The sequence below is a fragment of the Takifugu rubripes genome, chromosome 5 (assembly GCF_901000725.2).
Source record: "Takifugu rubripes chromosome 5, fTakRub1.2, whole genome shotgun sequence".
Classification (NCBI taxonomy): domain Eukaryota; kingdom Metazoa; phylum Chordata; class Actinopteri; order Tetraodontiformes; family Tetraodontidae; genus Takifugu; species Takifugu rubripes.
Window position 1 is genome coordinate 4,060,688 of NC_042289.1, and position 72,089 is coordinate 4,132,776.

A 72,089-nucleotide genomic window follows, 5' to 3' on the forward strand; every position below is an offset into this window, starting at 1 on the left:
TCATCATCATTGATCCTCTCTGAGCCAGACCACCACATGTCAGGATAAAAACCACACTGGACAAAACACCACTAAGAGCATCTAGAGCTGATTAATTGTCTATTTCTACCTGAGAAAAGCGCAACACAACGCTCAGAACGTGCGTGTAAAGAAAGGACATTAACTTACCTCAACTTACCGCATTCTGCTGCTGGGAGAAGGATCCAAAACAGAAGACAAATGTTCATCTTCCTAAATGAAGGTCGCTAAACACTTGCTCTCTCCCTGCAGCCGCGCAGCTTTCAGTTAGATCTGCCGTTCGTGCAGCAGGCTGCGCTGCTCCCGGAAAGCCGGGCTCCGCCGGGCCTTATAAGGTCGTGACTACATAAGGACCTATTCCGGTGGGTTTCCATTTCCCTGCCCTTATTTGGAACTTCCTGAGGCAGCGCCGATCGCCGCTTGGCAGTGAATGTGAGGCTGGAGCGCAAATCAAGTCCTGGCTCCCAATAACTAATGTCAGCAGCAGAACCGCGCTCCACGGTACGAGAAAAGAGGTTTAATCTCCACTCTCTTCGTACTCTGTGTGCAGGCATCAAAATCAAAGCAAATCCTCAGATAGTCAACAACTAAAAAATACATCTGTGTTTGGACAGTTACCTGGGAGATCATTCTTGGTAGTTTGAGACCGTTTGAGACCAACAACCACATGAGGACAACAAAATGAGCTGACTAACACCCAAAAATATTGCAAGAATTAAATGATTCCTGACTAAACAATATCTTGACCAGCTTGTTCATGCATCATTTTTGAATGTAAATTTTCATGTTGAATTACTGTATTTCTTGACAAATAAATGTTGATAAAGACAACAATTTCAGTGAAATGGTGGAAATAGGTTTAAATCAGTGTTTAGACAGATGCCGTATCAACAAGTGACAACTATTTCATGCATAAGCCTGTGATATTAAAATTATTAAATAAGTATTAAATATTAAAACACACACACACACACACACACACACACACGCACACACACACACACACACACACACACACACACAGGGCAGAGGTACTTTAGCAAAGGTTTTATCAACCGGAAGTCTCAGTGTGCAGTACTGCTGCGCCTTCTGTATGAGTCATCAGCAGACAACTCACAAAACTCATTGAGTCATTTCGGTTCGGTTGGCACTATTTTCGTTTAGAATAGTGTCACTGCCCAAAAATCTTCAAGTATTTCACCAGCTTCCGTGTGCATTATTCGCTATTGATGTTTTTATTGCAGAGCTAAACAAAAACAAAGGGCGTTTTTGAATGTTCTTGAAAAGTCGATGGCAGTATCACCGACCAGTTCAGGTGTTCAATCAATCACGTCATTTTGAATATTTTATATTCATGCAGGAGTTTGGGGAGAGTTGTTTTATTCAGAATCATTGTGTGTTCTTTGATTACCATGTTGGTGAGGCAATGACTGCTCAAGAGTCAGATTTACGATTGTAAGACCTAAAAAAAAGCATTTTATTTCACCCTTTTTCTAACAGCACACAACTACTGATAATGCTTCATATCCCATCAGCATTCCTCTTTCAGTTACACTCACAAACCAACACAAACATATACACAGGAGCATATTTGTCCTGTAAAGAACTTTCTTATATAGCTATGGATAGAGCACCCATCTTGTCTTTAAAGTGCAGAGATGTGTGCAGCACAAATTTAATTTTGACCAACAGTAACTCAAATTCGGCAATTTTCACTCAATGAAATGGCAGAAATGTGTAGTCATACTCCAAATGCATTTTTAACACATATACGTAGAAAATATTAATATTTATTGATGTAAACTTTATTTTTTTCGCCGCACCTGCCTCCCCTGACCGCACGTCACTGACCGCCCGGCGACTCTCTTCAGAACATGTGTGTAAAGAAAGTTTCCTCAACTTACCGCATTCTGCTGCTGGGAGCAGGATCCAAAACAGAAGACAAATGTTCATCTTCTGAATGAAGGTCGCTAAACACTTGTGCGGGTCCAAACCGCGACAAGCACAATTCATAGTACACCGGGAGGGGAGGGGGGGGCATTTGGAGTATCACGCTCCAGTCGCGGTCCAATAAGAGAGAAAGATACCGCCTTGTGGGCGGAGCCTTTGTTCAGTACCGGGAAAGTCCCGAGGTCGTTTCTTCGAGCATTTTAAAAGAGCGCATTAGACTAAACGAGTGTTGCGGGCCGAGTTTATTATTGGGCTCTGACGTTGCTCCGATGTAGTGTTTTATTGATGTGAACAAGTGCGATGGTGCTAACTCCATGTTGTCTTCTCTGTAGTTTGGGCTGGATCAGCAAATAGCGGCACATGTTAATTTTGCTGTTTTATTTTGACCAGATTAAACGGAGGGTGCCTCCAAAAGTTCAACTGTGTCCCGTGGCTACTCTACGCACCACAACCACAAAAATAACACAACGCAGACATACACCGGTCACACATAAACGGTGAAAATGTGCTAATTTGCACACATAGAAACAGATCATAGAGAAATAGATCCACAAAGTCTTTATTTTCGCTTCATAACTTCCCTTTTCATTTACTTCCAGGAGGTTATTACAGCATGTTCTTTGCTATTAAAGACTTGCCAACACATCACAGCCACAGGTGTTTATCAGGGTGGCTGTTTTACAGCCAGCATAGAGCAGGTTCAGTAATGGGGGGAGAGAACGGTTAAAAAGGCTCCTACAGAGAGAATCATTTTGGATACACACAGAGCAGAACGATACCCAGATCTAAAGGGTTATGGTTAGGGTTGATTCCTTCCCTTTTAGCTGATCGAGGTTGGACCCAGTTTTCTTGGCTCGTCTTTAAAATAGTTTGCGTGCCTGTAAAGTAACTGTGGGAATATAATTACCTTTATTTAACACACTTCTGTTGTCTCTCCTATGGTTTGTCCCCTGTTCCATATTTAGATTTATTTGTCAGTTTTTGACCTGTGAAACAACTTTGTATCTTTTTAAATGAGCCGTATAAATAAGATTGAGGTTGAGCTCTTTAAGCGCACAAGGTCCAGCCTATTCCATTACCTTAAAATATATTACTCACCACATTCTGCTGCTAGCAGGTAGATCCACAAAACCAAAAGACCTCTCTTCACATTCCTGTGGCTGATAATCTCCCAAGTATATAGACTTTAGCTAATTCTCCAGGACGGCAAGAATATTTGTCATCGAAGTTCTCGGCCTGTTCTCAACAGGTCAGTGTCGTATCTACAGCGGTGGGGAAGTGAAGGGTGTGTCAAAGAGAACATGCACTTTACCAGCAGATGTTAATGTTCAACCAAGTCTCAAAGTTTAGAATATAAACTTTAAGTGGGAAGGCAGAGGAAACAAAAGGGCGGACCTAAAATCTGAGAAGTTCAAACTGGCAAATATAATCTTACATGGGAATCAATCAGGGAACAAAAACCCAAGAGGGCGATTGTGGCAAAGGTGGGAGATGAAATTAAGTTGTTGCTGAAAACCCTAATCTGGGGAGTTTTGCCCCAGGAATAGTTCTGGTGAACCAGGTGTGTGTTAAAAAAAATGGTCCAATGTTTCAGCTCACCAAAAGGCACGAGACAGTGTTTCAGAATTTTAGGAAAACCTTTTTTATGACCATGTTTCGCATTAAACGTCTCAGGGTTACCAAAAATGGCCAGAATAGAGGTGGCAGAGGCTGGTGTAGCAGCGCTTGAGGGGAGGGAAGTGAGAGGAAGTGGTGTTTTCAGTCTACAGGGAGGCAATCACCACGTTGATGGGGGCATGAACACGCTGTGACTGGAAGCAATATTATCAATCCCACTATAGCAATGCTAAAATGCACATCCACAGTGTATCCAACGTGCACACACAGTTCTCTGCTGTACAACACAGTAAAACTGGTGTTTTGAAATGGGGACCTGATTTTGTTTTGAAGTCAACAGACACACAGGCATCATAGGAACAAAAACACACACTTGGAAGGTCTAAAGCACATGATGGGGACTCCAGGGAGACAATTTGAACAATTTGGTTTTCATATAGTGGCTCAGGCTAATTGCCAGCATATTAGTACACTGTGCAAAGCTCACAGGTTAAGTCACTCAAACACACCATCAGACAAACCCCAGTGTCCCCTCCTGGACACTGGGGGTCTTACAGGTCCCCAGTGGAGTGACGGGCTGTGCCTGGGTGCTGCCTATTAAATGGCACAGTCCCCGTCTCTCTGTCTCTCTCAGCGGGACGTCCCGGCTGCTGGCTGTGCTGACAGTCTCCGCTTCTATTCTGTTATTTCCCTGGACATTCCTCCAAGCCATCGTTTGTAGATTGCTGTTTGCTAGTGATTTTGTTAGCACTGAAGCCTCATCTGTTTCACTTTCAACAGTCAGTGAAGGTTAGAGCAGCGTCCAAAATCTGCAGAGGTGCACCTTCAATATGGGGAGTAAAATATTCCGTCTGATAGATGTTATTTCTGTTTGAATCTCTGGTGGATAAAATCCTCTTCAATTAATCTTTGGGTCTTGTAATGGTTTCATTACAAGGGACATTCTTAGGTTTTCTTTCTCAGTTTCTGTCATGCTTCCTGGAATTCTCTTTTTCATTCTTCTTTTGATCTTCTTCTTATTGTCTGTGGTGAAATGAAATGGAAGCACAATTAATAGATGCTGTCAGGTGTAAGCCTTCAGAAACTTGTTGATCTGTTCATAACAATAGACTGACATAAATGCTTCAACAAAAGTAGTGAAACGTACGTTTGAGCACCAGTGCTGTTGTGCAGATTAGAAGAAAAACACATGAAAATGTAACAATGGTCAAAATTTTCCACAATGGCCAAACAACAGTTGCGTAAAGAATTTCTCTTCCATCAAGTGTGTTTCCATCTGAAATGAAAGGGAAAATTCATCATTATTAATTAAAACACAGTAATAAAAATAATAATTATGACTGTAAACTAATAATGTTGATGCTGACAAATGTAGCTGACACAATTTACACTATTGAAGCAGTTACATTTGTTATTTTCACACAGCTCAAGTCCAGTATTTCTCAAATCAGATGTTTCAAAACACCTCAATCATTTGAAACTTGAACACAAAGTTAAATTTCTAGCCTGTATTGTTTTGACTCAATAACCAATAATAACAACAACAACAACAAAAATAATAATAATAAAATAATTCTGTGCCAAAACCATAGAAAGGTGAGCGCTGAAGGTGCTGCAGCGCCGCCTGCTGGCAGAGGGTGATTCTGTACATTCCACTGCCTGTACCAAATTGTAACTCTGTAGTAGCTCGTTTCTTTCTGGAAACATGTGAAGCACGTTAAATGTTGTTAATTAAATGGGAAGAAAAAAAACTGTGTTGAGACCGAAAAATCTCTAAAATAAGTTTCAACAGCATCGAAACAGCCAGAAAAGACCAGAGAATCACCAGGAACGTTTCAGAGCTTCTTCATGAGGGACTTTTACCAGAGTACCCAACACACCAGAACCCCCCCAGCAACAATAAGATCCCACTGGCCTGTGTGCAGCCTGGATCATGACTCAATAACAATCATGCAGCAGTATGTAAATGTAAAGTTCTCACCCCACATGACAGTGATGGTTCTGTCTTCTGTTTGGACAACACAGCCATAGATGTTGGTGTGGATCAGGGGGACCTCAGCTGTCAGGATGAGGATCACTGATCCATCCCCAGAAGGCAACGGGCCAGTTACAGTGATCCAGTTTGCCTTGGTGGCCCCGTCTTCAGTCAGAGACACTGAACGCACTGATTTGTCAGTACTGGTGACGTGGCACTTCAGCAATGCCTTGGTTCTGTCAACAGGGTTGGCAAACACACGGAGATCTGCAGGAGGATAGAAAAGGTGATGATCAGGGTTGTCTGTTGTCACTCTTTGAACAGGGAACCAGCAGTGATGAGCAGCTCACTCTTCCTCTCAACATAGTTTTAGCTCATAACCAACACCAGGCTGCTATTTTAGGACCAGAGAGTGTGTTCACCTGTTCTTTTTTCTATTTCTCTTAATTTGATGTGGTGGATCATTTCTAGACAGTATCTCATGATGAATTGTCCAAACAAATGGTTCCGAGCCTCATAGCTGTTCCACGAATCTTTAATCATTTCTGCAGAAGGAGACAGGGCTTTCCATTTCTGAGCTCCAGCATCAAACTGAATGAAACCCTCTCCATTCACTGCCCAGTTGTCAAAAGCAGATTCAAGCCTCTCGTCTGACGTGATGCAGCCACGCCGCCGTTGAACATCTACAAGGATTGTTTTTTCTCTTTAGTTAAAGGTTTTAATTCCTAATTACAAAGCAAATGTGCTACAAACTTACTCCGTGTGTGATTGATGAATTGAGAAATCTCTTTGAGAGCATCAAAAACATCATAACATGCTGGTCTGCAGGTCCCAGGTAAGTTGTGGGATTCCAGGACGGGTTTGAAGTGTTCTTGTTGTGTCCCACTGTCACAGTGAGAGATCACAACTCCATCAAACTCTGTAACTTGTTCAAAATGGGGCCCAGATCCAGGCTGAACACGTCCTGTAGACAAGAACTCAAGAGAATGGGAACCTGAAACACACAAACAAATGGAGTCAAAACTCTGGACCCTCACAGTGGGATCAGCGGTTCTGACAAAAAATAATCATGTTATAAATTGATCCCAATCTCAGGTCTTGTCAAATTAATATTGAAAGATGTAAACAGTTTAATATTATGGTTAATTATTTTAAACCTTAAGCTGTGAGTCGTATCTGCTCAAATTGGTGGACGGTATCAAAAAAAGCTAAAATATCTCTTTGATCATCATCATTGATCCTCTCTGAGCCAGACCACCACATGTCAGGATAAAAACCCACATCTCATCTCCTCTCATCCTGATCACCAGAACTCCTCAGGGCTGCTTCCTCGTTCCCCTACTATAATCCCTCTTCACAAACACTCAACTGGACAAAACACCACTAAAAACAAACAACCAGAATGAAAAACAGCCTCTTTCCACAAGCTGTGAAGGAAACATGGAGCAGCAGGATGAGAAACAGGTCAAAAGACCCAACAATAACCCAAAATATCATAATAGATTCCTCATAAACTGAATATAAACAAGGTTTACTACAGCACCTGAACAGGCACCAATAAGAAAAGAGGTTTAATCTCCACTCTCTTCGTACTCTGTGTGCAGGCATCAAAATCAAAGCAAATCCTCAGATAGTCAACAACTAAAAAATACATCTGTGTTTGGACAGTTAACTGGGAGATCATTCTTGGTAGTTTGAGACAGTTTGAGACCAACAACCACATGAGGACAACAAAATGAGCTGACTAACACCCAAAAAATATTGCAATAATTAAAGGATTCCTGACTAAACAATATCTTGACCAGCTTGTTCATGCATTTGTTTTCAGCAGGCTGGTAACGGTGTGTTTGCAGGTTTTAGTTAAAGTTCAGCCAGGTAGCTGCAGCTGAATGGTCCTGATCATTTTTGAATGTAAATTTCAGTGTTGAATTACTGTATTTGTTGACAAATAAATGTTGATAAAGACAACAATTTCAGTGAAATGGTGGAAATAGGTTTAAATCCGTGTTTCAACAGATGCTTTATCAACAACTGACAACTATTTCATGCATATGCCTGTGATATTAAAGTGCACACACGCGCGCGCGCGCGCGCGCACACACACACACACACACACACACACACACACACACAGGGCAGAGGTACTTCAGCAGCGGTTTTATAAACAGGAAGTCTCAGTGTGCACTACTGCTGCGCCTCCTCACTGCTCAGTCAGGAACAGTCCGACACACTGGAATCGAAAGCATGCGCAAACCACGTTGAAAAGAAAGGCGGAGAGAGACGGAGATAATGAGACATACGAAAGTCTCCCGAAAGCTCAGACGAGGAAATCTGACGAAGCATATACAGCGCTTGGCTTCACTGGTGGGAGACGAGGAAAGACCGGTGTGTTTACTGTGTCAAATAAATGTTGGCAGGACAGCATGAAGCCAAATAAATGAAGGCGTCACTTAAAGACATTACACCCCAGTCACGCTGATCAGCCGCTTGAGTTTTTTCGGCAAAAACGTGCAGAATATTGGCAACAATCATCCCGCTTTGGTCTATATTTCTTTCTTTTTTGTTTTCTTTAATATTAATAAGGATACAATGTTATGTAGAGGTGTACTTATAACAATTTCAAAGACAAATGATACTAATTATAGTCACGGCGGGGCAGGGGGGGGGGCAAAATGTTTTCTTCTTCCTAGGGGGGGCGTAACAGAAAATAATTGAGGAGCACTGCGCTACACGAACAGCTTCTTCCCCCCTCCCCTCAGGCAGGAGACTACGGTCCATTCGGACCAAAACCTCCCGCTACATCAGGGGTTGGCAACCCAAAATGTTGGAAGAGCCATATTGGACCAAAAAAACAAGCTACAAATCCGTCTGGAGCCACAAAAAATTAAAAGCCTTATATAGGGCTTATAATAAAGGCAACACATGCTGTAAGTGCCTATATGAGCTGTATTACCTACTTTCCAAATGATAAGTGGGCTACATAATGAGCATTCATGATGAAATGTTTATTTTCCCTGCAGCGCATCCTGGAGAGAATTAGGAACCACGTGGCCACTCTGCTGTACGATGACGCTTTAAGTTTAACTTCCATTATAATAAGATGTTGAAATTAAATATTTATTATACACATTTATACAGCATTGGAAAACTTTAAAAATATTTGTCACGTTTTTCTTCCTCCAGAAATTATATTAAAACAATTTCCATTCTCATATTTTTGAAAAAGCTAAATGAAGCCACTAGGGCGGCGCCAAAAAGCCGCATGTGGCTCCAGAGCTGCGAGTTGCCGACCCCTGAGCTACATGAACAGCTTCTTCTCCTCTGCCATCAGGCTGCTGAACACCAAGTGACTTATCACTTAAGCACCATGTACAGCAGCCAGCCGGACTCACGAACAATACATTACTCCTCATGGACCTGCACTATTTCTTACTATTTATGTATATACTGTATATATGTCTTATTTTATTTATCTTATTCTAGTGTTGTCTTCTTTATGTTGAATGTCGCAGCGTCACACCAAGACAAATTCCTAGCTTGTGTAATACTGTGTATTACATGAACAATGGCAATAAATCTGCTTCTGATTCTGATTTTGATTCCATGTTTTCGTTTCGAATAGTGTCTCTGCCCAAATATCTTCAAGTATTTCACCAGCTTCCTGGTGCATTATTCGCTACTGACGTTTTTATTGCAGAGCTAAACAAAAACAAAGGCCGTTTTTGAATGTTCTTTAAAGTCGATGGCAGTATCACCGACCAGTTGAGGTGTTCAATCAATCACGTCATTTTGAATATTATCTATTCATGCAAGAGTTTGGGGAGAGTTGTTTTAATCAGAATCATTGTGTGTTCTTTGATTAGCATGTTGCTCTAAAAGGTGTTGGCTGCCTAAAGGAGTCATGTGAGATTGTGAGTCTTTGGGGGCATCTGAGAGGAACAAGACCAAATGTGGGAGAAGAGCATCTACACAGAGAGCTGATTGATTGTTTGTCTATTTCTACCTGAGAAAAGCGCAACACAGCGCTCAGAACGTGTGTGTAAAGAAAGTTTCCGCAACTTACCGCATTCTGCTGCTGGGAGCAGGATCCAAAACAGAAGACAAATGTTCATCTTCCTAAATGAAGGTCGCTAAACACTTGTTGTCCTCATCTGACATCAACAGTCTGTCTGGAAGCACCGTGACGAGGGTTCTTTGTGATAAAGACCGATTCTCTTAAAAGCGCGTCTCAAACCAGACGAGTGTCGCGGGGATATTTAAATGAGCGAGATAGTCGTGGTCCAATAAGAGCGCTTGACCCCGCCTTGTAGGCGGAGCCTTCGTTCAGCGCCAGGTAATACTCGCCATCGAAGTGACGTCTAAAACAATGTATATGGGTCTACTTTACTTTACATGGAAAGTATTGTAATATTTATTATTGTAATAATCATATTTCATATATTATAGACGTGTTACTATAAACAACATATGGATGATGGGAACTGTAACTAACACTGTGTAATACTCCAGACTATCATGCATAGAGGCACAGTGGAGCACTACAAGAGGGGTGATCTAAAAGAGGTCTGCAGTTTGGATTTTATGTTCTCTGTCTCTAAAGCAAATTTTGTTGTAAGATTGACTTCATTTGGCTTTACAAGCTGCTGTTGTTATTCTCTCTCTCTGTTACCCCGTGTGTGTGTGTGTGTGTGTGTGTGTGTGTGTGTGTGTGTGTGTGTGTGTGTGTGTGTGTGTGTGTGTGTGTTCACCTGTTCTTTTCTCAACTTCTCTTAATTTGATCTGACGGATCATTTCTGGACACAGTTGTTGGGGTCCAGGGTTGTGCCTGGTCTTCCCTGCAGGGGGCGAGAGGAGCTCAGTTTGCGCTGCAGGCAGGCGCACGTGTGGGCAATTAACATCTGGCCACCTACTTAAGGAGGGAGCGCCTGCCCATCAGGGCCGGAGGGTTGTGGTGCTTTGTGGAGTGTTGCTTTGCCTGGCCTGTCTTCCCTGCACATTTCAGGTCTTCACGCCGCCTGCTGGACCTGAGAAGTGCAGAACCGGTCTCCTGAGGTCTCTGCAGTCCAGGGGGACTGGTTCTGTTTGAGGTAGTGGTGGGCAAGTGAAGCCTCATGAAGCCCTGAGGCTTTCCTACTAACAAGTGTGTCGAAAAACATTCAAAGCTTCGAGACTTCAGTGATGGTGACATCTGGTGGCCAACTGAAGCCATAGCAGCCTCCATAGAGCACGACTGAAGCACTGGCACTGTTTCAATCCCATGACGCCAATAAAAGTTCATTGTGTGGTCATCCAGGTGTTTTGTTCATTCATACCAAGTAATGATTATAGTCATTACAATAAAATAGGCAGACGCTCTCCTCCTTACTCTAATACACATTCAAGACTAACCCAAAGAATAAATGCAAATTATATTAAGGGTTCAGTGTTGGTTAAGGGTTTATTGAACACTTTGAGATTTATTTAAAAACTATACTCAAAGTCCCTAACAGGATTAGAGATCCTTCCTACTTTGCAAATGATCATGGTGTTGGAATTCAGAAACATTGTTTTTGTGTGTGTGAAGTGTTTTTAAGGAATAATAGTTTGTCATTTTGGGACTTGTATGTTTGATTTGGAATAATTATTCACAGAAGCAGACAAGTTATTTCCTCTTCACAGGTTTTTATTGAGAAATATCATCTTTCCTACTGTTGCAGGCTTCAGTCTGCTCCTCTTCTGGCTGACCAGCTCCCCAGCTTTGGAAAATATCCTTTCACAGGGAACAGACAATGCTGGGATGCACAGATATTTGCATGCAAGTTTCCACAGCGTAGGATATAAAGGCTTTCGTGCCACCCAGTACTTCAAAGGATCTTGTCAGAATTTGTTCTTTCAAATATTTATGACACAGACAGTAAGACAATGAATGACTGAATAAAAAAACTGATGTTTCAACAGTAATCAACATGCATACCTCTGGATCTCCACTGCAGCGCTGGCAGATGTGCTGCTGAGACTCTACATACAGTGGGACCTCTACTTACAAATTTAATTCGTTCCAGAAGTTGCTTCGTAACCTGAAAATTAGTAGTGACGCGTTTTCCATGTAAATGCCCTAATCCGTTCCAAGCCCCCAAAAATTCGGACATAATTTTTTTATAAATCATAAAAATGCATCAAAACATGTAACAAATACATGTTACAATTAGATCACCGCACAATAAATGTAGGAATTCAGTGCAAGGCTTCTCCAGGAACAAAATGAACTTTATTACAGGCTAATCTTACATTAGCCGTCATTACTAGCAACGAACGTCAACACGTGGTAACACCGCCATCTAATGGACAAACATACGAACACCCACAATAAATCCCGAAGAAGACGCTGGGATACACACAAACTGGTACAGATTGACGTTCCTCCTAGCCAATGGGATGACAGGAAGATGCTAGGCGATAGCCAATGGCAGAGCAGCTACAAGCAGTTTGTGTTGGCTAAACTCCGCGGTAGCGTATTTTTGACCTTTGTATCCTGAAATTTCCTTCATAAACAGAGGAAATATTTTCCCGTTGAGACGCTTCGTAACCTGAAAAATTCGCATGCAGAGACGTTCGTAAGTAGAGATCCCACTGTAGTTGTCCATTAAAGCCCACAAGTTGTAATTTTGTTCACTAGCACTGGCAGATGTTGTTGCAGTCTCCAGTGGCACATCTTCTGCCGGCCCACCAATAAGACTGGCACACTCTCGTGTCAGCCTTTCTACAGCAGCCTGAGCATTGCTTTGATTAGTAAAGCCAGCCTCTTTAAATCGTGGATCCAAGATGGTTGCCACAGACAGGGAGTTCACCTTTTCCAAGCCACTGAATTTTTCATTCAAATTATTTCTCAAATGGTTGGCAAGCGTGGCACCAATACAAGGAGCCATTTGGGCACACTCAGCAGAAATGGCATGTCTCAGCATTTTGGCTAAAGGAATTGCCTTTGACCCTGACACTCTCCTTTCCTCAGAAAGCTCAACAGTTGCCTGATAGAATGGCCTTAAGACTGTCAGGCAATGGTTGATTGCTGCATAGTCATCAGCAGTGAAAGGCACCAAGTCAGTGCTAAGTGATGCCAGGGCTGCCCCTAAAGGTTCTCTCTGCTCATAAAGCCTATGGAGCACGGCATAAGTGCTGTTCCATCTGGTTTCGACCTCTTGGACAAGCTTTTTTTGGGGCATGCCCATATTAGCTTGAATAGAACACAACTTTTCCTTTGCTTTGGAACTGGACTTGAAGTGTGCCACCATTCTGCGGGCCCTACTGCGCATGTTCTCCAGCTCAGACGTCTGACAGAGTCATTTTTTGACAATGAGATTCAGCATGTGGGCAAAGCAATAAATATGTCTAACGTTTAACTGAGTTACACTTGCCACCATATTGTGAGCCCCATCAGTAACCGTCCCACAGCCCTTTTTAGTGATTCCCCACTGTCATCAAATTTGCAATTGCATGTGAATTATTAGCTGCTGTGTGGGCCAATACTGCACACCTAAAAGCACAGTAGCCAGATCTAGACTGACACATAATGGCAAGTGACACCAAGGTACGCATCCATGTTGACTGATGTCCACATGTCAGCACTCAAACTAACAGCTGAAGTCTGCTTAATTTCTGCCAAGGCCTTCTCTTTGGCTACAGTGTACCTTGCTTCCACCATTGCCTTTACAGTTTTGCGGCTTGGAATGGAGAATGATGGGTCCAGGATTTTAATGAACTTTTGGAACCCTTCATCCTCAACGATAGAAAAAGGCTGACCATCTTTAACTATCATGTCCACCAAGGCCTCATCCAGCTTCTGTTTTCTGGACACTGTGGGAGAATGGTTGCTATATGAATACGATACACAACATCTACAATGAATAGACACACACATACATATATACAGTATATACACATATATATTTAGCTTCCTGTCAGGATTTCCAGTGTTAACAGGGTCATGATTGTCATCAGTGACATAAAGTGACAGCATTACGAGGTGTTTAAAGGCAGTTTTGAAAGATGAGTTAAGCTCTGATTTAAGAAGTTCAAGATCATTAGTACTGAATTTAGGGTCAAAGTGCTAAAGTTTTCCATAGTTTGGCTTCTTGGCTTCTTAAAAAAGATGACAGTCAGTGAAGGTTAGACCCGTGTCAGCAGCATAAGTCTCAAAGCTCTGCTACTGGATGACAACACAGTCCAAATATTACAGCACATGTGACTTTGGATCGTCTGTTCAGGTCTACACGTTTCTATAGACGTGCACTTTCAGCATGAAGAGTAAAACATCCTGGATCATTGATGTCGTCTCTGCTCAAGTCCTCCGTGGATAAAATCCATCTTCCCCCAGTTATTCTTCAATGGGCTCATGAGTTAAGTTTCCTCACCACTTTTTCCTGTCTTGTGACTATGAAGAAATAAAATGAAGGAACAATTAATAGATGCTGACAGGTGTATTTCACAAGAAACATCATTAACATTCTATTAATGCAGGGCCACAATAGTAAAATATCAGCTCAAAGACTGACTTGAAAGTTACAATCAAAGTAGTGAGACTTACACAAAAGAGTCATTACGGAGATTAAACAACAAACTGTAAAAATGATGCCGATAATTCTCCAAAACGTCATCTGGATGTAAAGGATGTGTCGTCCATCAAGTGTGTTTCCATCTGCTCATAAAAGAGTATAAACAACAAAAACATGATTATTGTAATCACCAAACTGGCCATACTTTACTCTATGCAGCATGTCGTCATGTGTTATTGTAATAAACTTATTTTTAATATTTTGAAATCTGTGCTCCAAATAACAGAAAGTGTAACTGACTCTATTTAGAGTATTTCAACTGTTACATTTATTAACTGTCTGGACCAACGTGACATGCCGACAGTTGTCTGAGGCCTGGACACAGACTGAAGCTCAACGTTGCGCACTGATAATTCTGTGCCAAGACGATAGAAAGGTGGGTGCTGAGCTGCTGCAGCGCCCCCTGCTGGCAGAGGGTGGTTCTGTATATTCCACTGCCTGTACCAAACTGTAACTCTGTAGTAGCTCGTTTCTTTCTGGAAACATGTGAAGCACGTTAAATTAATTAATTAAATGGGCCAAAAAAAATAACTTGTGGAGAGACGAAAAAATAAGTCTCAAATAAGTTTCAACAGCATCGAAACAGCCGTTTCTGACAGAGTTAATGACCAACACTGCTGTAATCTCAGCCAGAAAAGATCCAAAGGTCTGCTTTCAGACGGAGGAAGACCAGAGAATCACCAGGAACGTTTCAGAGCTTCTTCATGAGGGACTTTTACCAGAGTACCCAACACACCAGAACCCCCCCAGCAACAATAAGATCCCACTGGCCTGTGTGCAGCCTGGATCATGACTCAATAACAATCATGCAGCAGAATGTAAATGTAAAGTTCTCACCCCACATGACAGTGATGTTTCTGTCTTCTGTTTGGACAACACAGCCATAGATGTTGGTGTGGATCAGGGGGACCTCAGCTGTCAGGATGAGGATCACTGATCCATCCCCAGAAGGCAACGGGCCAGTTACAGTGATCCAGTTTGCCTTGGTGGCCCCGTCTTCAGTCAGAGACACTGAACGCACTGATTTGTCAGTACTTGTGACGTGGCACTTCAGCAATGCCTTGGTTCTGTCAACAGGGTTGGCAAACACACGGAGATCTGCAGGAGGATAGAAAAGGTGATGATCAGGGTGGGACCAGCCAGGGGAAGAAAAGATACTTTTGTATGTGTTCAGGTTAATTCCTGAATTATGTCCAATTTAATGAAGTGATTCAAAGCTGTGATTTTATTATATTTTGCGTTATATTTTTTTGGACCAGAGAGTGTGTTCACCTGTTCTTTTTTCCACTTCTCTTAATTTGATCTGATGGATCATTTCTGGACATTCTTCATTGATGAATTGTCCAAAGAAATGGTTCCGAGCCTCACGGTTGTTCCACGAATCTTTAATCATTTCTGCAGAAGGAGACAGGGCTTTCCATTTCTGAGCTCCAGCATCAAACTGAATGAAACCCTCTCCATTCACTGCCCAGTTGTCAAAAGCAGATTCAAGCCTCTTGTCTGACGTGATGCAGCCACGCCGCCGCTGAACATCTACAAGGATTGTTTTTTCTCTTTAGTTAAAGGTTTTAATTCCTCTTAGATGTGTTACAAAGCAAATGTGCTACAAACTTACACAGTGTGTGATTAATGAATTTAGAAATCTCTATGAGAGCATCAAAAACATCATAACATGCTGGTCTGCAGGTCCCAGGTAAGTTGTGGGATTCCAGGACGGGTTTGAAGTGTTCTTGTTGTGTCCCACTGTCACAGTGAGAGATCACAACTCCATCAAACTCAGTAACTTGTTCAAAATGGGGCCCAGATCCAGGCTGAACACATCCTGTAGACAAGAACTCAAGAGAATGGGAACCTGAAACACACAAACAAATGGAGTCAAAGCTCTGGACCCTCACAGTGGGATCAGCGGTTCTGACAAAAATAATCATGTTATAAATTGATCACAATCTCAGGCCTTGTCAAATTAATATTGAAAGATGTAGACAGTTTAATATTATGGTTAATTATTTTAAACCTTAAGCTGTGAGTCGTATCTGCTCAAATTGGTGGACGGTATCAAAAAAGCTAAAATATCTCTTTGATCATCATCATTGATCCTCTCTGAGCCAGACCACCACATGTCAGGATAAAAACCCACATCTCATCTCCTCTCATCCTGATCACCAGAACTCCTCAGGGCTGCTTCCTCGTTCCCCTACTATAATCCCTCTTCACAAACACTCAACTGGACAAAACACCACTAAAAACAAACAACCAGAATGAAAAACAGCCTCTTTCCACAAGCTGTGAAGGAAACATGGAGCAGCAGGATGAGAAACAGGTCAAAAGACCCAACAATAACCCAAAATATCATAATAGATTCCTCATAAACTGAATATAAACAAGGTTTACTACAGTACCCGAACAGGCACAAATAAGAAAAGAGGTTTAATCTCCACTCTCTTCGTACTCTGTGTGCAGGCATCAAAATCAAAGCAAATCCTCAGATAGTCAACAACTAAAAAATACATCTGTGTTTGGACAGTTACCTGGGAGATCATTCTTGGTAGTTTGAGACAGTTTGAGACCAACAACCACATGAGGACAACAAAATGAGCTGACTAACACCCAAAAAATATTGCACGAATTAAATGATTCCTGACTAAACAATATCTTGACCAGCTTGTTCATGCATTTGTTTTCAGCAGGCTGGTAACGGTGTTTTGCAGGTTTTAGTTAAAGTTCAGCCAGGTAGCTGCAGCTAAATGGTGTTGTTGGGCATAAATACATTTCAGATTGACTTGTGCAGTATTTTTGAATGTAAATTTTGATGTTGATTTACTGTATTTCTTGACAAATAAATGTTGATAAAGACAACAATTTCAGTGAAATGGTGGAAATAGGTTTAAATCAGTGTTTCAACAGATGCCTTATCAACAAGTGACAACTATTTCATGCATATGCCTGTGATATTAAAATTATTAAATAAGTATTAAATATTAAAATACACACAGGGCAGAGGTACTTTAGCAGAGGTTGCATCAACAGGAAGTCTCAGTGTGCAGTACTGCTGCGCCCCCTAACGGCTCAGTCAGGAACAGCACCACGCACTGGAAACGGAAGCACTGGAGTTTCCACGTTCGGTTGCCCATGTTAGCGTTTAGAATAGTGTCACTGCCCAAATATCTTCAAGTATTTCACCAGCTTCCTGGTGCATTATTCGCTATTGATGTTTTTATTGCAGAGCTAAACAAAAACAAAGGGCGTTTTTGAATGTTCGATCAATCACGTCATTTTGAATATTATATATTCATGCAGGAGTTTGGGGAGAGTTGTTTTAATCAGAATCATTGTGTGTTCTTTGATTAGCATGTTGGTGAGGCACTGACTCCTCAAGAGTCAGATTTACGATTGTAAGAACTGAAAAAAGCATCTTATTTCACCCTTTTTCTAACAGCACACAACTACTGATAATGCTTCATATCCCATCAGCATTTTTTTTTCAGTTACACTCACAAACCAACACAAACATATACACAGGAGCATATTTGTCCCGTAAAGAACTTTCTTATATAGCTATGGATAGAGCACCCATCTTGTCTTTAAAGTGCAGAGATGTGTGCAGCACAAATTTAATTTTGACCAACAGTAACTCAAATTCGGCAATTTTTACTCAATGAAATGGCAGAAATGTGTAGTCATACTCCAAATGCATTTTTAACACATATACGTGGAAAATAATATTTATTGATGTAAACTTTATTTTTTTCGCCTCCCCTGACCGCACGTCACTGACCGCCCGGCGACTCTCTTCAGAACGTGTGTAAAGAAAGTTTCCTCAACTTACCGCATTCTGCTGCTGGGAGCAGGATCCAAAACAGAAGACAAATGTTCATCTTCCTAAATGAAGGTCGCTAAACACTTGTTGTCCTCATCTGAAACAGTCTGGAAGCACCATGACGAGGGTTCTTTGTGATAAAGACCGATTCTCTTAAAAGCGTGTCTCAAACTAGACGAGTGTCGATGAAAATCTGAATGGGCGTGACAGTCGCGGTTCAATAAAAGCGCTGGACCACGCATTGTGGGCGGGGCCTCCATTCAGCACCAGGTCACGAAGCGCCATCCAAGTGACGTTTTATAAACAGGAAGTCTCAGTGTGCAGTACTTCTCCACCCCCTGTTTGAGTCACTGCTCAGTCAGGAACGCCTCCGACGCGCTGAAACGAAATCCCTGCGCAAGCCTCGTTCGGTTGGCACTATTTTCGTTTAGAATAGTGTCACTGCCCAAATATCTTCAAGTATCTCACCAGCTTCCTGGTGCATTATTCGCTATTGATGTTTTTATTGCAGAGCTAAACAAAAACAAAGGGCGTTTTTGAATGTTCTTGAAAAGTCGATGGCAGTATCACCGACCAGTTGTGTTCAATCAATCACGTCATTTTGAATATTATATATTCATGCAAGAGTTTGGGGAGAGTTGTTTTATTCAGAATCATTGTGTGTTCTTTGATTAGCATGTTGCTCTAAAAGGTGTTGGCTGCCTAAAGGAGTCATGTGAGATTGTGAGTCTTTGGGGGCATCTGAGAGGAACAAGACCAAATGTGGGAGAAGAGCATCTCCACAGAGAGCTGATTGATTGTTTGTCTATTTCTACCTGAGAAAAGCGCAACACAGCGCTCAGAACGTGTGTGTAAAGAAAGTTTCCTCAACTTACCGCATTCTGCTGCTGGGAGCAGGATCCAAAACAGAAGACAAATGTTCATCTTCCTAAATGAAGGTCGCTAAACACTTGTTGTCCTCATCTGAAACAGTCTGGAAGAACCATGACGTGGGTTCTTTGTGATAACGACCGATTCTCTTAAAAGCGCGTCTCAAACTAGACGAGTGTCGCGGGTTCTAACAGAGCGATCCAATAAGAGAGCCGGACCCCGCCTTGTGGGTGGAGCCTCCGTTCAGCACCATGAAATATCCGCCAGGCCAAACACGGGACTCATATCCAACAGTAACTTACTATAGCTATGGTGTAGCTTCCATCCAAATGAGTCGCTGTTTGTCTATTTGTAAATTACTTTTTGGACAGGTCCGGTGCCCGGTGTGTTCCAGATATTAACCTTTGGGGAACGCTGGACCGAGACGCCTCAGATGCAAGAAGGGCTGGGAATGCTATGGCAGATGCGACGGTAGATGGGCAGCGGTGCATGAGCAGCCCACCTCTGGCCAGGTCAGAGGACCCACTCGCCTACTGGCTAAATCACAGACATCGTTACACCAACCTTTTCAAGCGGGCCAAAAGATTTCTATGCATGCCAGCATCTACTGTACCCTGCAGAAGAATATTCTCCAAATGTGGAGAAATTGTGAGCAAAAAAGAAACTGGTTAAATCCCAATACTGTGGAAAAAATAACGTACCTCAATAAAAACGTTGAGTCCACAGTTACACAAGAATACCCAAGCTATGGCATATTTTACCAGCATTTTCTCCTTAACAAAACAAAGCTCACGTGTGCGCCTCCCGGTCACCAATCGCGGCTCCAACCCTGCAGTGCAGGGCTCGCGGGTCGCCAGGAGAGGGCGCTAGAACTGCAACTTCAGGTAAACATTACTTCGAGAAATCATTGCAAGTGGTTCGGGAATTCACAAAAGCTTAATTTGCCCATCACCACTTTTTGTCCTGATCGGAACCAGACAAATCTACCAATCTTCATCTTGTTGTTGTTGTTCTATTTCTTTTGGTTTTAAAGGCAGTTGGCATCTATATTGTAGCTGCCACCTTCTGGTCCTCTATCTAGCGTATCCATCCTTCCATCGTTTTTACTAGACCAGTACGTAAGAAATTTATAAAGCTCTTTCCTCCCACCTGAACTCTCTACCCAGCTCATCCACATCCACCATTCCCAGTTTCCTCAGTCCATCCATCATCACCTTCCTTTCCTCACTATTATGCCTACATATTAAAAGCACATGTTCTGTTGTCTCCAGTTCATGACACTGCTCACATAGATGGATGCTTCTCCACAATGTATAGCATATTGTCTAAGTTGCTCTGCCTAATTCTTAACCTTGTTATTATAACCTGCTCTTTCCTGCTCTTTTCCCTTCTCCTTGATGCATTGTCCCTCCTTTGTATTGGAAAGAAGATGCCTCCCCTTGACCTCTGTTTCCCCGCTCTGTTGCCACTGCTCATTTGCTTTTATCCACACAACACTCTTGCCTTCTGACTTTGATCATTTAATTTCTCTGTCAACACTGCTCCTGCTTTTAATGGTTATACACCCCCATATCCTTGGCCACCTCATCACCCTTCCACCCAAACCCCCCCTTTTGTGCTGTCTCCTCCCAACTCACTAGCAGAACCCCCTTTGTAAGATGTTCATCCCTCTGACCTCTTGAATGAATCCAGTAATTAGCAGCCAACTGTTTCCTCTTCAGCCACAGTGGCATTTCCCCAGCCTGTTCCTGGAGCGCACACACAGGTGAGATTTTGACTGGCCCATGTAGAGTCTAAGTGCTTGCACCGGGATCATATCCAGCAAAGTTCTGAAATCAGCTCTACATTGCTGGGATCTCATATTTACCACTTTTTTCTTTTACATTAACTTACTACCTGCCTGATATGATCCTTCCAGCTCAGCCTCTGGTCAAAGTAGATCCCAAGGAAGCGGAAACTCTCAACCCTTTCTAACACACTCCCATATGTTTTTAGATTGCTCTCTCCTACCCTCTTTCTTGTAAAAAAACTTTGTCTTTTCAGATGAAAACTTAAGGCCACATTTAATTCCCCATCTTTCAACTTTACTTATTCCCTCCTGCATCCTCTTGACAATATACTGGAAGTTCCTCCCTCTTGTCCAAGGAGCCCCATCGTCAGAAAACAGCGACCTCCCCGTACCATCGGGAATACTTGGAAATATATATTCAATCATTTATCATTAGTGAATAAAGATTTGGACTGACCACTGAACGCTGTGTAGCGTTTTCAACGATGTTTTGTCTTGACATTTCTGCCCCCATCCTCACCTGGATGGATCTATCACTTCGCTTTTTTACCCACTCTCACTGCTATTTTCCTGCTGGTAAGAAAAATCCTGATCCATGCTGTTGATGTGATATAATTTCATAAGCAGTCCATCCTTTCCCATCATATAACCTTTTTCTATATAACAAATACAGCATTACACTTTCTTTATTGATCTGGACTGTCCTTACCTCATTCTCTAAATGTAAAACCTACCGTGCTGCTTCTTTTCCTAAACCCACTTTTATATCATTTTCAGTTTTTCCCTGGTTTCTAAATAAGAGTTCAGCCTTTCATTAATCATTTTTTTTCCATAGTTTTGCCTACAAAGGTTGTTAGATCTATTGTTCTGTAGCTCTCTGGCAAACCCGGGTCCTTACTTGGCTTACAGATTGGTACAATAGCAGTTTCTTTCCATTGATTAGGTCATTTTCCCTCCCCTCACAGCTTATTATACAATTTCAATAATGCCCCTTTACTTTGAACACTAATTTTATCTAATATAATTTATTTGGTCTTCCCTGGAGTTGTTTTTCCAGCTTTTTAAAAATGCATTATTTGGTATTGTCATTGAAAACCTTGTCACACTTGCCTTTTTCTTTCAATCCTGCCTTCTTTCTCTTTATTACTCAAATTTTCTGTGCTTTTTGTTTTAGCAAATATTTGTGCTATTAGTGCTGCTGATTATTTGTCCTCTACAATAACGTTCCCTTCATCTTCCATAACTGGGCATCCCTATTCTTGTCTACTTCCTAACATTCTTGTGATCATACCCCACAGTCTTGTCGTTGGTGTCTTCCTACCAAGTGACTCACGATACTTTCTCCAGGACTCCCGTCTGTTCCTCTTATCACTCCCCTCGCTGGGAGGAGATTCCCCTCGTCTTATTCCTCTCCCTCTCCCCTTCAGTTCCTTGTCTGTGTTTCCCGTGTCTGTTTCCAGGCTGGGAGGGGCTGCTTCCTGCTTCACTCCCATCGTGTGATCTACACACCTGGAACTCGTCTTCAGAAAATCACCTTCACCTGTCTCCTGGTTTAAAAGACTGGTCCACGCTTCCATCATGGCCAGTTTGTGGTGCATTCAGATGTCTGTTCGTGCCACCCAGCCTGCTCTGACAAAGACTTTATTAGCTCTGGTTCTTTGAGGGATTCTGCTGCCACCTTTTCAGTAAAGTTTAGTCTGGTCAATCTACTCGGTCCTGTGTGTGTCTGCTGCTCCTAAAACGAGCTGCTCTCTGCTGTTCCTTATAATTTATTAAAGTCTTGAGTTTCAGGTTGTTGTTTTTTTTCATTTTTAAAATGTATTTGATTTACTTCTTGGAATAGTTGCATTTGCTGCTTCAGTTATAATTTGACATATTTCATTATTCAGTTCTGGTTTACACCAACTGCCCTTAGTTCACCCCAGCAAATATTCTGAACGTATCCATTTGCTCCCTCACATTTCCATCTTCCTCCTCCTTTGTTCCGACCCCTAACGCTTTCAGTTTCTAGACCTGTGTGAGGGTGATGTTTGGTCACCCGCGCTGTTCGTTCACTAGACTCAGATCAACCACACAGACAACAGGTGGCCTTGCAAGGGAGAGCTGACGAGCAGTTCAAGCTTCCTCTCTCAACTCCGTCCGTCTGCTGCTCACTCTCCTCTTTTATTTGGTTCACACAACATTGGTATCAAAACAACCTCATGATTCCTTCTCCTCCTATCTCTACGACTTCCTCGTGTCCTTGAACATGATACCTACCAGTGCTGGGAACATAACAGCTACAATACTTGAGTCAAACACTCATGCATTATTTTTGATTAAACATTCTAAATCTACTTACTATAATTACTATAGCATTGAAACGATAATAGTAATAACAATAACAATTCTTCTCACATTTCCCTCCTGTTTATCGTTAAATGCGTCTAGATTCTCATTGTCAGTATTACATCTTTTCATTTCATGAAATTTAAATGCATTACGTCATTTTCTTAGAAACAAATTTCTTACACTCAGAGTTCAACATGTGTACAGCTTAAGACATCTTAAACATTTCATTTACATCTTGCATCACATTTGTCCATTCTTCTTCTGATTCCTCTTCATCGTTGTCCAGTAGAGATTGTTCTTCCACCTGCAGCAAAGTACTAGTAACAGCTGATCCCACGAGCCGGCCAATGCAACCCCGAACAAGAGGTACTACACAGCAAGCTAGTATGGCTAATACTAGCAGCACTATCCCTATCATCATTCCTATCTTGAACAACAGTTCCCTCCACCTTGACAACATTCCTGTAAGCCAGTCTGGTGGGGGACTACCATCATCAATCATAGCTCTCTGTAGTTTAGTTAAATTTCTCAATGCGCTATCTATCAGGCGACTGTCCGCATCATTCTCTGGGATGAACGTACAACAGTAATCTCCTACCATTGCACAAACTCCTCCCTGGGGGGCCGTTATGAGATCTAAGGCCATCCTATTCTGCATGATCATCAGTCTTAGCGCTGTCATTTCTTCCTTGACTCCTGTGAGAGCAACTTTTGTCAAATTAGTAAATACTTTCAACCTATAATCAACTGTTTCCAATCTCAATATGTTCTTTCCTACTCCTAGCCATGGAAAGAGAGTCAAGGTCACTTTATCTCCGGTTGACCAATGCTTAAACTCTCGTGGTACATCTGTGCCCCACACTGAGTCGTGTGGTTTGAACTCGTCATTCAAATCTCTCCTGGAACGCAACTGTGGTGCAGAGCTAGCATTAGCAGCATAAATTATGACTGTGTGATCCTTTGCACCTAGCACAGGGAATCTGAATCTATTGGCTTTCCCTGCCATTGTCCGTAGTGGCTCTTGGGTGCAGTTGCTGCGAGTGAACCACGTTCCGTCCAACAACTTGAGTGTGAAGTTCGTGTCACGGCTTAGCCCTATGTGGACAAAGCACTGTCCTACACTCCCTGTCATCGGTTCAGCAGTTACTCGCGGTGTATGCACGGAAACTGGTAGCATAGAACAAACATAACAACGAGAATGATTCTGTGTCCGAGCTGTGAAATTAGCATAGCGCCACCATGTATTCAAACTGTAAGTGTGTGAGGATTCTGGATTTTGTTCTAACCACGGATGTTCTAAGTGGCTAACTACAGTGCGTTTAGCGCGTGTGTAGCTCTCATCCTGTCTCAGAGCCTCTTTCTGTCCCTGATTACCTCCCTCCTGTCGGAAGTTCCAAAGACCAAAACTCACGAGTCCTGCCGTCACAGCACTCACCACAATTAGGAAGAACAACTTCATTTCCTTTTAGATCCTCTTCACAGGTTCCGACGGGGTTCAGCCGTTGCTGGACCTATACAGGCCGTCAGCCGTTTACGGAGAGTCCGCCACTGCTCCCTCGCCTTCACCTGGAAGAATTTTCTGTTTCTTACAATGGGAAAGGTGTATCCACGACAGTTTCCCGTCCACTCGACCTGCAGTCTTTGTGGTCAGCTGTACTTGATAAGGACCTTCCCATCTAGGCGTGTTCCACCTCTTCCGCACAAACTTCTTCACCCACACATAGTCGCCCGGTTGAATGGGTTCCTGGGGGGTGGAATCTGTGGAAGACACAGGACTAGGCAGAACATTTACTGTATTCACACATCGGTTAAGTAACACTTTTTTCAGATAATCTGCTATTGTTTCCTCAACATGTTTTAGCTCATTTGTTGTTGCAAAGTATGGTAGGCAATAAGGCCGCCCATATAATGCTTCAAAGGGTGTGATGCCTGTTTTCTTGTGTGGTGTTATGTGCATCCATAATTTCACCAGGTCGAGACAAAACATCCAGTTCTTTCCTGTCTCGTCCATACATTTCTTCAGTCTGTTCTTAATAGTACCGTTGACTCTTTCAACCAATCCTGCACTCTGAGGGTGGTATGCGCAGTGATTCTTCAAATCAATGTCCAAAGTTACTCCTACAGTTTTCACTATCTCATTTACAAAATGGCTTCCATTGTCGCTCCAGATGACCTTCGGGATGCCAAACCTGGGAATGATCTCTCTACATAGGACTTTTGCTACTGTCAGTGCATCTGCTTTTGCTGTGGGGAAAATTTCTACCCACCTAGTAAATCCATCTAACACTACTAGACAATATTGTTTACCTTCACATGGTGTTAGCTGAATAAAATCTAGAAAAACTGTGTGAAATGGATGATTTGGCAATGGTGTAGTGCCTGCAGGGGCCTTAAGGGCTCCCTGTGGGCTGTGTTTTACACAAATAGCACATTGTGAACAAATTTTTTTTGAGTATGTATGAAATCCTATAGTATAATAATGTTCATTAACCATCTGTACCATCCCTCCTGTTGAGACATGGCATGGCCCATGGCTCACTAATGCTGCCCATTTATGCATATTCCAGGGAAGGATTGGCTTGTTTCCTATGGTTAACAGTCCTTTGTCATCCAGTTTGGCTCCTCGCTTCTTCCACGTGGCCTTTTCTTTTTCTGGAGCACTTTGTTGCATTTCTTTTAGAATATCATTATCTGCAGGTTCTAAGGTAAATGATTCCTCATTATCAAGAAGTGTGTTGTTATTTGCTGCAGCCTTTGCGGCTCTGTCAGCAAAGGCATTGCCTTGTGAGACTGCGTCTGTGTTGTTAGTGTGTGCAGCGCATTTACATACAGCTATTTTGCGTGGCTGCTGTACTGCTGCCAATAACTTTTTTAACAGTTCTGCATGCATGACCGGTTTGCCGGTCGACGTTTTCATCCCTCTTAAATTCCATTGTTGAGCAAACACAAACAGCGTGGAAAAAGCATATTGACTATCTGTATAAATGGTAACATCTTGTCCTTTGCTTAATTCACAAGCACGTGTGAGTGCGACGAGTTCTGCAGCTTGAGCAGAGTAGGAGGAGGGAAGTGATTTCGCCTCCACCACCTCAGTTGCTGTGACTACTGCATAGGCAGTTCTAGTGCGTCCACAGTCATCCTTTCTCGATCCATCCACAAATAGTGTCTGTCCTGTAGTCAACGCGACATCACTGAGATCTGGTCGCGGCAGGACCTTGGTGGAGACCTCATCCAGGCAGTTGTGCTGGTGTCCCTCTTCTGCGGTGGGTAGCAGCGTTGCTGGGTTTAAGGTCGTGCAGCGTCGAATCGTCAGATTCGGCTGAGACAGCAACACTGCCATGCAGGAAAGATGACGTGCTGGCGACAGGAATGCTATCTTACTTTGTAGCAGCAGTATTGACACTGCATGTGGAACTAGCAAAGTTAGCTCATGATATAGCACCACTCCTGCGGAGGCTTTTACTGCCTCAGACGCTGCCACCACTGCTTTAACGCATGGCAGGAGTGCACAAACTACGGGATCTAGCTTGTGGGAGTAGTAGGCCACTGGCTGCCTCTTATCTCCGTGCTTCTGCAACAAAACTGAAGTCATAAAATCACCTTTGCAATCTACGACCTGCTCAAAAGGCTTCTGATAGTCTGGCAGCTTTAACACTCCAGCACCTACAAGGGCCTGCTTTGTGTGTGTAAATGCTTCTTCAGCTTCAGGGGTCCAAGTTAACACATCAGTCATTGCTAAGGGATTATCATACATCAATGCTTGTAAAGGGGCAGTTATTTTCGCATAATCTAAGATCCATGATCTGCAAAAATTCACTAGTCCTAAGAATGACATCATCTGCTTCTTTGTTTTTGGTTTTGGGGCTTCAAGCACTGCTGTTTTCCTCGACTCGAGAATAGCTTTGCCATTATGTGTCAAAACATGGCCCAGATAAATTACTTTCTGCTTCACCAGCTGCAGTTTGCTTTTGCTTAATCTATGGCCTTGTGAAGCTAGCCAGTGTAGCAATGCTAGCGTGTCTGACCAACAATCTGCCTCTGTTTTTGACGCCATGAGGATGTCATCCACGTAGACGAGGATCTGACTTCCACACGGAGGTTTAAACTTAGCTAATGATGACATCATTACCTGAGAAAAGATTGTGGGACTCTCACAGTAGCCCTGAGGTAACCTTGTCCAGGTGTACCTTCGTCCTTGAAACGTAAATGCAAACCAAAACTGGCTGTCTGGATGTACTGGTACAGAGAAAAATGCATTGGATACATCTATCACCGTGTACCACTGATGTTCAGGGTTTAAGTCATTCAGCAGAGTGTATGGATCTACGACTAAGGGAGACCTAGGGACCACTGCAGCGTTTACAGCTTGCAGGTCCTGCACCATCCGCCAGCCGGTAGATGGTGGTGCCTTCCTTACTGGAAATAGGGGTGTATTTACAGGGGACTCAGGACACTCTCTGATGACTCCTGCTTTAAGCAGTGAGTTAAATATTGGAACAATACCCTCCTGTGCATCAGTCTTAAGGGGATATTGTCTCTGAAATGGTCTATAATCTGATTTAGGGATTATTTTTACAGGTTCTGCTCCTTTTATAAGACCTACATCTGCAGGTCCTTCCGACCATAATTCAGGGGGAAGCTCTTTCAGCTTCTCCTCTTCCTCCTGCGTGAGGAAGATGTTTTCTTCTCATGAACTCTGGTCTGTGAGGTGCGTTGCTGGATGTGTCAGCAACCATGTTTTAAGGGGAATACGCCACACCTGGAACTGATCATTAAAATCAACCTCACCCTTAGGCCTATAGGGCAGGCTGCTCCAGTGTTTTACGTCACTTCCCAAGTCTTGCCATCTTTTCTTAAGTGGTTTAGCAATAGAAACATGTGGTACAGAACCTGACACTTTGAATAGTGCTGCTGCTTCGGTGGAAAGGCTTCCTGCCGTGCAGACAGCTGTCTGACCACACACATATAGGTGCATAATTACAATCATTTGTGGATCTTTGAGTTTAGCAAACTTCTCTGCATAGCTTGATGTGCCGTGTGAGTCTGATTTACAGAATCCACCAGTGCGCTCCACGTGCATGGTTACATGCAGGTCAGTTTGATTGTGGAGCTGGGCTTCAGGCTGTAAGTATGACAGAGCTTTACCATATATCATAGTGATTGGGTCAGAAAATGGAGGGGGCTGCTTATCAGGAATGTCAAGTGACCAAAATTTACTGCACATCTCTCCTTCCCTTACCCACAGATTAACCATTCTATCTACAGACCACATTCCTTCGGCTGTGGTACGAATCATCAACTGAAGCTGAGAGATAAGATCTCTTCCTAATAGATTTACGGGACATGTGGTGGAGATCACGAAAGGGGCTTTAAGTGTGATTCCACTCACAGGGTCACAAACATCTACAGGAACTGACATTCTTTCTTTAGTTATGAGACCATTTGCTGATCTCACAAAAATCTGTGTAGAAGTTGGTGCCAGGGCTATTGGATCTCTAATTACTGATTTACCTGCACCCGTGTCTACCAAAAATGTTAAAGAATTGCCTAACACGGTCAGTTGTATTTCTGGTTTGCCTTCAGCAAACAGGAAGATGGTTTCTAAGTCTAAAACATCTTCTAAGTCTTCTTTTTCAAATTGGTCAAATTTTGTGCCCTGATTTGTTTTAATTTTTGTGACATCTTTTCCCGGTTCTAGTCATAGTTGAGGTGTATTAGAACCTTGCTGCTGTCCTCTATTGTATCTCTGGTCACGTTGTTTCTTTTTGCAATCACGTTCCCAGTGTCCATAATTTTTACAATAATGACACTGATCTTTTTCACGGGAGTTGCCTCCTCCTCCCCTTCCGCCTCGGCCTCGCCCACGTCCTCGGCCTCGGCTTGGGAGAGGGTTGGCATTGAAAAACATGCCTGTTGATTGGTTCTTACTTTTGGCATTGTCTTTCAGCATGCATAGCATGTTGTTCATAGCGGTTTAGGGGACAGGTTCCGAAATCAACTAATTGTCTCTCTACCCAGGTTTTTATCTCTGATTTTGATCCCCCATGTATAGCTTGCTTTAACTGCTGTTGGTAGGGACCTTCTGGATCTTCCGCATACGGAATTCCACTATTTTTTCGGAACACATCTTTCATTCTCATGCTATAGTCTTCAAAACTTTCGTCAGTCTTTTGTCTCGTGGCCGTAATGGCGCTGTAGTCAGCTCGTCTAGTAAAAGTAGTTCGCATGCGCTCGTACAGTCTGTCAAGTCTGTCATTTAGTTCTTGGCTGCCAGGCTGCCATGGTTGTTGAGTGGCTGGATCCACTGGGACCCAATCTCCTCTAACAGTGCCCCATTTTTTGCCATTAACGCACATGAGGACTTGCTGTGTTTCTCTTTTTCTTGATTTTGTTTTTCTCTTCTATATTTTATTAAATCTTCTTTTAATTTTGTAATATTGCCTGGCTTGTCTAAGTTACCATCCCAATCGAACTTAGTCATCCACAGCTGAACATATGAGCATGAACCTGGATATTTGTCTTCCATGTGTTTACATGATGCTGGGTTTTCGAATTCAGCACCTTTTGTGGAATGTTGGTTGCCCATGTTTGCACTTTATTTCATCAGTTTTTATGTATTTGAGTGGAGACGCCTGATCTCCCGACTGAACAACCCTCAATCCCTACAGGATATCTAGTTCAGTCCCTCCGCCGTGGCCTTATAACCCCTCTTTTTTAATCAGGAGAGTATACACCAAGCTTCTACCTCCGAGGAGGTGGGTGTATCTTGCCTCTGCTTCTCTCCTGATGACCAGGCAGGTAATACCGCGGTATTTTTCTGTGTAGCGCTTTTCGTGTCTTATACTCACTCCGTTGTCGCTATGGTTTCTCTCTGAGTTGTTTTAGTGCCTTCTTCCCGTCACTGGAGATGGTCGCCCTGGGAGGGACGAAGACTGGCCTTCCGTCAACTCGTGATGAAAGGTCTTTCACTTCGGACGTCTTTTTGACTCCGGCTGTGCACAGACTTCGGCGTTCGGTCGTCCCACGGCGCTCCTCTCCAGGTCTTGGGATCCGGCTCGAAGGACCAATTTTTGTGAGGGTGATGTTTGGTCACCCGCGCTGTTCGTTCACTAGACTCAGATCAACCACACAAACAACAGGAGGCCTTGCAAGGGAGAGCTGACGAGCAGTTCAAGCTTCCTCTCTCAACTCCGTCCGTCTGCTGCTCGCTCTCCTCTTTTATTTGGTTCACACAACATTGGTATCAAAACAACCTCATGATTCCTTCTCCTCCTATCTCTACGACTTCCTCGTGTCCTTGAACATGATACCTACCAGTGCTGGGAACATAACAGCTACAATACTTGAGTCAAACACTCATGCATTCTTTTTGATTAAACATTCTAAATCTACTTACTATAATTACTATAGCATTGAAACGATAATAGTAATAACAATAACAATTCTTCTCACACCTGTTGGATGACGGTCTCTACCCACTGTGCTGCTTCTCAACACTTCCCAGTTGCTTTTCCATGTTAAAACCTGTGATGCCGATGTGTGATCTCTTGATGGCTCGGTGCCCTTTGCCACTTTCACCCTCACGGCCAAACCAGTATTCAAGCATGCCTTTGTCATCTAACATGTCTTCCATTACTTCGAGTCTTCCTGATATCCCCCCATGTGCATTAAAATCTCCACACCAAACTATCTTTCAACTTAATAAACCCAAATTTGGTTTGAGTCATGCCTCTTGTACACAAATAATATCCATGTGTTCCTGTAATTCAGGGATATATTTTTTTAAGTCTTTCCTGTCTGTGATGAGACTTTGACCATTCCACTGGAGTATGTGCATTATGGTATGTAGGGGTTGCTGCCACACACCTCTGCTCCCCCTACACACTGTAATGATGGTCATACCTTTGGCAATTGTAATACCTAATAGGAGGTTGAATATATGCTCTCACACTAAAACTCCTGTATCCTATAATGATCTTGTCAGTGAGAAGCTGACCTTTAAAGGAAAACAAGCCTAATCAAATGTTTCCTCATAAACTGGAGTAAAAGAAAACCAAGTTCTTTAAATATGTATCACACAGGCTCTTAAAAAACATTTATTTTAATACAGGATATAAAAATATACAATATTAGAAAGCAGACATTTATTAGATAAAAAAAGAACAAATAGAGAACATTTTCTGTTGATAAAATCATCCTCTTAAATATTCTTCAAGGTGCTGCTGAAGTGTGTTTTCATTTCTTCCAGGGGTGATTTATAGGTTCAGAGCTTTAGCACCCAGAGTGCCTGGCTGGTTCAAAAGATGACACTCTGGTCATTCCAGTTAATGAGTTCATTCAACACAATTTAGGAGTCTTAGTAAAAAAAATCATGGAAAAGTGATCTTCCTCCCTGAAACTATGGTATGCATGAACTCATTCATGTTACAGTTCCTCACACACACCAATTAAGTTAGGCTAACAGACAATAATCTGTTCCATTCAATTCAATGCAGCTCAAATGGGGACTAACATTTGTTGGTGATAATAATGTGTCGCGTGTATTGGGGTGTAGAGTAGTTGTCCAACATAACCACTGCATATTTACATCACAACACTCCTGTTAAGAGCCTAGACACGTTTTTATTTCTAGTGCTTTTTGTAAGTCTGTGAAATCATCTGTGGAAGAAAATAAATAGTTCAAAGCTTAAGCAGCCAGAAAAATAGACCATTTATGCCTCTGCTCCTTCTTCACTTTACAAAATCCTCTTATTCTTGACTTTGTTGTAATTAAATGGAGGATGAATTAATATGTGCTGAGAGGTAGATCTCATTAGAAACTCAATGATTTGTCCACAAAAATGCTATTGTTAAAATATTTCAACAATACTAAATCAGCAGCTGACAGACTGACTTAAATGTTACATTTACTGTAGTGATACTTACTGGTACATTTGAGCACCAGTGCTGTTGTGCAGATTAGAAAAAGAACACATAAAAACAGAACGCAGCCCAAAATTTGTGTCCAACTGACACTTGTGGAAAGAATTTCTCTTCCATCAAGTGTGTTTCCATCTGGAACCAAAGAAAAAATAGCATTGTTACTAAAAACATTGTAATAAAAGTAATAATTACAAAAATAAACTAATAATGTTGATGCTGACAAATGTAGCGGACACTATTCACAGTATTTAAACAGTTATATTTCTTATTTTCCCAGCGCTCAAATATTTCTCACATCAGATTTTTAACAAACCTAAACTAACTGAGACTTGAACACAGCGTTAAAATTCCAGCCTCTATTGCTTTGACTCAATAACAATCATGCAGCAGCATGTAAATGTAAAGTTCTCACCCCACATGACAGTGATGGTTCTGTCTTCTGTTTGGACAACACAGCCATAGATGTTGGTGTGGATCAGGGGGACCTCAGCTGTCAGGATGAGGATCACTGATCCATCCCCAGAAGGCAACGGGCCAGTTACAGTGATCCAGTTTGCCTTGGGGGCCCCGTCTTCAGTCAGAGACACTGAACGCACTGATTTGTCAGTCCTGGTGACGTGGCACTTCAGCAATGCCTTGGTTCTGTCAACAGGGTTGGCAAACACACGGAGATCTGCAGGAGGATAGAAAAGGTGATGATCAGGGTTGTCTGTTGTCACTCTTTGAACAGGGAACCAGCAGTGATGAGCAGCTCACTCTTCCTCTCAACATAGTTTTAGCTCATAACCAACACCAGGCTGCTATTTTAGGACCAGAGAGTGTGTTCACCTGTTCTTTTTTCTATTTCTCTTAATTTGATGTGGTGGATCATTTCTAGACAGTATCTCCTGATGAATTGTCCAAACACATGGTTCCGAGCCTCATAGCCGTTCCACGAATCTTTAATCATTTCTGCAGAAGGAGACAGGGCTTTCCATTTCTGAGCTCCAGCATCAAACTGAATGAAACCCTCTCCATTCACTGCCCAGTTGTCAAAAGCAGATTCGAGCCTCTCGTCTGACGTGATGCAGCCACGCCGCCGCTGAACATCTACAAGGATTGTTTAATGTAAAATGTTCAGTTCATTTTCACCAAAATAAACACGTTATAAAGCAAATGTGCTGCAAACTTACTCAGTGTGTGATTGGTGAATTTAGAAATCGCTTTGAGAGCATCAAAAACATCATAACATGCTGGTCTGCAGGTCCCAGGTAAGTTGTGGGATTCCAGGACGGGTTTGAAGTGTTCTTGTTGTGTCCCACTGTCACAGTGAGAGATCACAACTCCATCAAACTCTGTAACTTGTTCAAAATGGGGCCGAGATCCAGGCTGAACACGTCCTGTAGACAAGAACTCAAGAGAATGGGAACCTGAAACACACAAACAAATGGAGTTCTTGCATCAAAAGGTTCTGACAGGAACACAGGAAACTGTGTTTTAATGTCAAATTAGGAAAAAGGAAGAAGTTGAAACAATAACAAAGCACAAACTGAAAGGAAAAAGGCAGGAGCAATAGGAGAGAGAAAGGAAAGGGAATGAGGTAGAGGAGTGCAGCGGCAGTGTTCTTGGGTAGATCCAGATAACGAAGACAAGAATCTCTGGCTGAAGATAGTGTGGTTATCAGGAGCAACGTTGGGAGTTTATAATCCACGTCGTCGTCTCGCCTGGGAGGATCCTAATTTCAAATCCACTGGCACTCAGAGTTCAGGATTCTGTCTTTGCAGGATTACACCTGGTTGGAAACTACGACACCCGTTGTTTAAATTTGGTGCCCTTCTTGAGGGTCTCACTCAGGCTTTGTAGGCCACACGGGTACCAAACAATCAGAAGAAATATCAGGCCGAATAAATGCTTTTTTATGCTTGCTTCCTGATCTACACTCAACAGTCGATGGCAGTAATAAGCTGAAACAACCACCAGTTTAAAAAAGAAAAGGAAGATCAAGAACTATTACACCTAATAAAGCAGCTTCTCCGGGTCTCCAGAGCAAACCATAAAATGTTCTTTTTCGTTTTCCTGTCTTTAGCCAGTATTTTACTATTAATATTTAAACGTGGTTGTGGATCATGGATCAGTCAGTCTTAAATCTTTGGATGTCCATGGAACTTCTCTCGGGAATCTGTTCAAGTGTTTGACGCAAAGAGCGCGACAAGAAAGGCGCGTGTTTCCAACGCTGCAGTTCGGTTCGGAGCCTGAGGTTCTCGATGAGTGTAACACGTGGTGACCAAAATAAACTTGATTCAATAAACTTGACAAATTTTGCGCGGCGTCTAACAACCCTGCAAATCCAAACTTTCGCCATTACAGTTGTGTCACCTACCACATTCTGCTGCTGGCAGCAAAACCCAGTAAAGCAAAAGACAGAACTTCATCTTCCTGCAGTTGCGTTTCCCAAATAAAAGTCCATAATTATTTGCTGTCGATGTTGTTGTTGTTGTGCATCCAAAAGAGGAGAAAAGATGAAGTTGTCTCTCCAGCGCTGAAGAACCAAACGTCTTCAGAACACCGTCACGATTGTTTTGATTGTACGACCGTTATTTTTTGAACCTTTATCGCGCCGTAAACACCGGAAGTGGGTGTAATAGTTGGATCCCGCCTTACTTTTATTTTACCGAGACGTGAAATGTTCTTCATAAACTTAAGTGACGAACAATTAATAAGTATAAATTTGTAGGGTTGTTGTTGTTTTGTTTTTTTTTGTTTTGCCTTAATTGAAGTGATAAATGTTCCATCGTTGAACAAAGTTATAATTCTGTTCCTCTGAGCTACATTCTTGCTGCTTTAGCCTGGCTGCCTGCTCTTCACTGGTTGAAATATGTTCTATATTGACATTTTAATTCCGTACTAGTTTAACATCCCCTGTTCCTTCTGTAACTGCTCCATCTTCTCTCTGGAAGGCTGAGCTGCTGGTCTGTGTTTTCTCAGGGGAGATCTTGGTCAGACATCATCAGCCTCCACAACGAGCAGATAGCAGTTATTACTAAACTGATATTGGAGGTCCTACAGAATAGCGTCTGGAATGTCATAAAACATCTGAAGGTTACTGTTTGATTTGATTTTGCATGAGTACTTGTTACTACTGGTTTTTAATGAGTAGCATTAAATGGCGCTTTTGTTGTTATTGTCCTGAAAATAAAACTACTAAATCCTATTCTGCAGGAAGCCCTGATACTGATTCTTCTTCTAAGTTTGACAACAATGCATTTATGTCTTCTCACTGAATGTATTATAAAAGGTGATGTCTGTAGTTTAGAGACATGTTGAGATGTTAAAGATCTTTTAGGATCATTTAAGATCTTGAAAGTATTTGAGTTTTCACATGTTACCAAACAAATTTAGTAGAATGTGACAATAATACGAAGGTGACATGAAAATATCGTCACTGAAGTTTCTGTGGATGCTTTTTTGAAAAGCCATAAAAGTCATTATTACCTGGGTGAACAATAATTTATTAATCTGGCAGCTCTCTGATAGGCCAATAAATTAGTTTTATAAACGGACTAGATCATTTCTGTCCGATGTCTTTCTTTTTCATCTTCGTTGCATGTGTTTTTAAAGGAACACACTTTAGACTAATTCAGTATACTGATGCAAATCACTCGAGCCTTATTTTTGTGAAAGATCAAAAAACAATCTACATGAAAATTGTTACAAAAATATACATATATATTATTATTTCTCACTAATAAATGTTTATTTTATGTGTAAAAATAAGTCTAAGCAAGTCGTTCTTTATAATCTGGAGTAAATAAAAATTCTGCCTCTTGATATAAAATATAAACTATTCTTCTAATGAAGGAAGTAAAAATAAGACAATCTTAGTATAAAGACATTTAATACAGTAAAAGAAGATCTTAACAAGTATGTACATTTATTTTGATATTCAATTTCATTAAATTAAAATTAATCGTTTATTGACAACATTATTGGTGCCACATGACATCATCAAAGAACATGAGTTACATTTGATCATCAGTCTCTCAAAGAAATAAATTAATGTTTAAGTAAACGGTTCACTAAACAGTAGTTTGGTGGTCATGTTACATTAACATAGAAATAGTTATTTGTGTAATGCTTTATAATGTCTAAATAGGAAACCAAAGTGCTTACATAATAGATAAAAGGTCACAGGGAAAAGAACATAATAAAAAGTTTCTTTTGCTTCTTACACCTGATCACTGTTGTGACTTCACCTGTATGTTCTGTTTAATGTACTGCTCTGTTTGAAAGTGTCGTAAATGTGAACGTTAAAGTCGGTTCACTGCAAATGTTTGTGTTTTGATCCCCTGCTCAGTTGTATTACACGGGGCAACTTTAATATGGAGAATAAAAATATTCTGGATCATAGCATTTGTCTCTCGTCCAATCTTGACAAATATTCATTCTTCTGGTTATCCATCAGTTCATCACCCCTTAAAGATACTGGTGGTTGTTCTTCATCACTTGAAACAATCCACTTCTTGACTATTGTGAAACACAAATAATACATGTTGGCAGATATTTCATTACAAACATTGATCTGATCATAAAGCTAATTATTGAAACATTAATACCAAAATATCAGCTGACAGACTGATGAGTGTTTCAACAAAAGTAGTGAGACTTACAGTTGAGCATCCATGCTGTTGCGCAGATTAAAAGAACACATGAAACCAAAATGGGAGCCCAGAATGTCCAATTAACACCAGCAAGTGTTTTTCCATCTGAAACAAAAGGGAAATTATGGCAATAACAATAAAATACACTAGGTTTAAAATCTTGCATTATTCTGTATCATATGTTCCTGAACTTTTTTACCAGTTATATTTACAATTGGGCCCAGAAACAATCTATAGATCTGTACATTGGTGAGACTAAACAACCACTGTACAGATGCAACGCCAACTCCTCAGGTCAGGATTTGGCCATCCAGCTACACCCAAAAGATAAGGGACACTTATTTGAAGAAAGCAAAGCAAAGCAAATTACCACTGACCCTCATGAGCATCAACAATAACGCTCAGTGACTCAGCACAGCACAACTGTGGGATTCCCACTAGTTCATTTACAATTGAAGAAGCCTCTCAGATAAGAGGTGAAAACAAAGTTCAGGTGAACTTCCTTGAGCCAAGAATTCTTTTTGACCTGGATGATTGAGAACATTCATCAACCATTTCTCAAAATGCAGACCCATTAGTCCTTGCTTCCTCGCGCTTGTGAAACATCCTCAATCAAGCACTGTTCCAGCACTAAGTTTGCAAGCTACCAAGTACATTCCTTATTTTCAAAATGGGTAAAACACAAATGAACTAAAAGAGTCAGTGGTCATTTCATGAAACATCCTGGGAGAACTTCCAAACTGCACTGATAAAGCTGCGATCCCAGGGGATTGGAACCCACAACCTTGTTGCTGTGATGAGACAATGTTAACCACCTCATCTAATCAGACATTTCCTCATGTAAATGAAAATAAACATTATCACACAGGCTCTTAACAAAAATAAAACTCATTTATTGCAGGAAGTAAAAACATACAATATTTACAAACATTTAATAATGAAAAAAATAGAAACTCTTAATGATTTCACACATCAGGTCCTGCAAGTTAGTTACAAACACTGTTAAACAGTTTATTATTTTACAAACAATATTAGTGGACCAGTTTCACATGAAACATTAGATTCTTCAAGGAAGAACTTCAGAGTTAAATTTCAACAACACCAAGGATCTAACTGAAACCAGTCTTTCAGAAACAGAAATAAAGTCATCAAACATTCAACAACATATAAGATTTTTACAATGTCGAAATAAGTAACCAGTGTTTTACATAAAATAAAGATGATGCAAACAAAACAAAGGAGAAACGAATGAGTAAATAACACAAAAATACATGAAACCAGACGTAAAGTGACAATTAATAGGAGTTTAAAGGCAGTTTTAAAAGATGAGTGTTAAGCTCTGATTTAAAAAGTTCAAGATCATTAATATTGAATTTAGGGTCAAAGTGCTAAAGTTTTCCATAGTTTGGCTTCTTGGCTTCTTAAAAAAGATGACAGTCAGTGAAGGTTAGACCCATGTCAGCAGCATAAGTCCCAAAGCTCTGCTACTGGATGACAACACAGTCCAAATATTACAGCACATGTGACTTTGGATCCTCTGTTCAGGTCTATACGTTTCTATAGACCTGCACTTTCAGCATGAAGAGTAAAACATCCTGGATCATTGATGTCGTCTCTGCTCAAGTCCTCCGTGGATAAAATCCATCTTCCCCCAGTTATTCTTCAATGGACTCCTGAGAAAAGTTTCCTCATCACTTTTTCCTCTCTTGTGACTATGAAGAAATAAAATGAAGGAACAATTAATAGATGCTGACAGGTGTATTTCACAAGAAACATCATTAACATTCTATTAATGCAGGGCCACAATAGTAAAATATCAGCTCACAGACTGACTTGAAAGTTACAATCAAAGAAGTGAGACTTACACAAAAGAGTCATTACGGAGATTAAAAAACAAACTGTAAAGATGATGCCGATAATTCTCCAAAGCGTCATGTGGATGTAAAGGATGTGTCGTCCATCAAGTGTGTTTCCATCTGCTCATAAAAGAGTATAAACAACAAAAACATGATTATTGTAATCACCAAACTGGCCATACTTTACTCTATGCAGCATGTCGTCATATGTGTTATTGTAATAAACGTATTTTTAATATTTTGAAATCTGTGCTCCGAATAACAGAAAGTGTAACTGACTCTATTTAGAGTATTTCAACTGTTACATTTATTAACTGTCTGGACCAACGTGACATGCCGACAGTTGTCTGAGGCCTGGACACAGACTGAAGCTCAACGTTGCGCACTGATAATTCTGTGCCAAGACGATAGAAAGGTGGGTGCGGACCGCTGCAGCGCCCCCTGCTGGCAGAGGGTGGTTCTGTGCATTCCACTGCCTGCACCAAACTGTAACTCTGTAGTAGCTCGTTTATTATTGGAAACATGTGAAGCACGTTAAATGTTGTTAATTAAATGGGCCAAAAAAAACCTTGTGGAGAGAAAATAAGTCTCAAATAAGTTTCAACAGCATCGAAACAGCCGTTTCTGACAGAGTTAATGACCAACACTGCTGTAATCTCAGCCAGAAAAGATCCAAAGGTCTGCTTTCAGACGGAGGAAGACCAGAGAATCACCAGGAACGTTTCAGAGCTTCTTCATGAGGGACTTTTACCAGAGTACCCAACACACCAGAACCCCCCCAGCAACAATAAGATCCCACTGGCCTGTGTGCAGCCTGGATCATGACTCAATAACAATCATGCAGCAGTATGTAAATGTAAAGTTCTCACCCCACATGACAGTGATGTTTCTGTCTTCTGTTTGGACAACACAGCCATAGATGTTGGTGTGGATCAGGGGGACCTCAGCTGTCAGGATGAGGATCACTGATCCATCCCCAGAAGGCAACGGGCCAGTTACAGTGATCCAGTTTGCCTTGGGGGCCCCGTCTTCAGTCAGAGACACTGAACGCACTGATTTGTCAGTACTGGTGACGTGGCACTTCAGCAATGCCTTGGTTCTGTCAACAGGGTTGGCAAACACACGGAGATCTGCAGGAGGATAGAAAAGGTGATGATCAGGGTGGGACCAGCCAGGGGAAGAAAAGATACTTTTGTATGTGTTCAGGTTCATTCCTGAATTATGTCCAATGAGCCAAATCTGTGTGGTTGTTAGATTTTACATGCTATGTTGTAAAAAACAGGTATTTCATGAATCTGTGTAAGTCCTCACAAAGATACAAGTACAAATATATGTGTGTGTTTATTCACCTGTTCTTTTTTCCGTTTCTTTTAATTTGATCTGGTGGATCATTTCTAGACAGTATCTCCTGATGAATTGTCCAAACAAATGGTTCCGAGCCTCATAGCCGTTCCACGAATCTTTAATCATTTCTGCAGAAGGAGACAGAACTTTCCATTTCTGAGCTCCAGCATCAAACTGAATGAAACCCTCTCCATTCACTGCCCAGTTGTCAAAAGCAGATTCAAGCCTCTCGTCTGACGTGATGCAGCCACGCCGCCGCTGAACATCTACAAGGATTGTTTTTCTCTTTAGTTAAAAGGTTTTAATTCCTCTTAGATGTGTTACGAAGCAAATGTGCTACAAACTTACTCCGTGTGTGATTGATGAATTTAGAAATCGCTTTGAGAGCATCAAAAACATCATAACATGCTGGTCTGCAGGTCCCAGGTAAGTTGTGGGATTCCAGGACGGGTTTGAAGTGTTCTTGTTGTGTCCCACTGTCACAGTGAGAGATCACAACTCCATCAAACTCTGTAACTTGTTCAAAATGGGGCCCAGATCCAGGCTGAACACGTCCTGTAGACAAGAACTCAAGAGAATGGGAACCTGAAACACACAAACAAATGGAGTCAAAACTCTGGACCCTCACAGTGGGATCAGCGGTTCTGACAAAAATAATCATGTTATAAATTGATCCCAATCTCAGGTCTTGTCAAATTAATATTGAAAGATGTAGACAGTTTAATATTATGGTTAATTATTTTAAACCTTAAGCTGTGAGTCGTATCTGCTCAAATTGGTGGACGGTATCAAAAAAAGCTAAAATATCTCTTTGATCATCATCATTGATCCTCTCTGAGCCAGACCACCACATGTCAGGATAAAAACCCACATCTCATCTCCTCTCATCCTGATCACCAGAACTCCTCAGGGCTGCTTCCTCGTTCCCCTACTATAATCCCTCTTCACAAACACTCAACTGGACAAAACACCACTAAAAACAAACAACCAGAATGAAAAACAGCCTCTTTCCACAAGCTGTGAAGGAAACATGGAGCAGCAGGATGAGAAACAGGTCAAAAGACCCAACAATAACCCAAAATATCATAATACATTCCTCATAAACTGAATATAAACAAGGTTTACTACAGCACCTGAACAGGCACCAATAAGAAAAGAGGTTTAATCTCCACTCTCTTCGTACTCTGTGTGCAGGCATCAAAATCAAAGCAAATCCTCAGATAGTCAACAACTAAAAAACACATCTGTGTTTGGACAGTTACCTGCAACTTTCATGCATATGCTTTTGAGATTAAAATATTAAATACATATTAAAACACACACACACGCACACAGGGCAGAGGTACTTTAGCAGATGATTCATCAACCGGAAGTCTCAGTGTGCAGTACTGCTGCGCCCCCTAACGGCTCAGTCAGGAACAGCACCACGCACTGGAAACAGAAACACTGAAGTTTCCACGTTCGGTTGCCCATGTTGGCGTTTAGAATAGTGTCACTGCCCAAATATCTTCAAGTATTTCACCAGCTTCCTGGTGCATTATTCGCTATTGATGTTTTTATTGCAGAGCTAAACAAAAACAAAGGGCGTTTTTGAATACGTTTGAATACGTTTTTGAGTTTTTTTTATAGTTTTATATTTATATTCTATTTTTTATTTATTCTATTTCATTTCTTATTGTACTCTATTTTTTTTTATCTTTAATAGGTTTTTATGGTGTGAGTCTTTGGGGGGCATCTGAGAGGAACAAGACCAAATGTGGGAGAAGAGCATCTACACAGAGAGCTGATTGATTGATTGTCTATTTCTACCTGAGAAAAGCGCAACACAGCGCTCAGAACGTGCGTGTAAAGAAAGTTTCCTCAACTTACCGCATTCTGCTGCTGGGAGCAGGATCCAAAACAGAAGACAAATGTTCATCTTCTAAATGAAGGTCGCTAAACACTTGTTGTCCTCATCTGAAACAGTCTGGAAGAACCGTGACGAGGGTTCTTTGTGATAAAGACCGATTCTCTTAAAAGCGCGTCTCAAACTAGACGAGTGTCGCGGGGATATTTGAATGAGGGAGAAAGTCGTGGTCCAATAAGAGAGCTGGATACCGCATTGTAGGCGGAGCCTCCGTTCAGCACCAATCAAATTCCCCCCATAGAGGTGACGTCTGGGTCCAAACACGTGTTCACTGACACCGCCTTCGGACAGTTTGGAATTTTAGCACATAAACTCCTGATAACCGGATTTAAAATGATCAATTTCTAGCAACATAATTTGTGTCTTGGTCTCGTGGGACCTGCTCTTTCTTCTTGTATTCTTGACAGACAGCGATGGTGTTTTATTGCTATTTTAGCAACAAAACTGTTTTGGACTCATTTTAAGGCTACAACAAAAATAGTGAGACTTACCTTTGAGCAACAGTGATGTTATGCATGTGAAAAAGAAAACTGGAAGCAAAACAGAGGTGAAAACTTTCAAAAATGTCCGGTCAACACTTACATGGAGGATGTGTTTTCCACCAAGTGTTTTTCCATCTGCATTGAAACAAACAAAATAACAAAAATTGAATAAAATAACAATAAAACCAAAACAATGAAACAATGTATATGGGTCTACTTTACTTTACATGGAAAGTATTGTAATATTTATAATTGTAATAATCATATTTCATATATTATAGACGTGTTACTATAAACAACATATGGATGATGGGAACTAACTGACACTGTGTAATACTCCAGACTATCATGCATAGAGGCACAGTGGAGCACTACAAGAGGGGAGATCTAAAAGAGCTCTGCAGTTTGGATTTCATGTTCTCTGTCTCTAAAGCAAATTTTGTTGTAAGATTGACTTCATTTGTCTTTACAAGCTGCTGTTGTTATTCCCTCTCTCTCCGTTACCCCGTGTGTGTGTGTGTGTGTGTGTGTGTGTGTGTGTGTGTGTGTGTGTGTGTGTGTGTGTGTGTGTGTGTGTGTGTTCACCTGTTCTTTTCTCAACTTCTCTTAATTTGATCTGACGGATCATTTCTGGACACAGTTGTTGGGGTCCAGGGTTGTGCCTGGTCTTCCCTCCAGGGGGCGTGAGGAGCTCAGTTTGCGCTGCAGGCAGGCGCACGTGTGGGCAATTAACATCTGGCCACCTACTTAAGGAGGGAGCGCCTGCCCATCAGGGCCGGAGGGTTGTGGTGCTTTGTGGAGTGTTGCCCCAGTGTTGCTTTGCTTGGCCTGTCTTGTCTTCCCTGCACATTTAAGTAGTGATGTCCAAATGAGGCTTCATGAGGCTTTGAACCCTTTTGGACCATTGTGTTGAAAATTGGTTCATTACTCGAAGCTTCAATAATTTCGAACGCGGGCGTCATCTGCTGGCGCATTGGTGGTACTGCAGCCATGCAAAAGGTTGATGACCCAGCAAGCGTGCACTTTGAGTTTTGCTGTTTGTGCACTTTTGATGTTGTATTATTATTATAATATTTTTCTATATATTTTAGGAACAGATGGGGGTGTGGGCCTAAGGTGCTTGGGTGAACTGGTGTGCTTATGCATTTTTATTTAAAAACAACAGTTTCTCCACAGTCGAGGGTTTGAGGCGGTTTCTCTTTTTTGAAACCATTTCCCCGGCTTTAGAAAACACCCTCTCGCAGGGCAGAGAGGATGCTGGTGTTGCGAGGTACTGGTTTGCCAGGTGGTACAGGTTTGGGTACAGGGCTTTGTTTGTCGTCCAGTACACCAGAGGGTCCTGTGATCGTTCAAGTGGAGGGGCTGACAGATAACGCTGCACCTCCACTATGGCATCAGCGGTGGCATTCCTGGACGCTCTTGCTTCTTCAGCATCCTTGTCCAACAGCTTCCACGGATCAATGACTCAAAATAAAACATTACATAAAGTTTAGTCCGTACATGAATCAATGCAAATAAATCTGTTGATCCAAATTCTATCATTTTTGTACCTTGGGAAGAAGCAGCTGGTTCTGGCTGTGCTGTTGAAGTGGATGGTGGGTCCTCTTGGGTGGGTGCATTACGCAACAATGCCGCACACTCTGATTTTAACCGGTGCACAGCTGACTCGGCATTTGAAGGGCTTTGGAATCCGAGTGTTTTAAATCTTGGGTCAAGTAATGATGATAAAGAGAAGATGCTTGTGGTTTCTATCCCACTGAGTTTCATTCATAATTCTATTGAGGTTTATGCCAAGGTCTTTTGCCATTTTGTTTGAGTTCTGTGCCATCAGCTCACTCAAAGCATGCTTCAGCATTTTTATCAGGGGTGTTATTTTTGATCCCGACACCTCGTTTCATGTGAGAGCTCTACGGCGGCAGCATGAAAAGGTGACGGTATCTTCCTACACTCAGATGCACACTCAAAGTCATCTGCAGTCAATAGGTCCAAAGCTGTGGGCAGAGTGGTCAGAGCAGCGGCAGCTGCATCCCTCTGCTCATAAAGACGCTGCAGCGTCTCATAGGTGCTATTCCATCTTGTGTCTACTTCAATTATTAGTTTTGTGACAGGACGGCCCATTTGCACCTGGATCTGCTGCAGCTTCTCTTTAGCGGTGGTGCTGGATTTAAAATAGGTGATCATCCGCCTCGTTTTTGATCTTATATTATCTAGCCCAGGAGTAGCATCCATGGCCTTTTTGACAATCAAGTTTAGTGCGTGAGCCAGGCAGACGGCGTGCTGCACCCGCAGAATATTTGCTGCACCCGCAGAATATTTGCTGCACCCGCAGAATATTTGCTGCACCCGCAGAATATTTGCTGCACCCGCAGAATATTTGCTGCACCCGCAGAATATTTGCTGCACCCACAGAATATTTGCTGCACCCACAGAATATTTGCTGCTGAATCAGTCACCAAGCACTTCACCTTCTCTTCAAGAGCCCATTCCCTTGAAAGCTCTCGAGCAGTTCCAGCGATGTTCTCTGCTGTGTGACTGATAGGAAAAGGCCGAACTCCCACCAGGGTGGTGGAGAGTTCACCTGCATGAATAGCATGACAGGTGACAGCGAGATACGCATCCATGTTGATGGAGGTCCACATATCTGCGCTCAAGCTGACACTGTCAACATTCTGCAGGGCTGCCTTGGCCTTCTCCTTTTCTTCCACTTCCCTCCTCTCCACCATGGCTTTAACTGTCTGCCTTGATGGAAGGGTGCATGTGGGATCCAGTTTAGCCACCAGAGCACAGAAGCCAGGATCAGACACCACAGTGAAAGGCTGGGAATCTTTCACTATGAAATCCACTAGAGCTTCATCAAGCTCCTGCTTCCTGCTACATAAAATATGGAAGTTAGCAGAACAAGATTAATTTAGTTCATTAACTAATTCTATACACCCAAACCTGCGCAGTAAACTTTAAAAGTTACTCTTAATATTGCCTGGAACAGCACCCACTCACCTGGTGGAAACGTCATCACAGCAGCCTCATCATTGATGACGTGTTGTTATTATATGTCGGGAACAAAGCAAACACTTCACCTGCAAATTAAAAATGAGATGCGTGTGTGGTTTATTATTTGTTACTGTGTGAATAAGAGTTGAAAAATACGTTTGTAACACTTACCTTGTTCGGCGGCACCATTTCAAAGTGGTCCCAGACTTGAGATCTCTTCCTGGTTGGTTCCATGTGTGGCAGGGCGTGGCCTGCGCTCCGAACAGGTGCCATATGGAGGTAGTGCCTTAATTGGTGGGTGGGGAGAAAAGGTTTATATAAGGCACTGCCTCCAGCTGGCGTTAGTTGTTTTCCCCCTTCGACGGTCCGGCGGGGTTGCGGCTTATCTGGGCGGTTCCACCAACAAACTGTTTCACAGCGCGAGCTGTCTGGCAGCGCCAAGAAGGTTGGTGCTTCCTCCAGCCATCCTTCCACCTAGAGCGCTTTGCCGTGAGGGCGTGCGCGCTAGTTTGCCCTGGGCAGGTAAGGCGCAGCAATGCGCGTCACTGACTCCCCCACTCACTCGGTTGATAAATGTTAATGGGGCTGTTCTTGCTGCAGTTGGCTGCCGGCTGGTGTCAGTGGGTCGCGTCGCCCCAGCGGGAACCCCTCACGGAGTGGGGGCGCCACCAAACACAGTCGGCACGGACCACCTCGCTGACTGGACCCACTGCTGCTTTGGCTCGGTCCTTTGGTTCGGGATTCTCTCCCTCTCCCCTCGCTCCCCTTTGCTCGGAGAAACGGCGCTGAGACGTGGTGGTGTCGCCGAGGCCACCACGGAGCTTTTGCCTAAATTTTAGACTCTTAACAGTGTGTAAATTGTATCAATTTATATTTACTTTTTTAGGTTTTGTTGCGTTTCGTTTCTTGGTTGACGTTGTGTTCTTTTAGACGATCTGGTCACCATTTATTTGCCTGTGCGCTCGTCGCGTCTGATTGTTTATCATTGTAAATTTAATTGTTCTCTTTTCTTTGGACAGGTGCTGCGGGCCAGGCCGGGGACCCAACCCTTGGTGGAGGGCGTTTTCATCCCCCCTCGTGTGTAGTTTTGTTTGCAGTAGCACGGGTGTTTTTAGTTTATCTCCCCTAATTGAGTTTTACCTGCCGGTGGGGCCCCAGCCCTGTCCACCCTCTTTTGTTTGACTTTTGTACAGCCGAGTTATTTTTTGTTGAGTATTGGATTAAATAAAATTGTAGTGCATAACCCTCAATCCTGTCTCTGCCTCTGGAATAGAACCTTATCTGCGCGTGCCTGTTCTCCAGTTAATTCCTGGGGTGAAACTCCCCAGGTGGCGTTGTCGTTAACCGTTCCACCTCTCCCCACCCCGCCATGCCAGCATCTACTGTACCCTGCAGAAGAATATTCTCCAAATGTGGAGAAATTGTGAGCAAAAAAACTGGTTAAATCCCAATACTGTGGAAAAAATAACGTACCTCAATAAAAACCTCGAGTCCACAGTTACACAAGAATACCCAAGCTATGGCATATTTTACCAGCATTTTCTCCTTAACAAAACAAAGCTCACGTGTGCGCCTCCCGGTCACCAATAGCGGCTCCAACCCTGCAGTGCAGGGCTCGCGGGTCGCCAGGAGAGGGCGCTAGAACTACAACTTCAGGTAAACATTACTTCGAGTAATCATTACAAGTGGTTCGGGAATTCACAAAAGCTTAATTTGCCCATCATTACTTTTTGTCCTGATCGGAACCAGACAAATCTACCGAGCTTCATCTTGTTGTTCTATTTCTTTTGGTTTTAAAGGCAGTTGGCATCTATATTGGAGCTGCCACCTTCTGGTCCTCTATCTAGCGTATCCATCCATCCATCCTTTTTACTAGACCAGTACGTAAGAAATTTATAAAGCTCTTTCCTCCCACCTGAACTCTCTACCCAGCTCATCCACATCCACCATTCCCAGTTTCCTCAGTCCATCATCATCATCTTCCTTTCCTCACTATGATGCCTACATATTAAAAGCACATGTTCTGTTGTCTCCAGTTCATGACACTGCTCACATAGATGGATGCTTCTCCACAATGTATAGCATATTGTCTAAGTTGCTCTGCCTAATTCTTAACCTTGTTATTATAACCTGCTCTTTCCTGCTCTTTTCCCTTCTCCTTGATGCATTGTCCCTCCTTAGTATTGGAAAGAAGATGCCTCCCCTTGACCTGTTTCCCCACACACTGTCAACACTGCTCCTGCTTTTAATGGTTATACACCCCCATATCCTTGGCCACCTCATCACCCTTCCACCCAAACCCCCCCTTTTGTGCTGTCTCCTCCCAACTCACTAGCAGAACCCCCTTTGTAAGATGTTCACCCCTCTGACCTCTTGAATGAATCCAGTAATTAGCAGCCAACTGTTTCCTCCTCAGCCACAGTGGCATTTCCCCAGCCTGTTCCTGGAGCGCACACACAGGTGAGATTTTGACTGGCCCATGTAGACTAAGTGCTTGCACCGGGATCATATCCAGCAAAGTTCTGAAATCAGCTCTACATTGCTGGGATCTCATATTTACCACTTTTTTCTTTTACATTAACTTACTACCTGCCTGATATGATCCTTCCAGCTCAGCCTCTGGTCAAAGTAGATCCCAAGGAAGCGGAAACTCTCAACCCTTTCTAACACACTCCCATATGTTTTTAGATTGCTCTCTCCTACCCTCTTTCTTGTAAAAAAAACTTTGTCTTTTCAGATGAAAACTTAAGGCCACATTTAATTCCCCATCTTTCAACTTTACTTATTACCTCCTGCATCCTCTTGACAATATACTGGAAGTTCCTCCCTCTTGTCCAAGGAGCCCCATCGTCAGAAAACAGCGACCTCCCCGTACCATCGGGAATACTTGGAAATATATATTCAATCATTTATCATTAGTGAATAAAGATTTGGACTGACCACTGAACGCTGTGTAGCGTTTTCAACGATGTTTTGTCTTGACATTTCTGCCCCCATCCTCACCTGGATGGATCTATCACTTCGCTTTTTTACCCACTCTCACTGCTATTTTCCTGCTGGTAAGAAAGTTCCTGATCCATGCTGTTGATGTGATATAATTTCATAAGCAGTCCATCCTTTCCCATCATATCATATCCTTTTTCTATATAAAAAATACAGCATTACACTTTCTTTATTGATCTGGACTGTCCTTATCTCATTCTCTAAATGTAAAACCTACCGTGCTGCTTCTTTTCCTAAACCCACTTTTATATCATTTTCAGTTTTTCCCTGGTTTCTAAATAAGAGTTCAGCCTTTCATTAATCATTTTTTTTCCATAGTTTTGCCTACAAAGGTTGTTAGATCTATTGTTCTGTAGCTCTCTAGCAAACCCGGGTCCTTGGCTCACAGATTGGTACAATAGCAGTTTCTTTCCATTGATTAGGTCATTTTCCCTCCCCTCACAGCTTATTATACAATTTCAATAATGCCCCTTTACTTTGAACACTAATTTTATCTAATATAATTTATTTGGTCTTCCCTGGAGTTGTTTTTCCAGCTTTTTAAAAATACATTATTTGGTATTGTCATTGAAAACCTTGTCACACTTGCCTTTTTCTTTCAATCCTGCCTTCTTTCTCTTTATTACTCAAATTTTCTGTGCTTTTTGTTTTAGCAAATATTTGTGCTATTAGTGCTGCTGATTATTTGTCCTCTACAATAACGTTCCCTTCATCTTCCATAACTGGGCATCCCTATTCTTGTCTACTTCCTAACATTCTTGTGATCATACCCCACAGTCTTGTCGTTGGTGTCTTCCTACCAAGTGACTCACGATACTTTCTCCAGGACTCCCGTCTGTTCCTCTTATCACTCCCCTCGCTGTGAGGAGATTCCCCTCGTCTTATTCCTCTCCCTCTCCCCTTCAGTTCCTTGTCTGTGTTTCCCGTGTCTGTTTCCAGGCTGGGAGGGGCTGCTTCCTGCTTCACTCCCATCATGCGATCTACACACCTGGAACTCGTCTTCAGAAAATCACCTTCACCTGTCTCCTGGTTTAAAAGACTGGTCCACGCTTCCATCATGGCCAGTTTGTGGTGCAGCCCTCCGTGATCGCCCATTCAGATGTCTGTTCGTGCCACCCAGCCTGCTCTGACAAAGACTTTATTAGCTCTGGTTCTTTGAGGGATTCTGCTGCCACCTTTTCAGTAAAGTTTAGTCTGGTCAATCTACTCGGTCCTGTGTGTGTCTGCTGCTCCTAAAACGAGCTGCTGTCTGCTGTTCCTTAGAATTTATTAAAGTCTTGAGTTTCAGGGTTTTTTTTTTTTCTCAAAACCATTTTTAAAATTTCTTTGATTTACTTCTTGGAATAGTTGCATTTGCTGCTTCAGTTATAAATTGACATATTTCATTATTCAGTTCTGGTTTACACCAACTGCCCTTAGTTCACCCCAGCAAATATTCTGAATGTATCCATTTGCTCCCTCACATTTCCATCTTCCTCCTCCTTTGTTCCGACCCCTAACGCTTTCAGTTTCTAGACCTATTGGATGATGGTCTCTACCCACTGTGCTGCTTCTCAACACTTCCCAGTTGCTTTTCCATGTTAAAACCTGTGATGCCGATGTGTGATCTCTTGATGGCTCGGTGCCCTTTGCCACTTTCACCCTCACGGCCAAACCAGTATTCAAGCATGCCTTTGTCATCTAACATGTCTTCCATTACTTCGAGTCCTCCTGATATCCCCCCATGTGCATTAAAATCTCCACACCAAAATATCTATTAACTTAATAAACCCAAATTTGGTTTGAGTCATGCCTCTTGTACACAAATAATATCCACGTGTTCCTGTAATTCAGGGATATATTTTTTAAAGTCTTTCCTGTCTGTGATGAGACTTTGACCATTCCACTGGAGTATGTGTATTATGGTATGTAGGGGTTGCTGAATGAAACACATGATTTATTTGGTTCATTCATCTCTTCCACTCTTTTATTTTTACTCACAAGCTTCACTGCCTCTGTTCTCTGCTCTTCTCAGACTTGTTGAATTACAACTGTTTTCTCCACACTGTAGTTTCCCCAGTTACATTTACATTAACTGTGCCCCCCCCCCCCCCCCCCCCCCCCACACACACACACACCTCTGCTCCCCCCTACACACTGTAATGATGGTCATACCTTTGGCAATTGTAATACCTAATAGGAGGTTGAATATAGGCTCTCACACTAAAACTCCTGTATCCTATAATGATCTTGTCAGTGAGAAGCTGACCTTTAAAGGAAAACAAGCCCAATCAAATGTTTCCTCATAAACTGGAGTAAAAGAAAACAAAGTTCTTTAAATATGTATCACACAGGCTCTTAAAAAACATTTATTTTAATACAGGATATAAAAATATACAATATTAGAAAGCAGACATTTATTAGATAAAAAAAGAACAAACAGAGAACATTTTCTGTTGATGCAATCATCCTCTTAAATATTCTTCAAGGTGCTTCTGAAGTGTGTTTTCATTTCTTCCAGGGGTGATTTATAGGTTCAGAGCTTTAGCACCCAGAGTGCCTGGCTGGTTCAAAAGATGACACTCTGGTCATTCCAGTTAATGAGTTCATTCAACACAATTTAGGAGTCTTAGTTAAAAAAATCATGGAAAAGTGATCTTCCTCCCTGAAACTATGGTATGCATGAACTCATTCATGTTACAGTTCCTCACACACACCAATTAAGTTAGGCTAACAGACAATAATCTGTTCCATTCAATTCAATGCAGCTCAAATGGGGACTAACATTTGTTGGTGATAATAATGTGTCGCGTGTATTGGGGTGTAGAGTAGTTGTCCAACATAACCACTGTATATTTACATCACGACACTCCTGTTAAGAGCCTAGACACGTTTTTATTTCTAGTGCTTTTTGTAAGTCTGTTAAATCATCTGTGGAAGAAAATAAATAGTTCAAAGCTTAAGCAGCCAGAAAAATAGACCATTTATGCCTGTGCTCCTTCACTTTACAAAATCCTCTTATTATTCTTGACTTTGTTGTAATTAAATGGAGGATGAATTAATATGTGCTGAGAGGTAGATCTCATTAGAAACTCAATGATTTGTCCACAAAAATGTTATTGTTAAAATATTTCAACAATACTAAATCAGCAGCTGACAGACTGACTTAAATGTTACATTTACTGTAGTGATACTTACTGGTACATTTGAGCACCAGTGCTGTTGTGCAGATTAGAAAAAGAACACATAAAAACAGAATGCAGCCCAAAATTATTGTCCAACTGACACTTGTGGAAAGAATTTCTCTTCCATCAAGTGTGTTTCCATCTGGAACCAAAGAAAAAATAGCATTGTTACTAAAAACATTGTAATAAAAGTAATAATTACAATAATAAACTAATAATGTTGATGCTGACAAATGTAGCGGACACTATTCACAGTGTTTAAACAGTTATATTTCTTATTTTCCCAGCGCTCAAGTATTTCTCACATCAGATTTTTAACAAACCTAAACTAACTGAGACTTGAACACAACGTTAAAATTCCAGCCTCTATTGCTTTGACTCAATAACAATCATGCAGCAGAATGTAAATGTAAAGTTCTCACCCCACATGACAGTGATGTTTCTGTCTTCTGTTTGGACAACACAGCCATAGATGTTGGTGTGGATCAGGGGGACCTCAGCTGTCAGGATGAGGATCACTGATCCATCCCCAGAAGGCAACGGGCCAGTTACAGTGATCCAGTTTGCCTTGGGGGCCCCGTCTTCAGTCAGAGACACTGAACGCACTGATTTGTCAGTACTGGTGACGTGGCACTTCAGCAATGCCTTGGTTCTGTCAACAGGGTTGGCAAACACACGGAGATCTGCAGGAGGATAGAAAAGGTGATGATCAGGGTTGTCTGTTGTCACTCTTTGAACAGGGAACCAGCAGTGATGAGCAGCTCACTCTTCCTCTCAACATAGTTTTAGCTCATAACCAACACCAGGCTGCTTTATTTTAGGACCAGAGAGTGTGTTCACCTGTTCTTTTTTCTATTTCTCTTAATTTGATCTGATGGATCATTTCTAGACAGTATCTCCTGATGAATTGTCCAAACAAATGGTTCCGAGCCTCATAGCCGTTCCACGAATCTTTAATCATTTCTGCAGAAGGAGACAGGGCTTTCCATTTCTGAGCTCCAGCATCAAACTGAATGAAATCCTCTCCATTCACTGCCCAGTTGTCAAAAGCAGATTCAAGCCTCTCGTCTGACGTGATGCAGCCACGCCGCCGCTGAACATCTACAAGGATTGTTTTTTCTCTTTAGTTAAAAGGTTTTAATTCCTCTTAGATGTGTTACGAAGCAAATGTGCTACAAACTTACTCCGTGTGTGATTGATGAATTTAGAAATCGCTTTGAGAGCATCAAAAACATCATAACATGCTGGTCTGCAGGTCCCAGGTAAGTTGTGGGATTCCAGGACGGGTTTGAAGTGTTCTTGTTGTGTCCCACTGTCACAGTGAGAGATCACAACTCCATCAAACTCTGTAACTTGTTCAAAATGGGGCCCAGATCCAGGCTGAACACGTCCTGTAGACAAGAACTCAAGAGAATGGGAACCTGAAACACACAAACAAATGGAGTCAAAGCTCTGGACCCTCACAGTGGGATCAGCGGTTCTGACAAAAATAATCATGTTATAAATTGATCCCAATCTCAGGTCTTGTCAAATTAATATTGAAAGATGTAGACAGTTTAATATTATGGTTAATTATTTTAAACCTTAAGCTGTGAGTCGTATCTGCTCAAATTGGTGGACGGTATCAAAAAAAGCTAAAATATCTCTTTGATCATCATCATTGATCCTCTCTGAGCCAGACCACCACATGTCAGGATAAAAACCCACATCTCATCTCCTCTCATCCTGGTCACCAGAACTCCTCAGGGCTGCTTCCTCGTTCCCCTACTATAATCCCTCTTCACAAACACTCAACTGGACAAAACACCACTAAAAACAAACAACCAGAATGAAAAACAGCCTCTTTCCACAAGCTGTGAAGGAAACATGGAGCAGCAGGATGAGAAACAGGTCAAAAGACCCAACAATAACCCAAAATATCATAATAGATTCCTCATAAACTGAATATAAACAAGGTTTACTACAGCACCTGAACAGGCACAAATAAGAAAAGAGGTTTAATCTCCACTCTCTTCGTACTCTGTGTGCAGGCATCAAAATCAAAGCAAATCCTCAGATAGTCAACAACTAAAAAACACATCTGTGTTTGGACAGTTAACTGCAACTTTCATGCATATGCTTTTGATATATAATAATATATTAAATACATATTAAAGCACACACACACACACGCACACAGGGCAGAGGTACTTTAGCTGATGATGCATCAACCGGAAGTCTCAGTGTGCAGTACTGCTGCGCCCCCTAACGGCTCAGTCAGGAACAGCACCACGCACTGGAAACGAAAGCACTGAAGTTTCCACGTTCTGTTGCCCATGTTAGCGTTTAGAATAGTGTCACTGCCCAAATATCTTCAAGTATTTCACCAGCTTCCTGGTGCATTATTCGCTATTGATGTTTTTATTGCAGAGCTAAACAAAAACAAAGGGAGTTTTTTTTTTATAGTGTAGCGGTCACTTGTATATCATAATTCACGATCATTGTTCATATCTGTCCCATTGCCATAGTCCTGTTGAGCATTTTGCTATGTATGAGTTCCTCATTCGCTCGCGCTATTTGCCGACAACTAAGTCGGGTAATTTGGCCCCTTTAACGGACCGTAGGAGTTGAGGGGCGGGGGTGTGGTTTTTCCCGCTCTGATTTGATTTTTTCTACTACTTGTTGTGGCTTCAATAAAAGGCACACACGATTGTGTGTCAATGGTAATCTAAGTTGTATTGCCTTTACTTTGCAAACGCAACAAAAGTTTTATATTTATATTCTATTTTTAATTTATTCTATTTTATTTCTTATTGTACTCTCTTTTTATTATCTTTAATAGGTTTTTATGGTGTGAGTCTTTGGGGGGCATCTGAGAGGAACAAGACCAAATGTGGGAGAAGAGCATCTACACAGAGAGCTGATTGATTGTTTGTCTATTTCTACCTGAGAAAAGCGCAACACAGCGCTCAGAACGTGCGTGTAAAGAAAGTTTCCTCAACTTACCGCATTCTGCTGCTGGGAGCAGGATCCAAAACAGAAGACAAATGTTCATCTTCCTAAATGAAGGTCGCTAAACACTTGTTGTCCTCATCTGACATCAACAGTCTGTCTGGAAGCACCGTGACGAGGGTTCTTTGTGATAAAGACCGATTCTCTTAAAAGCGCGTATCAAACTAGACGAGTGTCGCGGGATATTTGAATGAGGGAGAAAGTCGTAATTCAATAACAGAGCTGGACCCCGCCTTGTGGGCGGAGCCTCCGTTCAGCACCAATCAAATACCCGCCAGGCCAAGGTGACCTCTGGGTCCAAACACGTGATTCACTGACACCGCCTTCGGACAGTTGGGAATTTTAGCACATAAACTCCTGATAACCGGATTTAAAATGATCAATTTCTAGCAACATAATTTGTGTCTTGGTCTCGTGGGACCTGCTCTTTCTTCTTGTATTCTTGACAGACAGCAATGGTGTTTTATTGCTATTTTAGCAACAAAACTGTTTTGGACTCATTTTAAGGCTACAAAACAGAGGTGAAAACTTTCAAAAATGTCCGGTCAACACTTGCATGGAGGATGTGTCTTCCACCAAGTGTTTTTCCATCTGCATTGAAACAAACAAAATAACAAAAATTGAATAAAATAACAATAAAACCAAAACAATAAAACAATGTATATGGGTCTACTTTACTTTACATGGAAAGTATTGTAATATTTATAATTGTAATAATCATATTTCATATATTATAGACGTGTTACTATAAACAACATATGGATGATGGGAACTGTAACTGACACTGTGTAATACTCCAGACTATCATGCATAGAGGCACAGTGGAGCACTACAAGAGGGGAGATCTAAAAGAGCTCTGCAGTTTGGATTTCATGTTCTCTGTCTCTAAAGCAAATTTTGTTGTAAGATTGACTTCATTTGGCTTTAAAAGCTGCTGTTGTTATTCCCTCTCTCTCTGTTACCCCGTGTGTGTGTGTTTGTGTGTGTGTGTTCTCCTGTTCTTTTCTCAACTTGTCTTAATTTGATCTGACGGATCATTTCTGGACACAGTTGTTGGGGTCCAGGGTTGTGCCTGGTCTTCCCTGCAGGGGGCGTGAGGAACTCAATTTGCGCTGCAGGCAGGCGCACCTGTGGGCAATTAACATCTGGCCACCTACTTAAGGAGGGAGCGCCTGCCCATCAGGGCCAGAGGGTTGTGGTGCTTTGTGGAGTATTGCGTTGTTGGCCTGTCTTCCCTGCACATTTAAGGTCCTCACGCCACCTGCTGGACCTGAGAATTGCAGAACTGGTCTCCCGAGGTCTCTGCAGTCCAGGGGGACTGCTTCTGTTTGAGCTAGTGGTGGGCAAGTGAAGCCTCATGAAGCACTGAGGCTTTCCTACTAACAATTGTGTCGAAAAACATTCAAAGCTTCGAGACTTCAGTGATGGTGACATCTGGTGGACAACTGAAGCCATAGCAGCCTCCATAGAGCACGACTGGAGCACTGGCACTGTTTCAATCCCATGACGCCAATAAAAGTTCATCCAGGTGTTTTGTTAATTCATACCAAATAATGATTATAGTCATTACAATAAAATATGCAGATGCTCTCCTCCTTACTCTAATACACATTCAAGACTAACCCAAAGAATAAATGCAAATTATATTAAGGGTTCAGTGTTGGTTAAGGGTTTATTGAACACTTTGAGATTTATTTAAAAACTATACTCAAAGTCCTTAACAGGATTAGAGATCCTTCCTACTTTGCAAATGACCATGGTGTTTGAATTCAGAAACTTTGTTTTTCTGTGTGTGAAGTGTTTTTAAGGAATAATAGTTTGTCATTTGGGGACTTGTATGTTTGATTTTCAATAATTATTCACAGAAGCAGACAAGTTATTCCCTCTTCACAGGTTTTTATTGAGAAATATCATTTTTCCTGCTGTTGCAGGCTTCAGTCTGCTCCTCTTCTGGCTGACCAGCTCCCCAGCTTTGGAAAATATCCTTTCACAGGGAACAGACGATGTTGGGATGCACAGATACTTGCATGCAAGTTTCCACAGCGTAGAATATAAAGGCTTTCGTGCCACCCAGTACTTCAAGGGATCTTGTCAGAATTTGTTCTTTCAATTATTTATGACACAGACAGTAAGACAATGAATGACTGAATCAAAAAACTGATGTTTCAACAGTAATCAACATGCATACCTCTGGATCTCCACTGCAGCGCTGGCAGATGTGCTGCTGAGACTCTACATACAGTGGGACCTCTACTTACAAATTTAATTCGTTCCAGAAGTTGCTTCGTAACCTGAAAATTATGTAAGTAGAGACGGGTTTTCCATGTAAATGCCGTAATCCGTTCCAAGCCCCCAAAAATTTGGACATAATTTTTTTTATAAATCATAAAAATGCATCAAAACATGTAACAAATACATGTTACAATTAGATCACCGCACAATAAATGTAGGAATTCAGTGCAAGGCTTCTCCAGGAACAAAAGGAACTTTATTACAGGCTAATCTTACATTAGCCGTCATTACTAGCAACGAACGTCAACACGTGGTAACACCGCCATCTAATGGACAAACATACGAACACCCACAATAAATCCCAAAGACGACGAAGGCGATGCTGGGATTCACACAAACTGGTTCATATTGACGTCCCTCCTAGCCAATGGGATGACAGGAAGATGCTAGGCGATAGCCAATGGCAGAGCAGCTACAAGCATGTCTGTGTTCGCTAAACTCCGCGGTAGCGTATTTTTGACCTTCGTATCCTGAAATTTCCTTCGTAACAAGAGGAAATATTTTCCCGTTGAGACGCTTCGTAACCTGAAAAATTCACATGCAGAGACGTTCGTAAGTAAGAGATCCCACTGTAGTTGTCCATTAAAGCCCACAAGTTGTAATTTTGTTCACTAGCACTGGCAGATGTTGTTGCAGTCTCCAGTGGCACATCTTCTGCCGGCCCACCAATAAGACTGGCACACTCTCGTGTCAGCCTTTCTACAGCAGCCTGAGCATTGCTTTGATTAGTAAAGCCAGCCTCTTTAAATCGTGGATCCAAGATGGTTGCCACAGACAGGGAGTTCACCTTTTCCAAGCCACTGAATTTTTCATTCAAATTATTTCTCAAATGGTTGGCAAGCGTGGCACCAATACAAGGAGCCATTTGGGCACACTCAGCAGAAATGGCATGTCTCAGCATTTTGGCTAAAGGAATTGCCTTTGACCCTGACACTCTCCTTTCCTCAGAAAGCTCAACAGTTGCCTGATAGAATGGCCTTAAGACTGTCAGGCAATGGTTGATTGCTCATAGTCATCAGCAGTGAAAGGCACTATGCCAGTGCTAAGTGATGCCAGGGCTGCCCCTAAAGGTTCTCTCTGCTCATAAAGCCTATGGAGCATGGCATAAGTGCTGTTCCATCTGGTTTCGACCTCTTGGACAAGCTTTTTTTGGGGCATGCCCATATTAGCTTGAATAGAACACAACTTTTCCTTTGCTTTGGAACTGGACTTGAAGTGTGCCACCATTCTGCGGGCCCTACTGCGCATGTTCTCCAGCTCAGACGTCTGACAGAGTCATTTTTTGACAATGAGATTCAGCATGTGGGCAAAGCAATAAATATGTCTAACATTTAACTGAGTTACACTTGCCACCATATTGTGAGCCCCATCAGTAACCATCCCACAGCCCTTTTTAGTGATTCCCCACTGTCATCAAATTTGCAAATGCATGTGAAATATTAGCTGCTGTGTGGGCCAATACTGCACACCTAAAAGCACAGTAGCCAGATCTAGACTGACACATAATGGCAAGTGACACCAAGGTACGCATCCATGTTGACTGATGTCCACATGTCAGCACTCAAACTAACAGCTGAAGTCTGCTTAATTTCTGCCAAGGCCTTCTCTTTGGCTACAGTGTACCTTGCTTCCACCATTGCCTTTACAGTTTTGCAGCTTGGAATGGAGAATGATGGGTCCAGGATTTTAATGAATTTTTGGAACCCTTCATCCTCAACGATAGAAAAAGGCTGACCATCTTTAACTATCATGTCCACCAAGGCCTCATCCAGCTTCTGTTTTCTGGACACTGTGGGAGAATGGTTGCTATATGAATACGATACACAACATCTACAATGAATAGACACACACATACATATATACAGTATATACACGTATATATTTAGCTTCCTGTCAGGATTTCCAGTGTTGACAGGGTCGTGATTGTCGTCATGCCGAGCACACAAGTGTCTCAGCATAGATGATGTGTTGTTGCTGTGAGACAACTCTTGTGTGCATTGCAAGCACCGCACCTACAAGCAATTGTTATTTTGAGACCCATTTACAAATTAAAAATACAATTCAATTATGGAAACATAAATGTATGCTATGAACTGCATTCTACCTTATTTGGTGCTATGAGATCAAAATGATCCCAAACTTTAGAACATCGCTTATTGGTGGTACTCGCCATGAAACTTGCCAAAATACTCTCACTCTCACTCTCCAAATCTCTATCTCCTCACAACCCAACGATTCTGAAGCATAATAATGCATCTTATATAGCTGGTAGCCATCAAATCACTCAAATCTGTCGCACCTGTCCAGCTATCATCGCATCAGAATGCATTGAAGCTCCATGAGCCCCTGACACACACTGAAACACTGAGCCAATGAAAGGCTTCGAAACATTTTGAAGCAATGAAGCGCGAAGCGAAACAGCGATGACAGTCGAAGCTTCAAACGTCATCGGTCACGTGACACTGGTGTTTTGATACAAGCTCCCACAGTGTTTCGAATCTCTCCGCTTCAGGAAGAGTGACACAAGCTCCGAAGCCTCGGTATCATTTGCCCATCACTCATTTGAGGACTCAAACTGCTTCTGCTTCTGTCTTCTTTGAGTGTTCCCCTGTCAATAAAACTCATTTGGACATTTTACCACTGTGTTCTGGCCTGCTCTCGGGTCCTGTTAAAACCCAAAATCTAACAATTGTTCCTTGATGAAGTGTCCCAACAAATGGTTCTGAGCCTCACGGTTGTTCCACAAATCTTTAATCATTTCTGCAGGCGACAGATGACAGAACAGTGTCCCTGAACCTGTTCAGCCAGTGTTCTGCCCTAAACCTTCTACATTCAGAGGTTTCTGTGTGGATTCTCTTTGTATGAAAAGTACTGGTGTTTCAGCAGGACATTACCGGTACTTTAATGACCAGAAAAAGACTAAAATATGAGACCAAATATGTAACTAAACCTGGCCAAATTAAAGTTTTGGGTTTTTTTCAAAATGGGTAAAACACAAATGAACTAAAAGAGTCAGAGGTCATTTCATGAAACATCCTGGGAGAACTTCCAAACTGCACTGATAAAGCTGCGATCCCAGGGGATTGGAACCCACAACCTTGTTGCTGTGATGAGACAATGTTAACCACCTCATCTAATCAGACATTTCCTCATGTAAATGAAAATGAACATTATCACACAGGCTCTTAACAAAAATAAAATTCATTTATTGCAGGAAGTAAAAACATACAATATTTACAAACATTTAAGAGTTTCTATTTTTTTTTCCATTATTAATGATTTCACATATCAAGTTCTGCAAATTATTTTCCCCAAACACTGTTAAACAATTTATCATTTTCAATAGAATATAAGTGGACCAGTTTCACATGAATTTGTTAAATTATTAAAAGAACAACTTCAGAGTCTTTCAGAAACAGAAATAAAGTCATCATACATTCAACAACATAAGATTTTTATAATGCCCAGTCGTTAACCAGTGTTTTACATAAAATAAATAATGACGCAAACAAAATAGAGGAGAGATGAATGAGTAAATAACACAAAAATAAATGAAACCAGACATAAAGTGACAGCATTACGAGGTGTTTAAAGGCAGTTTTGAAAGATGAGTGTTAAGCTCTGATTTAAGAAGTTCAAGATCATTAACACTGAATTTAGGGTCAAAGTGCTAAAGTTTTCCATAGTTTGGCTTCTTGGCTTCTTAAAAAAGATGACAGTCAGTGAAGGTTAGACCCGTGTCAGCAGCATAAGTCCCAAAGCTCTGCTACTGGATGACAACACAGTCCAAATATTACAGCACATGTGACTTTGGATCCTCTGTTCAGGTCTACACGTTTCTATAGACGTGCACTTTCAGCATGAAGAGTAAAACATCCTGGATCATTGATGTCGTCTCTGCTCAAGTCCTCCGTGGATAAAATCCATCTTCCCCCAGTTATTCTTCAATGGACTCATGAGAAAAGTTTCCTTCACCAATTTTTCTGCCTTGTGCCTATGAAGAAATAAAATGAAGGAACAATTAATAGATGCTGACAGGTGTATTTCACAAGAAACATCATTAACATTCTATTAATGCAGGGCCACAATAGTAAAATATCAGCTCACAGACTGACTTGAAAGTTACAATCAAAGAAGTGAGACTTACACCAAAGAGTCATTACGGAGATTAAACAACAAACTGTAAAGATGATGCCGATAATTCTCCAAAACGTCATGTGGATGTAAAGGATGTGTTGTCCATCAAGTGTGTTTCCATCTGCTCATAAAAGAGTATAAACAACAAAAATATGATTATTGTAATCACCAAACTGGCCATACTTTACTCTATGCAGCATGTCGTCATATGTGTTATTGTAATAAACGTATTTTTAATATTTTGAAAGCTGTGCTCCGAATAACAGAAAGTGTAATTGACTCTATTTAGAGTATTTCAACTGTTACATTTATTAACTGTCTGGACCAACGTGACATGCCGACAGTTGTCTGAGGCCTGGACACAGACTGAAGCTCAACGTTGCGCACTGATAATTCTGTGCCAAGACGATAGAAAGGTGGGTGCTGAGCTGCTGCAGCGCCCCCTGCTGGCAGAGGGTGATTCTGTGCATTCCACTGCCTGCACCAAATTGTAACTCTGTAGTAGCTCGTTTATTGTTGGAAACATGTGAAGCACGTTAAATTAATTAATTAAATGGGCCAAAAAAAAAAAAACTTGTGGAGAGACAAAAAAATAAGTCTCAAATAAGTTTTAACAGCCTCGAAACAGACGTTTCTGACAGAGTTAATGACCAACACTGCTGTAATCTCAGCCAGAAAAGATCCAAAGGTCTGCTTTCAGACAGTGGAAGACCAGAGAATCACCAGGAACGTTTCAGAGCTTCTTCATGAGGGACTTTTACCAGAGTACCCAACACACCAGAACCCCCCCAGCAACAATAAGATCCCACTGGCCTGTGTGCAGCCTGGATCACGACTCAATAACATATCATGCAGCAGCATGTAAATGTAAAGTTCTCACCCCACATGACAGTGATGTTTCTGTCTTCTGTTTGGACAACACAGCCATAGATGTTGGTGTGGATCAGGGGGACCTCAGCTGTCAGGATGAGGATCACTGATCCATCCCCAGAAGGCAACGGGCCAGTTACAGTGATCCAGTTTGCCTTGGTGGCCCCGTCTTCAGTCAGAGACACTGAACGCACTGATTTGTCAGTACTGGTGACGTGGCACTTCAGCAATGCCTTGGTTCTGTCAACAGGGTTGGCAAACACACGGAGATCTGCAGGAGGATAGAAAAGGTGATGATCAGGGTGGGACCAGCCAGGGGAAGAAAAGATACTTTTGTATGTGTTCAGGTTAATTCCTGAATTATGTCCAATTTAATGAAGTGATTCAAAGCTGTGATTTTATTATATTTTGCGTTATATTTTGGACCAGAGAGTGTGTTCACCTGTTCTTTTTTCCACTTCTCTTAATTTGATATGATGGATCATTTTTGGACATTCTTCATTGATGAAGTGTCCAAACAAATGGTTCCGAGCCTCATAGCCGTTCCACGAATCTTTAATCATTTCTGCAGAAGGAGACAGGACTTTCCATTTCTGAGCTCCAGCATCAAACTGAATGAAACCCTCTCCATTCACTGCCCAGTTGTCAAAAGCAGATTCAAGCCTCTCGTCTGACGTGATGCAGCCACGCCGCCGTTGAACATCTACAAGGATTATTTTATGTAAAATGTTCAGTTCATCTTCAACAAAATAAACACGTTATAAAGCAAATGTGCTACAAACTTACTCCGTGTGTGATTGATGAATTTAGAAATCTCTTTGAGAGCATCAAAAACATCATAAAATGCTGCTGTGCAGGTCCCAGGTAAGTTGTGGGGTTCCAGGACGGGTTTGAAGTGTTCTTGTTGTGTCCCACTGTCACAGTGAGAGATCACAACTCCATCAAACTCTGTAACTTGTTCAAAATGGGGCCCAGATCCAGGCTGAACACGTCCTGTAGACAAGAACTCAAGAGAATGGGAACCTGAAACACACAAACAAATGGAGTCAAAACTCTGGACCCTCACAGTGGGATCAGCGGTTCTGACAAAAATAATCATGTTATAAATTGATCCCAATCTCAGGTCTTGTCAAATTAATATTGAAAGATGTAGACAGTTTAATATCATGGTTAATTATTTTAAACCTTAAGCCGTGAGTCGTATCTGCTCAAATTGGTGGACGGTATCAAAAAAAGCTAAAATATCTCTTTGATCATCATCATTGATCCTCTCTGAGCCAGACCACCACATGTCAGGATAAAAACCCACATCTCATCTCCTCTCATCCTGGTCACCAGAACTCCTCAGGGCTGCTTCCTCGTTCCCCTACTATAATCCCTCTTCACAAACACTCAACTGGACAAAACACCACTAAAAACAAACAACCAGAATGAAAAACAGCCTCTTTCCACAAGCTGTGAAGGAAACATGGAGCAGCAGGATGAGAAACAGGTCAAAAGACCCAACAATAACCCAAAATATCATAATAGATTCCTCATAAACTGAATATAAACAAGGTTTACTACAGCACCTGAACAGGCACCAATAAGAAAAGAGGTTTAATCTTCACTCTCTTCGTACTCTGTGTGCAGGCATCAAAATCAAAGCAAATCCTCAGATAGTCAACAACTAAAAAATACATCTGTGTTTGGACAGTTACCTGCAACTTTCATGCATATGCTTTTGATATTAAAATATTAAATAAATATTAAAACACACACACACACACACGCACACACACGCACACAGCAGAGGTACTTTAGCAAAGGTTTTATCAACCGGAAGTCTCAGTGTGCAGTACTGCTGCGCCTTCTGTATGAGTCACTGCTCAGTCGGAACGCCACGCGCAATCAGCGAGAACCAGACAACTCGCAAAACTCAGTCATTTCGGTTCGGTTGGCACTATTTTTGTTTAGAATAGTGTCACTGCCCAAATATATTCAAGCATTTCACCAGCTTCCTGGTGCATTATTCGCTATTGATGTTTTTATTGCAGAGCTAAACAAAAACAAAGGGCGTTTTTGAATGTTCTTTAAAAGTCGATGGCAGTATCACCGACCAGTTCAGGTGTTCAATCAATCACGTCATTTTGAATATTTTATATTCATGCAGGAGTTTGGGGAGAGTTGTTTTATTCAGAATCATTGTGTGTTCTTTGATTACCATGTTGGTGAGGCACTGACTGCTCAAGAGTCAGATTTACGATTGTAAGACCTAAAAAAAAGCATCTTATTTCACCTTTTTTCTAACATCACACAACTACTGATAATGCTTCATATCCCATCAGCATTCCTCTTTCAGTTACACTCACAAACCAACACAAACATATACACAGGAGCATATTTGTCCTGTAAAGAACTTTCTTATATAGCTATGGATAGAGCACCCATCTTGTCTTTAAAGTGCAGAGATGTGTGCAGCACAAATTTAATTTTGACCAATAGTAACTCAAATTCGGCAATTTTTACTCAATGAAATGGCAGAAATGTGTAGTCATACTCCAAATGCATTTTTAACACATATACGTAGAAAATATTAATATTTATTGATGTAAACTTTTTTTTTCGCCGCACCTGCCTCCCCTGACCGCACGTCACTGGCCGCCCGGCGACTCTCTTCAGAACATGTGTGTAAAGAAAGTTTCCTCAACTTACCGCATTCTGCTGCTGGGAGCAGGATCCAAAACAGAAGACAAATGTTCATCTTCTAAATGAAGGTCGCTAAACACTTGCTGTCCTAAGATGAAACAGTCTGGAAGAACCGTGACGAGGGTTCATTGTGATAAAGACCGATTCTCTTAAAGGCGGGTCCAAAGCGCGACAACCACAACTCAATGTACGGTACACCGGGAGGGTGGGTATTTGGAGCATCACCCGATAGTTTTGGACCAATAAGAGAGAAAGATACCGCCTTGTTCAGTACCAGGAAATACCCGAGGTCGTTTCTTCGAGCATTTTAAAAGCGCGTCTCAAACTAAACGAGTGTCGCGGGGGTTTAAATGGGCGTGACAGTCGCAGTTCAATAAGAGCTGGACCTCGTGTGCCACGGGGGGAAGTGTTCTGTCTGCCTCCCTCTCTGTTGTCTCCTCCCTTCTGCAGGCAAACTGATCAAGTGCATTTTCCACACTGGTAACAAATTTCAACGTCTGCACAAAGGCTACAAGAGAAGTTCCAATGGAGTTAAAGTAACTTAGAATCAAGCGTTAGACTGTTGTTCAAAGAACATAAACGGTGAAAATGTGCTAATTTGCACACATAGAAACAGATCATAGAGAAATAGATCCACAAAGTCTTTATTTTCACTTCATAACTTCCCTTTTCATTTACTTCCAGGAGGTTATTACAGCATGTTCTTTGCTATTAAAGACTTGCCAACACATCACAGCCACAGGTGTTTATCAGGGCGGCTGTTTTACAGCCAGCATAGAGCAGGTTCAGTAATGGGGGGAGAGAACGGTTAAAAAGGCTCATACAGAGAGAATAAGTTTGGATACACACAGAGCAGAACGATACCCAGATCTAAAGGGTTATGGTTAGGGTTGATTCCTTCCCTTTTAGCTGATCGAGGTTGGACCCAGTTTTCTTGGCTCGTCTTTAAAATAGTTTGCGTGCCTGTAAAATAACTGTGGGAATATAATTACCTTTATTTAACACACTTCTGTTGTCTCTCCTATGGTTTTTCCCCTATTCCATATTTAGATTTATTTGTCAGTTTTTGACCTGTGAAACAACTTTGTATCTTTTTAAATGAGCCGTATAAATAAGTTTGAGGTTGAGCTCTTTAAGCGTACAAGGTCCAGCCTATTCCATTACCTTAAAATCAGATTCAGGTCCTTTATTGTCCCACACGGGGAAATTTACAGTGCAACAACAGCAAGAGCACGCAGAGAAAAATAAGATAAAATAGTATAGAACAGAATTTGGAATATACAAAGAGGATGTATATTTGCAATAATCCAGGTAAATGGATACTCGGCCTCTGTGTACCTGTACATAGTACAGAGGGTGAATACAATATACATATCAGAATATATAATATTCAGATCGTGTTAGCGGGTGTTCTGTTTATTGTGCAGTCTGACAGCAGCTGGCAGGAAAGATCTGCGATACCTCTCCTTCACACAGCGAGGGTGGAGCAGCCGCTCACTGAAGGAGCTGCCCAGTGCTGCCAGGGTGTCCTGTAGGGGGTGGGACGTGTTGTTCAACATGGATGACAGCTTAGCCATCATCCTCCCATTTCCCACCACCTCCACCGAGTCCAGGGGACATGCCAGGACAGAGCTGGCCCTCCTCTCCAGTCTGTCCATCCTCCTCCTGTCCCTGTCCGTGATGCTACTGGACCAGCAGACTATCCCATAGAAGATGGCTGATCCCACCACAGAGTCATAGAAAGTCCTCAGGAGGGGTCCCTGCACTCCAAAAGACCTCAGCCTCCTGAGCAGGAACAGTCTGCTACTGCCCTTCTTGACAAGGGCGTCTGTGTTGTGTGTCCACTCCAGGTTGTTGTTTAGGTGAACAACCAGGTACTTGTACGACTCCACCACGTCCACATCCGTTCCCAGGATGTTCACTGGTGCAGGCGGGGGGTTGTTACGCCTGCGGAAATCCACCACCAGCTCCTTGGTTTTGCCAGCGTTGATCTGGAGGTTGTTCCACAGGCTCCAGTCCACAAAGCCCTGAATAAGTTCCCTGTACTCCGTATCGTCCCCATCAGTGATGAGGCCGACAGCAGCAGAGTCGTCAGAGAACTTCTGGAGGTGACATGAAGATGTACTGTATGAGAAGCCGATCTGACTGGGAGCCCTTCACCCTCACAAACTGTGTGTGAGGTAGTCCAGAATCCACGTCGTGAGGTGGTGATCCACCCCAGCTACCTGCAGTTTGTCCCCCAGCAGCCTGGGCTGGATGGTGCTGAACGCACTGGAGAAATCAAAAAACATGATCCTCACAGTGCTTCTAGCCTTCTCCAGGTGAGCGAGGGAGGTGTGGAGGAGGTAGATGACGGCATCGTCCACCCCGATGCTCGGCTGGTAGGCGAACTGCAACGGGTCCATGAAGGAGCTCACCAGTGGGTGCAGGTGATCGAGGATGAGCCTCTCCAGCGTCTTCATCAGATGAGACGTCAGAGCCACCGGCCTGTAGCTGTTGAGCTCCTTGGGGTGCGGTGTCTTCGGCACTGGGACGATGCAGGACGTCTTCCACAGCTGTGGCACTCTCCCCAGCCTCAGGCTCAGGTTGAACATGTGACTGGAGATCCCACACAGCTGGTCTGCGCAGGACAAAATATATTACTTACCACATTCTGCTGCTAGCAGGTAGATCCACAAAACCAAAAGACCTCTCTTCACGTTCCTGTGGCTGATATTCTCCCAAGTATTAAGATTAAGATGTACTTTATTCATCCCCGTAGGGAAATTGAATTGTAGTAGCAACCTATACAAAGTATAGAAACAGAATAAATAAATACAGATAAGATTAGAACGTTATAAGCATATATTATAAGCATGCATATTATATATATATTAAGATTAAGATTAAGATTAAGATGGACTTTATTCATCCCCGTGGGGAAATTGAATTATAGTAGCAGCGAATGCAGAGTAAAGAGACAGAAAAAAATAAATACAGATAGATTAGAATGTTATAAGCATATATACAGCATATATTATAAGCATATATATAATATATACATAATATAATATATACATATTATAAGCATATATACATAAATATAGAATAAATTAGAAATAAAATTACAACATAAACATTACACAATTATTGTTGAGTTGGTTTGAGTGAATTGTACAGTTTAATGGCGGACGGCAGGAATGACTTCCTGTACCGTTCCTTGGAGCAGCGAGGCTGCAGGAGTCTGTTGCTGAAGCTGCTCCTCAGTTTGTCCACTGTGTTATGGAGGGGGTGGGAGGGACTGTCCATGATTGTCCGCAGTTTCAACACCATCCTGTCCCTCACCACCTCGTCCAAGTTATCAAGTCTACAGCCAACAACAGACCCTGCCTTTTTGATGAGTTTGTTGAGTCTGTTGGCATCCTTTGCTTTAATGCCTGCACCCCAGCACACTGCAGCAAAGAAGATGGTGCTAGCCATGACAGACTGGTAGAACATCTGGAGCATCCTGATATATATATATGTATATATATATGTATATACACTCACCGGCCACTTTATTAGGTACACCATGCTAGTAACGGGTTGGACCCCCTTTTGCCTTCAGAACTGCCTCAATTCTTCGTGGCATAGATTCAACAAGGTGCTGGAAGCATTCCTCAGAGAGTTTGGTCCATATTGACATGATGGCATCACACAGTTGCCGCAGATTTGTCGGCTGCACATCCATGATGCGAATCTCCCGTTCCACCACATCCCAAAGATGCTCTATTGGATTGAGATCTGGTGACTGTGGAGGCCATTTGAGTACAGTGAACTCATTGTCATGTTCAAGAAACCAGTCTGAGATGATTCCAGCTTTATGACATGGCGCATTATCCTGCTGAAAGTAGCCATCAGAAGTTGGGTACATTGTGGTCATAAAGGGATGGACATGGTCAGCAACAATACTCAGGTAGGCTGTGGCGTTGCAACGATGCTCAATTGGTACCAAGGGGCCCAAAGAGTGCCAAGAAAATATTCCCCACACCATTACACCACCACCACCAGCCTGAACCGTTGATACAAGGCAGGATGGATCCATGCTTTCATGTTGTAGACGCCAAATTCTGACCCTACCATCCGAATGTTGCAGCAGAAATCGAGACTCATCAGACCAGGCAACGTTTTTCCAATCTTCTATTGTCCAATTTCGATGAGCTTGTGCAAATTGTAGCCTCAGTTTCCTGTTCTTAGCTGAAAGGAGTGGCACCCGGTGTGGTCTTCTGCTGCTGTAGCCCATCTGCCTCAAAGTTCGACGTACTGTGCGTTCAGAGATGCTCTTCTGCCTACCTTGGTTGAAACGGGTGGTTATTTGAGTCACTGTTGCCTTTCTATCAGCTCGAACCAGTCTGGCCATTCTCCTCTGACCTCTGGCATCAACAAGGCATTTCCGCCCACAGAACTGCCGCTCACTGGATATTTTTTCTTTTTCGGACCATTCTCTGTAAACCCTAGAGATGGTTGTGTGTGAAAATCCCAGTAGATCAGCAGTTTCTGAAATACTAAGACCAGCCCTTCTGGCACCAACAACCATGCCACGTTCAAAGTCACTCAAATCACCTTTCTTCCCCATACTGATGCTCGGTTTGAACTGCAGGAGATTGTCTTGACCATGTCTACATGTCTAAATGCACTGAGTTGCCGCCATGTGATTGGCTGATTAGAAATTAAGTGTTAAAGAGCAGTTGGACAGGTGTACCTAATAAAGTGGCCGGTGAGTGTATATATGTATATATATATATATATGCATATATATATATATATACACACACACACACACACACACATTTATACACACACACATATGTATACATATATATAATATATACATATAAGCATTATAAGCATATATACATAAATATAGAAATAAAAATTACATACATTACAGTGAAATAAAATTACAACATAAACATTACAGTTATTGTTATTGGCTGGGTTAGGATGAGTTATACAGTTTGATGGCGGACGGCAGGAATGACTTCCTGTACCGTTCCTTGGAGCAGCGAGGCTGCAGGAGTCTGTTGCTGAAGCTGCTTCTCAGTTTGTCCACTGTGTTATGGAGGGGGTGGGAGGGACTGTCCAGGATTGTCCGCAGTTTCAACACCATCCTGTCCCTCACCACCTTGTCCAAGTTGTCAAGTCTACAGCCAACAACAGACCCTGCCTTTTTAATCAGTTTGTTGAGTATATAGACTTTAGCTAATTCTCCAGGACGGCAAGAATATTTGTCATCGAAGTTCTCGGCTTGTTCTCAACAGGTCAGTGTCGTATCCACAGTGGTGGGGAAATGAAGGGTGTGTCAAAAAGAACATGCACTTTACCAGCAGATGTTAATGTTCATTGTTCAATTGTCAAGAGAGCTGCCCTTTCGTAAGTTTCTTCTTTTCCTTTTGTCAACGGGACAACCCCAGTGCCCCCTCCTGGACACTGGGGGTCTTACAGGTCCCCAGTGGAGTGACGGGTTGTGCCTGGGTGCTGCCTATTAAATGGCACAGTCCCCGTCTCTCTGTCTCTCTCAGCGGGACGTCCCGGCTGCTGGCTGTGCTGACAGTCTCCGCTTCTATTCTGTTATTTCCCTGGACATTCCTCCAAGCCATCGAAAATAAAATCCTCTTCAATTAATCTTTGAGTCTTGTAATGCTTTCCATTCTTAGGTTTTCTTTCTCAGTTTCTCTCTTGCTTTCTGGAATTCTCTTTTTCATTCTTCTTTTGATCTTCTTCTCATTGTCTGTGGTGAAATGAAATGGAAGCACAATTAATAGATGCTGTCAGGTGTAAGCCTTCAGAAACTTGTTGATCTGTTCATAACAATAGACTGACATAAATGTTTCAACAAAAGTAGTGAAACATACGTTTGAGCACCACTGCTGTTGTGCAGATTAGAAGAAAAACACATGAAAATGTAACAATGCTCAAAGTTTTCCAAAATGTCCAATCAACAGTTGCCTAAAGAATTTCTCTTCCATCAAGTGTGTTTCCATCTGAAATGAAAGGGAAAATCCATCATTATTAATTAAAACACAGTAATAAAAATAATAATTATGACTGTAAACTAATAATGTTGATGCTGACAAATGTAGCTGACACAATTTACACTATTGAAGCAGTTACATTTGTTATTTTCACACAGCTCTAGTCCAGTATTTCTCAAATCAGATGTTTCAAAACACCTCAATCATTTGAAAATTGAACACAAAGTTAAATTTCTAGCCTGTATTGTTTTGACTCAATAACCACTAATAATAATAATAATAATAATAATAATAATAATAATAATAAGAGAATTCTGTGCCAAAACCATAGAAAGGTGAGCGCTGAGGGTGCTGCAGCGCCCCCTGCTGGCAGAGAGTGATTCTGTACATTCCACTGCCTGTACCAAATTGTAACTCTGTAGTAGCTCGTTTCTTTCTGGAAACATATGAAGCACGTTAAATGTTGTTAATTAAATGGGAAGAAAAAAAAACTGTGTTGAGACCGAAAAATCTCTAAAATAAGTTTCAACAGCATCGAAACAGCCAGAAAAGACCAGAGAATCACCAGGAACGTTTCAGAGCTTCTTCATGAGGGACTTTTACCAGAGTGCCCAACACACCAGAACCCCCCCAGCAACAATAAGATCCCACTGGCCTGTGTGCAGCCTGGATCATGACTCAATAACAATCATGCAGCAGCATGTAAATGTAAAGTTCTCACCCCACATGACAGTGATGTTTCTGTCTTCTGTTTGGACAACACAGCCATAGATGTTGGTGTGGATCAGGGGGACCTCAGCTGTCAGGATGAGGATCACTGATCCATCCCCAGAAGGCAACGGGCCAGTTACAGTGATCCAGTTTGCCTTGGGGGCCCCGTCTTCAGTCAGAGACACTGAACGCACTGATTTGTCAGTACTGGTGACGTGGCACTTCAGCAATGCCTTGGTTCTGTCAACAGGGTTGGCAAACACACGGAGATCTGCAGGAGGATAGAAAAGGTGATGATCAGGGTTGTCTGTTGTCACTCTTTGAACAGGGAACCAGCAGTGATGAGCAGCTCACTCTTCCTCTCAACATAGTTTTAGCTCATAACCAACACCAGGCTCCTTCAGCTACCTTTACCAGACTGAACTGCTTCTGTCCTCATCTGAGCTCCATCAGCAGATTCAACACTGACAGGAGGAAATCACTGAGGTCACCATGACAACGAAACAGGATGTGGCTTCATTTGGCTTTACAAGCTGCTGTTGTTATTCTCTCTGTTACCCCACGTGTGTGTGTGTGTGTGTGTGTGTGTGTGTGTGTGTGTTCACCTGTTCTTTTTTCTGCTTCCCTTAATTTGATCTGATGGATCATTTCTGGACATTCTTCATTGATGAAGTGTCCAAAGAAATGGTTCCGAGCCTCACGGTTGTTCCACGAATCTTTAATCATTTCTGCAGAAGGAGACAGGGCTTTCCATTTCTGAGCTCCAGCATCAAACTGAATGAAACCCTCTCCATTCACTGCCCAGTTGTCAAAAGCAGATTCAAGCCTCTCGTCTGACGTGATGCAGCCACGCCGCCGTTGAACATCTACAAGGATTGTTTTTTCTCTTTAGTTAAAGGTTTTAATTCCTCTTAGATGTGTTACAAAGCAAATGTGCTACAAACTTACTCTGTGTGTGATTGGTGAATTTAGAAATCGCTTTGAGAGCATCAAAAACATCATAACATGCTGGTCTGCAGGTCCCAGGTAAGTTGTGGGATTCCAGGACGGGTTTGAAGTGTTCTTGTTGTGTCCCACTGTCACAGTGAGAGATCACAACTCCATCAAACTCTGTAACTTGTTCAAAATGGAGCCCAGATCCAGGCTG

At 42.1% G+C, this 72,089-nt stretch overlaps 6 long non-coding RNA genes across 8 annotated transcripts; 1 reads left to right on the forward strand and 5 right to left on the reverse strand.

Moving 5' to 3' along the window:
* Nucleotides 1-4,126: 4,126 nt before the first annotated feature.
* LOC115249853 (uncharacterized) lies at nucleotides 4,127-5,623 on the reverse strand. Of its 2 annotated transcripts, none has more exons than XR_003888478.1 (3): nucleotides 5,567-5,623; nucleotides 4,733-4,861; nucleotides 4,127-4,608 (listed from the first exon to the last, which is right to left on the reverse strand). It is a non-coding gene; the product is annotated as an uncharacterized lncRNA (long non-coding RNA). The 2 variants fall into 2 exon arrangements; XR_003888479.1 differs by lacking the exon at nucleotides 5,567-5,623 and adding an exon at nucleotides 5,173-5,560.
* A 13,553-nt stretch (nucleotides 5,624-19,176) lies between these two features.
* LOC115249863 (uncharacterized) lies at nucleotides 19,177-20,571 on the forward strand. The gene is made up of 3 exons (XR_003888490.1): nucleotides 19,177-19,347; nucleotides 19,624-19,719; nucleotides 20,557-20,571. It is a non-coding gene; the product is annotated as an uncharacterized lncRNA (long non-coding RNA).
* Nucleotides 20,572-31,028: 10,457 nt separating this feature from the next.
* Nucleotides 31,029-32,348, reverse strand: LOC115249859 (uncharacterized). Its single transcript, XR_003888486.1, has 2 exons — nucleotides 32,290-32,348; nucleotides 31,029-32,009 (listed from the first exon to the last, which is right to left on the reverse strand). It is a non-coding gene; the product is annotated as an uncharacterized lncRNA (long non-coding RNA).
* A 5,061-nt stretch (nucleotides 32,349-37,409) lies between these two features.
* LOC115249858 (uncharacterized) lies at nucleotides 37,410-39,940 on the reverse strand. Of its 2 annotated transcripts, XR_003888485.1 has the most exons (4): nucleotides 39,720-39,940; nucleotides 38,676-38,755; nucleotides 38,380-38,490; nucleotides 37,410-38,226 (listed from the first exon to the last, which is right to left on the reverse strand). It is a non-coding gene; the product is annotated as an uncharacterized lncRNA (long non-coding RNA). The 2 variants fall into 2 exon arrangements; XR_003888484.1 differs by having other exon boundaries at nucleotides 37,410-38,490.
* Nucleotides 39,941-50,421: 10,481 nt separating this feature from the next.
* Nucleotides 50,422-51,742, reverse strand: LOC115249856 (uncharacterized). The gene is made up of 2 exons (XR_003888482.1): nucleotides 51,683-51,742; nucleotides 50,422-51,402 (listed from the first exon to the last, which is right to left on the reverse strand). It is a non-coding gene; the product is annotated as an uncharacterized lncRNA (long non-coding RNA).
* Nucleotides 51,743-69,861: 18,119 nt separating this feature from the next.
* LOC115249860 (uncharacterized) lies at nucleotides 69,862-70,995 on the reverse strand. Its single transcript, XR_003888487.1, has 3 exons — nucleotides 70,953-70,995; nucleotides 70,112-70,240; nucleotides 69,862-69,987 (listed from the first exon to the last, which is right to left on the reverse strand). It is a non-coding gene; the product is annotated as an uncharacterized lncRNA (long non-coding RNA).
* Nucleotides 70,996-72,089: the final 1,094 nt, after the last annotated feature.